The 71721-nt window shown below is 46.7% G+C and overlaps 1 protein-coding gene and 1 pseudogene across 2 annotated transcripts; one reads left to right on the plus strand and one right to left on the minus strand.

Moving 5' to 3' along the window:
- The first annotated feature begins 10057 nt into the window (after positions 1–10057).
- On the plus strand, positions 10058–45859 carry LOC142072418 (interferon-induced very large GTPase 1-like; annotated as a pseudogene).
- Positions 45860–62933: 17074 nt separating this feature from the next.
- LOC142072295 (olfactory receptor 5AR1-like) lies at positions 62934–68126 on the minus strand. 2 transcript variants are annotated; one of them, XM_075128987.1, is made up of 3 exons: positions 68113–68126; positions 63187–64086; positions 62934–62964 (listed from the first exon to the last, which is right to left on the minus strand). In XM_075128987.1, the coding sequence occupies exons 1-3, from the start codon at positions 68124–68126 to the stop codon at positions 62934–62936; spliced, it is 945 nt and encodes a 314-aa protein (XP_074985088.1). The 2 variants fall into 2 exon arrangements, with proteins under 2 accessions (XP_074985088.1, XP_074985089.1); XM_075128988.1 differs by lacking the exons at positions 62934–62964; positions 68113–68126 and having other exon boundaries at positions 63159–64115.
- Positions 68127–71721: the final 3595 nt, after the last annotated feature.

Consider the following 71721-nt stretch of genomic DNA (forward strand, 5'->3'; position numbering starts at 1 on the left):
GCTGCAGCCACCTACACTCCTTCCGGCCAGATGAGGGATTTCAAAACGTTCTGAAGAGTGCGCAGAAATGGGTAGAGGAGCTTCACACTGAAGCTATTTCCCCACCCATTCAAGAATACAAGAGTCACCGAAGAAGACGACATTTTGTATATGTGGCACGGGATAATCTCATAAGAGACCCCAAACAACAATTCAAAGCTGAATTCTTTAACAGGGTGCTAGACTGTGGGATACAATCAGTTGCAGAACGTTTCATGCAGCTCAAGGATCACAGCAGTATATTTGGGATGTTGTAGGATGTTCCCAAACTCCTCACTGTACCTGAAGAAGACCTAAACCAGCAATGCAGGGCACTAGAGACCGTGTTGACAAATGACCACATGTGCGAAATTGATGCAAGTGATATAGGTGATGAACTGAAAGCCCTTTTCAGATACATTCAACAGGATCAACTCCAAAGGCTGTTCTGGAATATACGTGCACAAATAAGATGACCACCATCTTTCCAAATTATTTTGTTGCTCTGTGCATACTTCTAACACTTCCTGTAACAGCTGCCAGTGGAGAACACAGCTTCTCCAAGCTGAAATGAGTAAAAACACATCTACGCTCCACAATGACCCAGGAGAGGCTAGTCGGCCTTGCAACCATCTCAATAGAGTATGAGTTGGCCCAGACTGTGGACCTTCAGGAAGCAGAAGCAGTTCAAATCTCTGCAACCAAGAAGGCACGGAAGCACCACTTTGATTATTCAAATATCAAAATGCCAGTGTTAACTTTCAAATGCCTGAACAGCAAATGTAACTTTTCTTGTCTGCATAGTAAAGTGTACTGACAATTTTTGAACAAGGCATTTAAAGTTGTTAGTTCTCCTTTATTGGGGTAGGTAGCAGAGCAGTACCATGGGCGGAGTAGAACAGAAAGAAGGCAGAATTGAGACCTTTCAAAGTTTTGGCCCAAGCAAGGGGGCATGGGGGTGTCATTTGAGCTCCCCGCCTGATAGGGTGACCAGACAGCAAATGTGAAAAATCAGGAGAGGGGGTAGGGGGTAATAGGAACCCATATAAGAAAAAGACCCAAAAGTCGGCACTGGCCCTATAAAGTTGGGACATCTGGTCACCCTAATGCCTGAGGTGCCAAAATGTTGTGGGCCGGCCCTGGCAGCAGGTGCAGTGTATTGAATAAAACAAACACATACAAAACAGGATGTGATTGAAGAGAATTAGTCATTAAATAACTTATTTCTCTTCTGTGTATCTTGATGGAGGTATTAAATCAGGAATCACAGACTCTGCGAGCCCCAAAGCTGTGGGAGAAAGGTGGCATAGATCCCGAGTTGGAATTAGACTTTCAACAAACCAGAGAGCCGGAGGAGACAGACCTTCCCCAAGACAATGTCCTCTTATCGCCCTTTGTTCTGTAGTGGCAGTGAACATGGTTAGAAGAGATTGGCACTGCCAGGTGTGAATGGGGCTTGTGAGAGTGAAGTATTTTCATTGTATTCTGCAGATAATATTGCTCAGATTCAAAAGGAGATGCCGAGTTAACTCGAGATACACCTTATGCATTGCCCTAACTCGACTCCTGTCCACACAGAAAAACCCTTAAGATGTGCTGCTAATAACTCAAGTGAGCTGGCCCCTCGGGGCACAGGCAAAAGCCTAAGTTAGCACAACTCACCAGCTAACATGATCTTTCTGTAGTATGGATGCAAGCTAGCTGCACTTGAGTGCTTCTAATTCTCCAATGCCTTCCCACTCTTCCCCCTGTGTCCCAAGAAAGGACAGACAAGTTCTCCCACCATCCACTGGGGAAGAATCCATAGAGTGGCTCAGCTCACTGCTGTGCAAAGAGCCTTGGGATGAGCTCCTAAAAGTCTTAGTGCCCCACCTGAGTGAGTGCAGTGCCAGTCTGGACACAGCAGGACCTTTGTTTATTCACAGTGCGGCTCTTCTCATGTGAGAGAGGCTGACTCAAGCCGAGTAATTGAGTGTAGAAAACTCAAGTTAACTCTGCAGTGAAGACAAAGCCTCAGCTCTTTCGGCTGACAGGGATCTATTCTACCACAGTGGTTCTCAACTGGGGGGTCTGTGGCCCTGTCGGAGGGGGGGGGTGTCACAAGCAGGCTTCAGAGGATCTGCCCAAATAAACCAGAGAGCATGGCTGGCCTTAGACTCGGAAGCTTCTCTACCAAGCCTTAAAACCCACAGATTGTGTTTATCACTCTTATTGATGGACCTGGCGATTCCACAGGCTACTGCCCACTACCTCCAACTGTAACACAAACTTTAACTGTGACATCAGCAACATTAACATGAGCTTTCTAGAAACGTGAAGATACATGATCTATTCTTTTCGTGTGGGGGAAGTATGAATTCAGAGTTAAGGTTTTGTGTTGCAGTTCAAGCTAAAGGCATTTTTTGTGTGTACTGTATTTCTTTATAGTGTTGCCTCTCGGCCCAAGTGCTTAGCAGTATTCGGGGCCTCTCCAGGTTGTTTCCATTAAGAGGAGAAATTGATTATAAATGTCCCATATTTCTTGGTACAATCTTGTTTACTTAAGAAGAAGGTGCACACAGCTCTGTTTCCCTGAACACAGTAGAAATGCAAACTTGCTTGTAGCCAGTCCTGTGCCCTAACAAAGGGCTTTTTCTTGGCTTCCTCCACAGCCACATTACCAAGGCTTCTCTGGGTTTCTGCTGGCTTTCTTATTCCTTTCGATAGTTATCTGCAACATAAATCCATTCCCCAGCCTCTGCATTTTTGCAATCAGTCCTAGGGTTCTCCTCAGCCTGCTTGTCTCACCTACTACTCAGGCCTTGCCATGCTGGTCCATGCCTTGGGTGGTGGGTTCTGTTGTTTTTGCTCCCACTAAACCATGGGGTATTTAATTGCTCCCATATTTAGCCTAACTGAAAGGGTGCTTTGTCCACACCTGAACTTCAAAGGTGGCTATCAATGGACGGGATATATTTGACCTCCTTGTAGGAGGTGGAGAGAAGAAGAAACTGCAGTCGTAGGTGGGGAGGGAGAAAGAGCACAGATCCTAGCTCAGCTGCAAAGGCCTCCTTTGCCTTTCACAAAGATCATCAGTGATGGGGAACCCCAGGGATTGAACTAAGGATCTCTTGTACCATGGGCCAATCATCAGGGAGAGAACTCCTGACTAAGGATGCATGACATTAATGGTGGGGGCATTTACAGAGGTTATAGCTGCCCCCACCATTCCTTCTCTCCCATGGTCCTCCCAGATATTCCTGCTCCCCCAGTCCTTCCATAGCATAGGCCAGAAGGGCCTCTTGTTGCCCCCCAGTAACCTCCTTTTGCAGCTGGGGAGGTGTCCCATCAGCACTGGCCCCTCAGAGCAGGACATCCCTGCCCGCAAACCGCAGGAGAAGCTCTCTGAGAAGCAGAACTGGCACCTGAGCTCTGGAAACCGCTTCAGGGACAAGTTTCCTCTCTCTCAATTTGACAAGGGGGCAGGAAGAAGAGGCATAAATCCCTGAAGTGTGTCAAGAGCTGGAGGAAAGGACTGTGTGTCCATGGCTGAAGGTGGGAGGGGAATGGATGGAGATGTGGTTCTCTGCTCTCTCACACGGAACATGTCAGCCAGCACAGCTGAGCCATCGTGGGGTTCTGTTAATTTTCTGCTGTTAGATGCCTGCCCTAAATTACTGCCTCCCATCTGAATGAAGGCAAAGCAAGAGGGGCACTGTGCCCTAACCCTTGTCTGGACTTAGGGGATGTCTTCACGACCAAGCGTGGCAACGCTTTAACGTGGCTCTGTAGTCGCAGCACGAGCGCTGGGAAAGAGCTCTCCCAGTGCTGCAAAAAAACCCACCCTGACCAGGGGAGTAGCTGCCAGTGCTGGGAGCATTTCCCCACCCTCGTCTCCCACCCAACTACCAAGTGGCGGGAACTTTTACCAGCAATGGAGGGTGGGGAACCCTGGTGGGCCAGCTTATATTCCATCTTAGTTCTGTTGAAGACTTGCCATTTTTAGGTCTGTAATCGAGTGACCAGAGAGATTGAAGTGTTCTCCAACCAGTTTTTGCATGTTATTATTCTTGACATCTGATTTGTGTCCATTTATTCTTTTACGTAGAGACTGTCCAGTTTGGCCAATGTACATGGCAGAGAGGCATTGCTGGCACATGATGGCATATATCACATTGGTAGACGTGCAGATGAACGATCCTCTGACAGTGTGGCTGATGTGATTAGGCCCTATGATGGTGTCCCCTGAATAGATATGTGGACACAGTTGGCAACGGGCTTTGTTGCAAGGATAGGTTCCTGGGTTAGTGGTTCTGTGGTGTGGTGTGTGGTTGCTGGTGAGTATTTGCCTCAGGGTGGGGGGCTGTCTGTAGGCAAGGACTGGCCTGTCTCCCAAGATTTGTGAGAGTGATAGGTCGTCCCTCAGGATAGGTTGTAGATCCTTGATGATGCGTTGGAGAGGTTTTAGTTGGGGGCTGAAGGTGATGGCTAGTGGCGTTCTGTTATTTTCCTCATTGGGCCTGTCCTGTAGTACGTGAATTCTGGGTACTCTTCTGTCTCTGTCAATTTGTTAATTCGCTTCAGCAGGTGGGTATTGTAGTTGTAAGAATGCTTGATAGAGATCTTGTAGGTGTTTGTCCCTGTCTGAGGGGTTGGAGCAAAGGTAGTTGTATCGCAGAGCTTGGCTGTAGACAATGGATCGTGTGGTGTGGTCTGGGTGAAAGCTGGAGGCATGTAGATAGGAGCGGTCAGTAGGTTTCCGGTATAGGGTGGTGTTTATGTGACCATCGCTTATTAGCACCGTAGTGTCCAGGAAGTGGATCTCTTGTGTGGACTGGTCCAGGCTGAGGTTGATGGTGGGATGGAAATTGTTGAAATCATGGTGGAATTCCTCAAGGGCTACTTTTCCATGGGTCCAGATGATGAAGATGTCATCAATAGAGCGCAAGTAGAGTAGGGGCAATAGGGGACGAGAGCTGAGGAAACATTGTTCTAAGTCAGCCATAAAAATGTTTGCATACTGAGGGGCCATGCGGGTACACATAGCAGTGCCGCTGATCTGAAGGTATACATTGTCCCAAATGTGAAATAGCTGTGGGTGAGGACAAAGTCACAAAGTTCAGCCACCAGGTTGGCCGTGACATTATTGGGGATAATGTTCCTGACGGCTTGTAGTCCATCTTTGTGTGGAATGTTGGTGTAGAGGGCTTCTACATCCATAGTGGCCAGGATGGTGTTTTCAGGAAGATCACCGATGGATTGTAGTTTCCTCAGGAAGTCAGTGGTGTCTTGAAGATAGCTGGGAGTGCTGGTAGCGTAGGGCCTGAGGAGGGAGTCTACATAGCCAGACAATCCTGCTGTCAGGGTGCCAATGCCTCAGATGATGGGGCGTCCAGGATTTCCAGGTTTATGGATCTTGGGTAGCAAACAGAATACCCCTGGTCGGGGTTCCAGGGGTGTGTCTGTGCAGATTTGTTCTTGTGCTTTTTCAGGGAGTTTCTTGAGCAAATGGTGTAGTTTCTTTTGGTAACTCTCAGTGGGATCAGAGGGGAATGGCTCGTAGAAAGTGGTGTTAGAGAGCTGCCGGGCAGCCTCTTGTTCATATTCTGACCTATTCATGATGACAACAGCACCTCCTTTGTCAGCCTTTTTGATTATGATGTCAGAGTTATTTCTGAGGCTGTGGGTGGCATTGTGTTCTGCACGGCTGAAGTTATGGGGCAAGTGATGCTGCTTTTCAACAATTTCAGCCCATGCACGTTGGCGGAAGCACTCTATGTAGAAGTCCAGTCTGTTGTTTCGACCTTCAGGAGGAGTCCACCTAGAATCCTTCTTTTTATAGTGTTGGTAGGAAGGTCTCTGTGGATTAGTATGTTGTTCAGAGGTGTGTTGGAAATATTCCTTGAGTCGGAGACGTTGAAAATAGGATTCTAGGTCACCGCAGAACTGTCTGATGTTCGTGGCGGTGGAGGGGCAGAAGGAGAGGCCCCGAGATAGCCCAGCAGAAGAATCTGTCCTAAGAGTATAATTGGATAGATGAACAATATTGCTGGGTGGGTTAAGGGAACCATTGCTGTGGCCCCTTGTGGCATGTAGTAGTTTAGATAGTTTAGTGTCTTTTTTCTTTTGTAGAGAAGCAAAGTGTGTATTGTAAATGGCTTGTCTAGTTTTTGTAAAGTCCAGCCACGAGGAAGTTTGTGTGGAGGGTTATTTTTTTATGAGAGTATCCAGTTTTGAGAGCTCATTCTTAATCTTTCCCTGTTTGCTGTAGACGATGTTGATCAGGTGGTTCCACAGTTTCTTTGAGAGCGTGTGGCACAAGCTGTCAGCATAGTCTGTGTGGTATGTAGATTGTAATGGATTTTTTACCTTCAGTCCTTTTGGTATGATGTCCATCTGTCTGCATTTGGAAAGGAAGATGATGTCTGTCTGTGTCTGTACGAGTTTTTTCATGAATTTCCGATCTTCCAGTTTTGGACAGTTATCAGCTATCTCACTCCCGTATATGTCAACATGTGATGGAATCCATTCCAAAGTTAATTTATTGCCTCTCTCTCTGATCCTCCAAACCTCTTAATGCATTGCATTGATGATAGCATTCTGGTTTCTTCTAAAGGAACTGAGGATCGACACCTGTCAACAAAGATCACAACACTGGCCTCTATTTCTGCTCTGTTTATTTCTTGTGGTGCCATGAGTATGTTCTCCACTAGGGACTTGGATGAAGACATTCTTCATCCAAGCCACCATTCTAAAGGGATTTATTTGATGAACCATCAGTGTACCCATGAATCTGTTTGCCTTGTGACTGATACTGTTCAATGGGCTTTTCTACAATTTTCTTTAGGGTGGCCAACTCGTATGTTCCTTTGAGCAAGGTTCCCAAAGGGAGAGATATTTATTAAAGTAAATAGATTCATGTGGAGGGATTAGTGGGTGTACATGTTGCTTCACACACTCTACCCTCATAGCATCATCAAGTGTTTCTGTTTCTCCAGTAGCCTTTGTGCACTTCTGGAAACAAGAGGATCTTTTCAGCCTTAATTTGGTTTTCCAGTTTCTGAACAGACCTGAACAGTGATGACATTCAGATAGGGAATGAAATCATTGCCCTACCAAAATAGCTATTCTTCTCTATGATTCTCAAGTGGTTGAACATCAAAAACTCTTTTTACAAATTGCTGTTGGAGTGGATCTTACACCTCCAGTTAGTGTGTGAATTGCAGATGACTGCACAACATTGATCTTGGCAAGGTTACTGAGAGCACTGTGTGACCAGACAGGTAAGAGTTATTCAAGTATTGGATGAGATATTGAGCAGCATGTTGTTTTCAGTGTTCAAACATGTGAACCCCAGTTGGTACCTGCAATACATTATAGAAGAGCCAATCTCTTCTTTGCTTTGGCTGCCAACTTTTTGACCTGTGGTCCAAACATGAGTACAGTGTCAATGTCACTCTAAGGTATAGCAGATTTTTCTCAACAGCAATACCTTCTCCAGCCAGTGTGAAGATTGGACTGTAGTTGAACCTCCTATAATTATGGTAAAGTAGGTGGACTTTGTTTTTGCTGGATTGAGTTTGAATTTATGTTGCGTTGCCCATCTAGTTACAATTTCTAAGTCCTCATTCAATCCATTCTCCATATATCTTTTTCAAGACCCATGGTATGAAGTGCAACATCGTCTGCATGGGTGTATTCAAATCATTTCAGGTAGTCTGACAGACCAGAGGAGAGCAGCAAAAAAACACCAGGACTTAATACTGAGCCCTGAAGAAATCCTGGCCTCGTTGTCTTTGAAGGAGTATAACTTAATCTTAGTGGTTTTTTTTCCTGTATGGTAGGAAACCTCTTATCCAGAGGTGCATTTTACCAAACTCCCATCTCACTGCCTATTACGCCAGACTCCATTAAATGTTGCACTGAGTTTAAAACAGACTCCTGTTGATGACTGCGGTGGCTTTTTCTGGAAGCCATTGCTAAGAGGCTGCCAGAAGGCCACCAGCAAGTCTGTCATTGAGTGCAAAGGCCCATAAGCCATTTGGGTAGGTTCTACCTTTCTTTCTTTTAGAAGCCACCATAGAAGCCTTGACTGTACTGTTCTTTCCATTATATTGCAAAGGAGACTGGTTAAAGATATAAGCCAATAGCTGCGTGGAAAAGAGGGATCCTTGCCGGATTTCAGAGAAACAGTAACTGGTGATTTCCATCAATTTAGGTACCTTCCTTTTTTATCCTTGAGTAATTTCTGATGTCCAACAACCTGGCTCTAGCCTTCTTCCCAAAGTGCTTTATCTCATGGTCACAGATGGGGTCCAGCCCAGGGGAATTGCTTGGTTCAAGCTTCTCGCTCATGTATGAGAAAGATCTCTCTGAAGCCATGGTACTGAATTCTATAGGCACATATTTAAATGATCTTCGCCTTTCCTCCTATATACTCCATCTTGCATGTTTTTGCAATGGCTCTATCCTCATCACCATATATGAGCCTGGTCATCTTGGCATAATGTTCGAACAGCGTACTCACAGACTTTGTCATCTAATGCCTCTACACCGCTAGTGTTCAGAATATTGGTGTTATTTAAATTATACGCCTTTGTCTGTTTGTTCTCAATTTGCTTCAATATCATCCATCAATCTTTTCCTCTGTGAGGATCCAGTCTTATTAAACTAAGCCAGCCCTTTGTTCAAGCAACTATTTACAGAGCTGCAGCACTTGGAGCTTAGCATTCGAGCCATGTGCACACAGACTGACCTGCTGGTGCTTTCTCCATACTCTTCCCTCCTGCAACTTGTGACCCTCCCTCTAAGTTCCATGCTGGTTGCTACAATTTCTAGTCATCATTCAGCCTTTGTAAGATTTGCGGATCTGTCTCCTGGGTAGAATATGCTGCTAGTGTGGGCCAGTAAGCTGACTGCATATTCATCCTCACTTCCTGCCCTAGTGTGATGTACTGAGAAGAAAAGTGGTGACAAGAACACCATCAGGTGGAGTAGTAAACAAGGGAGGTGGAAAGAAGGAAGAATTTATGCATTGCCTGAAGGACTGCAACTGAGCAGAGCTGGATGAATAATTGTTTTTTTTTGGTTTGGTGGTGGTTCCAAAAAAAATTAAAAAACAATATTTAGTTTGCGTCAAACCAAATCTACAATATTTTGAAATTTTTGGTGACTCAAAAAAGTTAATTTGGGGCCTGTTTCAGAGCAGGATTTCAAACTTGGCTTTCCCACATCCACTGGGCTACATGTTATGGGAGGGACCGGGGGAGGGAACAGCAGCACCACCTCCTCCTCCTTCCCTGGCCCTTTTATGAATGGCTGGAAACTCTCATATCAAAATTGCAGTAATTTTAGGCAATCCGAAACCACATTTCTAGTTGAATACATGACCTGTCTGAAAGAATTTCCGTCGCTCTCCATAAGTGTGGCATTTCAGGTAGGATGACTGAGAGTGTGACAGTTGGGTCAAATCTGTGAAGGTTGCACCAGATAAATGGTGCTTCAGTACTCCAGCTACCCGACCCCGCTACGTGGTTGTCACTCAGAAGGAGCATGCAGACCGCCACAATTTTTGTTTAATAATTGCAATTCCTTCACATTATGGCCCTAATACCAAAGTAAGAGTTCTACCTGAAAACATTTTCAGTTTAACAAAGTGTTTATGTTGTATTACCTTTCTGCAGAGAGACCAAAAGCCCTTCATTACATCGAGTCAAAGTTAGCAATGGAGAAATAGAGAAGCAGGAAACTAAAGCTGAGAGATGTCCTGGAAATCACACCAGAAAGTCTAAAGAACTGCCCTCCTCAGACAACAGGAGATTTACCTTGGCATTTCCTCAGGAAGCTCATGGCTCTGAATGGGATGGCAAGAAGCACAAGCCTTGAGCACAGGGCACCCACTGATCAAACACTAACTATGGACAAAGAGGAGCTGGATATTCCTGAAGATTTTTCTTTTCTCAGTGACACAGACACCAGTGACTCCCTGCACCCCCTTGATGTTCTCTGTGCCATTCTGCTTTGCTCAGACAGTTTCCTACAGCAGGAGATCCTGTCCAAAATGTCCATGTGGCAGTTTGCCCTCCCTCTGCTGCTACCTCCCCTCAACGCCCCCAAGTGCACCCTACTGCTGTGGGCCATGAGGGACATTGTGAAGAAGTGGAGGCCCCACTCCCTATCAGAGAGCAGAGGGTTCAGAGAGGAGAGCCTGGTGCTCACAGCAGTGCCAACCGTTTCCTTTGTGCGGATTGGGAACTGCAGCTTCTCCAAGTCCCACCTCCTCAATGAGGTTCTCAGCTCCTCCCAGCAGCACCATGATTTCTTTGTCCACCAGGACATGGAGTCTGGGAATGTCCCACGGGCAATCACAGATGGGCTGATTGAGATTTCCTGGTATTTCCCTGGTGGGATGGGGAATTCAGATCTTTTTTCAGAACCTGTCGCGGTTACAAATCTGCATGGAGATATTGAGTCGCATTGGGTGCAGTTTAGCTTTTTAACAGAGATCTCCTCAGCAGTGTTCATAGTTACTGAGAGCATCAGTGAGCGAGAATATGCGCTGTTATCAGCTCTGCAGGGATCAGCCACTAAATAATACTTCATCTTCAATAATCAGGCTGGGAAAGCCAAGCAAACGCTGGAATTCCTGAAAAAGTTAGCCTCGATGCTGAAACTGAACAAGTCACATGTGCTGTGGAGGAGGTACCACAAATAAGGCACAATTTGTAAAAGTTCTGCAGTCTGCAATAGCAGCCATAATGAAATCTTCTCCCAAGAGAGTGAGTATAGAAGCCAGGGCTGAGACAGCACGTCAATTGGCATCCAGGTAGATGAGGATAACAAGGAATGTCAGACCGCAAACACATATGCAAAGGAAATCACTGCACAAATCAAAGATGTGGCAAAGTACAAGAGGGAAAAGCTGAGACTCCAAGGGGAGACATGGAGAAACTTGGCTGAAGTGGATAAAGAGCTGTGTCGAATGAGAAAGCAAGGAGACACCCCACTTGAGAACTATAAATCTCAGCTGAAAAAGAAATTAATGGATTTACGTGCTCAGCAGAATAAACATGATCTTACTGATGGTTTGATTACATTTATTACTGGGATAAGACTACTACCTCCCATGGAGAAACATTACTTCCTGAAATGGATGAAGTTTGGCCTGGATCCCATTGCTCAGGAGAATCTTTCTAGACTACGGGATCAATATAAAGAGAAATGCAAAAACTCAAAAGATGACCCCAAAATGTTTGCAGAGTTAGACAAATTAATCTCTGCCAGTTCCTTAGGAGTGGAGCATTTCATGAGTGCGTTGGGGCAGTTTTATGAAGCTGAATGCTCAATGGTTAAAGAAGGTAAAATGGCAGAAAGCCAAAGGCAATTCACCCATCTCCCAGGCAGAGCAGCTGACCTCATGCTGGAAGGGTTTCCCATGGAGATCATTGATGGAGACGTTTCCAACATCCCACTGCAGTGGGTAACAGATGTTCTGAGACAGCTTCATGCCAAGCTGGGGGGAAGGTCCAAAATGCTGGTTCTGATGGTGCTGGGAGTACAGAGTACTGGGAAATCCACCCTCCTCAACACCATGTTCGGCCTGCAGTTTGCAGTGAGCAGTGGCCGATGTACATGAGGAGCCTTCATGTTACTCATTAAAGTGGCAGGGAACTTTCAGCAGGAACTGGGCTGTGATTTCATCCTGGTGATAGACACAGAAGGCTTGGAAGCCCCCGAACTGGCCAAGCTGGAGGATAGTTATCAACATGACAATGAGCTGGCCACCCTGGTGATTGGACTTAGTGACATAACGATTGTTAATATGGACATGGAGAACGCCACTGAAATGCAAGATGTTCTGCAAATTGTGGTCTATGCATTTCTCAGAATGGAGAAAATCGGGAAAAAAACCAACTGCCAGTTTGTGCATCAGAACGTCAGTGACGTGTTTGAACATGAACAAAACATGAGGGAAAGGAAACACCTCCTGGAACAGCTGAATGAAATGACCAAAGCTGCAGCAAACATGGAAAAGAAATGCAAGGAGATGAAATTTTCTGATATTATGGATTATGATCTGGAAAAATACAATTGGTACATTCCTGCTTTGTGGCATGGAGTCCCCCCTCCCCATGGCTCCAGTGAATTTGGGATACAGTCAAAAGTTTTATGAATTAAAGAAATATTTGTTTGAATTTCTGAAAGATTGTTCACAAGAGAGAACTCCCAATGACTTTCCCCAATTTCTTGAATGGGTGAGGAGCCTGTGGAATGCTGTAAAACATGAGAACTTCATTTTCAGCTTTAGAAACAACCTTGTTGCTGAAGCCTATAACCAGCTGTCCGTGAAGTATGCGGAGTGGGAATGGGGTTTCCGGAAGGAGATACCTTTCTGGGTATCTGAAAAGGAAACTTTCATCCAAAATCAGCCACCAGATAAACTAGACACTAATGTTTCAATCAGACTAAAGAGTGAGGCACAGGAAAAACTGAGGCAAGAAGCAGAGAAGATTGTGAATCATTTACAACAGTATTTTGAAAGTGGAGAAGCAAATCTGCACCTGATAGAGAAGTACAAAGAAGATTTTAGAAGAAGTGCCAATAGTCTCAGGAATGAACTGGAGAGTTATTCATTCAGCAAGTGGCAAGAAGCGATTCATATTAAAAAAGGCCAACACAGAACAGATGCTATGCTGTCAAAGTACAAGAGAAAAATTGAAGAGAAAGTGGATGGGCTTCTGAACCATTGCAGGAAAAGCAACTGCAAATTAAATAATGATGAACTGGAGAAGGAATTTGAGAACATGTGGAGAGAAACATTGTCAGAATTATCACTCATTCCTTTACAGAGATGCAACATATTTGAAGATGTGGAGTTCCAGCTGAAAAGAGACCTAGCGGATAGGGGCAGTGCAGTCTGGAAGATGTTACAGGATGCCAAAAGCTTGTGTGCTTATAAAACACAACATTTCAAAATGAAAAAGGAATACTTGGACTTAAAAGTGTTCAGAGGTTACACACTATCAATATCAGGTGTGAAAGAATTCTTGACACAGGAATGTTGGCATAAAACAGAGGCTTTCGCTAAATCCTTAATAGAAGAGTGCAATAGTTACACTGAAAGAAAGGTAAATGGCAAAGCAGATTATGATGAAACTTATTGCAGAGAGTTGTTGCGGATGACTAACAAGTGGCTTCAGCAGGCTGATGTTCAAAACCTTCACACCACAGCCTGCTTTGCAGTTGACCTGAAGCTTCACATTTTGGGGGATGCAGCTTGTGCATTTCAGACGATGCATGAATAATTCATTGAAGAAAATGATCCTCTGCAGCATCTGGGGAAACTGAAACCTCAGTATCTCTCCACGTTCAAAGCTCTGTACTTAGAGAAGGATGAGTTTCAAGACAGGGCCTGGAATTTCTGTGATCAGTGTCTGAGACCTGCCCTGGTGGACTATGTGAACAAGAGACTTGGGACAGAAATTGTGGATGACATTCTCAGCAGTGAATGGTCTGTTGAGAACAGCACCCGGAGTTTTTTCCAATTCTTTGTTCTGAAGCAGCTGTTGGAAGAAAATGACTTTAACAATTATGTGCAATGCACAAGGAATTATGTAGATTTTATCAAAACCCAGATACAGAGACACTTGTTAATGCTCTACAAAGAGAAGGCAAGATTGGGAGATTTGGAGAAAAGGATTTTCTCCCCAATAATTAATAAACTCAGCCATGTTCTGAAATACTCCAAAGGTGAGAAGACTAAGACAGTCTCTGCCTTTTTAGACAACTTATGTGAAAAGCTGCAGCAGGATCTAGTCATTCCCAGGGATAGCTTAGAAGTGATACTGTCTAAACACACAGCAAGTGCAGACCAATTTTCAGCTTTTATAGAACAGTTTATTCCTGATCTGGAAAAACAAGTTTTATCCACTTTTGAAAATCTGGAAATTCAGTCAAAACTCTCAAAACTTGCTCTGAAGCCCCAGGATGAAATCTTCAAGCGAGTGTTTGGCTGTGGGAAGCAGTGTCCATTCTGTAAAGTCCCCTGTGAAGCAGGAGCTCCTGCGCATGACGAGCATTTTACTTGAGTGCACCGACCTGAAGGATTAGGGGCATATCGGTGGAATAAAACAAGAATACTTGTCTCTGATATATGCTCCTCTTCTGTGGCTTCAACTAAAACATTCAGCTGTTCGGAGATAAAAGGGGAGTTTCATCCTTATAAAGATTATCGCAATTTTTTTCCAGACTGGCATATCCAGCCAGATCCCAGCATCACAGCTTCCAATTACTGGAAGTTTGTTTTCAAGGAATTCAATCACCAGTTTGCTAAGGAGTTTGATGCTCTCCCAGCCGATCTCCCTGAGGACTGGGGTGAAATAACCAAAGAACAGGCACTGGAGAGCCTGAAGGAAGCCTTTACATTGAAATCAAAAACAGGCTGAGAAACTCTTTTGTGAATGGAGAATTACAGAAGTTAATTTCCATTAAATGTAATGTTGATTCTCTTTTAATATCAGACACAGGTTGCAGCTTCCAAACAGATAAAGAAACAATGCTATTTCACGTTTCACATCACATCACATATCAATGTATGGCAAAATTAAAGAAGGAGGGAAAGACCCAGATGTGGAGATTCTGCACCTCTGTCTTAAGGAGGAAATCACCAAAATCCCAATTTGTCCTCACCACTGCATTTTGCTGATACAGTGGTACCATCCAGTGACCTGCAAACCTTTCCCACATGAGTGTTCCCTCCAAGAGCCCTCGAATACCAACCATCCACTTCTGCTACTTAAAGGAACAATATCCTGTGCTTTTATGGCTAATCTGACACCAAACAGCCTGGCCCTGATGCTCGCCTTCTCTGGGCTAACACATGGGAGGGGAAAAGTACTTCAGAAACACCAATGAGGGAGGTTTGCAGCATAATGTAATGGGGAAGGGAGGGATGCAGCCAGCAACCCCAAAAGACATTGAGGTTTCAAAGGGAATCCCCACAAACCCAACAGACACTGAGGCTCCATGGGAAACCCACCCCATCCCTGGGAATGATCTTTCCCTCTGCTCTGCTCACTGCCCCGCACACATCTCTCATCCAGGCTAGTAAGGCTAAGAAGCCATGGTGCATTGGCTATTCGCCCTGTGATTGCCTGCTACCCTTCTGCATGGGCGTGCTGTGGGGAGAAGCCAGGGAAGGCAATTAGGAAGGTGCTAAGAAATCTGTGGTCCCAGCTGGAAGGTCACATACTGCCATTTTGGCTAATACTTGCCTGGGTTTCCTCCCCCCTGCTCGCGTGGCATGGTTTGGCCCAGCTCTGTCTGTAACATCCAAATGGATCCTTCTGGATGAAAGTGTCTATAAAGATGTGAATGAACATTTCAGTAATTCCTGTTGTATCCAAACATGATTTTAAAATTGCTTTAAGTGAGCTGTGACAGCCAAGGCTGAGCTTCACTGCCCTGACTTTCAGTGATGTATAAATGCCGATGATTTGACTATTTACTGTCCTACGATTTTTGCCTGATCTCATTTGCTTGTTGGCCAGATACTGTATAAGCCCCAGTTCAGGCCAACCAGGAGCTTCATAAAATGAAATTCTAAAATGCCATGTTTGAGTGATGTTGATTTATTTTGTGTATAAATGATCAAGAATTTTCAAAGAAAATTAAATGAGAAATGGTTTACAGGAGAGTGAGACGAGGTCTTGACAGAGGAGCATCCTGAGTACAATTTTTTTTTCCTATTGATTTTCTGTGAATAAATGTTGCCCCAGGTAGCTGCCAGAGATAAAGTTTAAAACTGATCTGTGTATATTTTTATTCTCCTTGTGAGGATAACATGGATAAAAGAGACATTTAAGTGCGCATTGTTAGACAAATAAATATGTACGTGTGCCCACAAGATATATAGCGCAGCCCTCCACATTTCTGTCTAGCCCCCCTCAGTTCCCACCATGGGGAAGAGGCTGCCCCCGTGCATCTGTACTGAGTTTTGCTGGCTATTGGTGAGAGAAATTTTCTCCATTTACGCTGGGGGGATGGGCGAGGAAGGGAAGTGGTGGATGCTGCCCTCTCCAAGGGATGAAAAAAAAAGCCTAGTAATGTCACTTTTTGGCCAGGCATGCAAGGCCTTTACACTCCGCTTGGTGCCATTTCTCTGTCTGTAATGGGATAACTTTTAAATGCCTCATCTGATCAATTCCAAAATTTCAGGTGGTGCCCTGGGCACCAATGGCCAGAACCCTTTTGATTTGAGGGGAAATCAGTAAACTGAATATGAGGGACAAATGAAGCTCCTGGCATCCCAGTGGAGTTTAAGATGTTGGCCACCTGAATGACTCATCTCCCAGAAAAAAATCATGTGGAGGAGGGATGGAAGAGGGAATGGGGATGTATAGATGGGAGAATAGTGGCATGCACACAGCCCATGGCATGGGGGGAGAATGCGGGACCCTGGTGTGAAGGGCTCACATAACTCCTGGTGGCAGGTGTTATGCTGACAAAGCCAGGCCAGAGCCATAGGCCCATTCACTTGTGTGTGACTATCAAAGGAGTTGAATGTATTAGTATATATTCAGGCCAATTCACTTGTGTGTTAATAGAGCTCAAAGGAGATGTTAATTGTATTGTTTTCGCCTAACTATATCTTATTTACTATTACGTTACATTTACATTACGCATGCCTGGTAATTAAATAGACCTAGATCAAAGTGTGTGTTAATCTAAGAGTGTATTCAGATGTTAGAACTTCATGAAACTAATGGAATGTTACTTGTATTCTTTTCATTTATCTATTCTTATTATAATGTAAAGGTAGGCAGTTATATTATGTCTAAGCTTGTAATTAAGTAACTTATTGAATGCAAATGAAGAGTGCTAAATTCAAAGCAATTGGCCATTGTGTGAGTAAGAACATGTCTCTGATTGTTGTGTGGAGAAGAAGCTGTAAGTACTGATTCAAAGGAAGATCCTTTATCTCTGGACTCTTTGGATTCTAACAGGGTGGAATAACTAAACAAGAAGACGGAGATCCCCAGAGCTATTCTGGGTGGCCCTGAACTGGCAAATTACTACACCCCTGTTATCCTTTGGGATTCACAAACTTTGACTCACCTGTTAATGTATTTTACCTGCTTTAACCTCTCAAGAACACTCCTTTCTTTTTGTCAGCTAATAAACCTATAGTTAGTTAACTATAGCACTGGCTACCAATGTTGTCCTTGGTGTAAGATCCAGAGTACCAATTGATGAGGGAGAAGTGACTGGTTTCTTGGAACTGGGAGGAACCTGATGTGGTGTGATTTTTGGTTTATGTGACCATTATCACGAGGTGCAGTTTGTTTGCGTGGTGAGATGGGCTGGAGAGCTTAAGGAGACTGTCTGTAAGTCCATGGTAAGGCTAGTCCAGTGATCCAGGAGTTTATATTTGTTGCTGGTTTGGTGAAATGTAATTATAAATAGGGTGACCAGATGTCCAGTTTTTAAAGGGACAATTCTGTATTTAAGCTGTCCTGACTTTTTCTTAAAAATGGGCAAACTATCCCATATTTTCAATCTCCCCCACATGCTTCAGTACTAATGGGTCCCTGCTCACAAGCCATCCTCTCACCAGTGGGCGGGGAGGGGGTGGTCCAGTGACCAATGATGGGAGTGGGGATGTAAAGCTGGTGGCAGGGATAAGATGCAGCGTGCAGGGCCAGCTGCTCCCCCTGCTGGTCTGTCAGCAAAGCCCCTGCTGCAAGCTGGCTCTCGACCAGCAGGGCCCTGCTCCCCGTCCCGTTTCTGGCCAGCCCTAGCTGAGAGCTGCAGTGGCTGGAGAGTGCGGGCAGGTGCCAGGCAGTGGCTGATTATAGGTCACTTCTGCTGCCCACCCATCGGCCCTTTACATGCTCCTCCTCTCACTGTCCTCTCCCTGCTTTGCCCCTTCACCCCCACAAGTCCTGCTGCTCCTCCATATCACCCTCCCCCCACACACACACACAGCAGGACACATCCCACTCCCAGCGCTGTGCGGAGAACCAGCTCCTGTTCGGAGCACTGCACTTATTAACAGTCTGGCTGGCAGACTCCTTCCTTCCCCCACTGCCTCTGGCTGGGCCAGCACCCTGGGAAAGCCCAAGACCCTCCGGCCCGGGACACTGGCCAGGAGGAGCCGAGCTCTCCGTGTGCCAAAGCCCTGGGCAATGCATGTATGGGGAAGCCGCTAAGCTCTGGACTGGGGTGGGAAACAATTTCCAGCCTGTTCCCAACCTGACCCTGCAGGCTTCACAGCAGCCCCCGGACAGGGGCTTAGTGCCCTCTTTGCCCTGCGGTCCAGCCCCCAAGGAGCGTGGGGGCTGCTCTGTCCCCTAGGCACCCTCCCCTGCTGAGCTACCTCTCTGGCCGGGTTCTCTGAAGCCTCTGCAATCAGGTTACCTGGGCCCTGGTGCACAGTGCATTCTTAAGGCTTAACCCCTTCCTTCCCACGCTGTAGCCGGGGGGGACAGAAGGCATCTAGGTTATGTTGGTGGCCAGCAGCAGCATGGAGGTCTTAGCTGCTTTATGATACTGTGTGGGCAGGAAGGGACAAGCTGCTTCCAGCCACGGTGGGGGGAACAAGATGAGATGAGCTCTGCAAAGACAAGGGCCAGGTCATCACTTCCCCTCTACTCCTCCTCTGTGGCTGGAAGCAGCTCCTAGCCCTTCCCTCCTGCACAGTGCCAAAAGGCTGCTGGTGGCCACATGCCACATTTTGGTATAAGCCCTTGCAGAAATGGGGGGAGGCATGTGAGCCTGCGTGCCCCCATCCATGTGTTGCCTTGGTAAGATGTGGCACCAGGTACCAGGAGCGGCAGGTCTGACCCGGGGGCCCAGCAAGGCATGGAGGGCAAAGAGCACCAGGCAGGGAAAGGGCCAAGTCTGTCAGTCACACACACATACACCCGTGTGAGAGAGGTGTATGGGCGTGTGTGTGTGTCACCTCACCCTGCAAGTGTGGGAAGGTGTGTGGGGGGGTGTCACACACCCCTAAATGTGAACCCTAAAGCCTTAAAGATAAGAAGGTAAATAAAAAGAATCCAACTAGGCAGTATTTCTTTTTAATGGAGGCTCAGTCAACTTGATGCTAATTTGAATGTTTGTACTGCATAGTTCTGACTGATTGCCAGTGAACTCACGAGTAATTTCACGAGGTGTTCATATCCAGCATAGGGAAATATGGTCACCCTAATTATAAAACACACCACCATGTTGGGCTCTCTGCCCTATTTTCTGACAGTCTGCCCTGAGATTGGCACTCACAGTTGTGAGCCACTCCAGACAGCATGAAATTAGGAGAACCTGGTATAGGGGGAAGGGGGCACATAGCACCCCTAGCATGGAGGGAAGTTGGGAATGGGGAGCAGACAGAGCTGGCCTGAGAGTGAAGGGGGGCCCTGGTTTAGAGGGAGGGAGTAATGGGGGGCACACAGAGCTCCTGGTGGGGGGAAGATTAGGGAAGTCTGGTATGGAGGGAGTGAAGGAAAATGGGGCGGGGGTAGGGGAATGGGAGCACATTCAGAACCCCTGCTATTGGGGGAGGAATGGGGGGAGTGAGGAATGGGGTACACAAAGCCCCTGGTATGGGGGGAATGGGAGTCACACAGAGCTGCTGTCATTGGAGGGGAAAACGGGGGGGGGGGTGTAGTATGGGAGGAGGAGGGACTTTGGGGGGCACACAGAGCCCCTGAAATAGAGGGGCATGGGAGCGTGGCGTGCAGGAAGCTTGTGGGTGGGAATGGAGGGATGTGAGGATCCTCTGGGGTGTGAAATAAGTTCACCCGACAGTAGCAACCTAGTGTGTGACCCCCTTCGACACATACACTAAACCCAGAACATAAAGTTTGCAACATCAGCCTTATCCACAGGCCTGTGTCGGGGTACTGATATGGCAGGATGTACGAGGCTGCACAGGGGGACTGTTGAAAAAAAAATGAGAAAAGTGAATGAGGTGATGGGGCTGGCTGCCTAGACAGGGAAAGGTACTTGGACAGAGCAGTGCTGGGGAAGGTCAGGGGGAGCTAGGGTAGCTCTGGCCTGACCAACTCCCAGGCTGAGGGCCTGATACAGGGCCGTGAGGAGGTATTAGGGCTGGGGAGGGGCAGCCGGGGAGGAAGAGGCAGCAGGTCCACCCCCCTTGCTGATGAGGAGTGGCCAGTTCAGACTGCAGTTTGCCCCTGAGGGAAGGGGCTAGGTGAAGAACGGCAGTGGGTCACTGAGGCGAGTGGTGGGATTAGGGGTAGCCAGTTTCCTGGAGGGGCAGCACCCAGAGAGTGGGGCACCGCCAGAGGGCAGTACCCCAGGAAAGTGCACCATGGTCTGGGAGGGATGCAGGGCCTAATATGGTGGAGCTTGGAAAAGGGCAGGTAATTGTGGGCAAGACACCACCTGCAGAGGGTGCTCCTGAGTGGCGAGAGCTAATTCCCTAGCCTGGCCAGCCTCGTATCTACCTCACAGTCTGTGTGAGAATCTAAAGAGATCCCATCCCCCAAGGAAGTGTCTGTATTATGCAGTGGACGCTTATAGTAAGTCAGACATTTCAAGAAGTATTTTGGGGAGAGCCGCTGGCCGGTGTCCCTCTGGGTTGACAGGAAATTGGCAGAAGAGAAGAAGTCACATCCCTAAAGAGCGCACATCATCCCCCTCTCCTGTGACCCTTGGCACCATCACAGGCTCTGTTTGTATCCAGTCGTGAACCAAGATGAAACTGAAAGGGTTTGAGCTCAGGTTCAGACTGTCCTTCATCAGAGAGTGTGACTGGCAGGGCAAGAGCAGCTGCTTCGGGACACATATCTTTCTGCTCTCCCCCTGCTCCCAGGGTTGTGCTCCCAGCCAGGATGCTGGTATGGCAGGGCCAGGTCACTACTGAGCTGTGACTAAGTCTACAGAATTAACAGTGATGATCAGATTGTGTCTGGCAAAACTGAACTGAGTTGATCAGAGTGGGTTCAGTCCAGACCTAGGCCAATCACATCACTCCCTTTCCCCTCAGGCACAGCCCTGGATCAGTTATTAGCAATCAGGCTAGAGTTCCACTCTTGGGGAGGTGACTCATTTATTAGCCTAGTCAGTCACTAGGGTTGCCAATTTTAGTTCGATGTATTCCTGGAGGTAAACTCCTCATGTTACATAATCTTTAATTCAAGATTAATCTTTAATTCCTGGAGACTCCAGGGCAACCCTACAGTCAATCTGTAATTATATGCTACTGACAAACCTAAGAGATGTGGGGAGTGTTTGTTCCCCACATTTCTAGTCACATGCCATCATGCCGTGCAGTAGAGAATCCTCCTTAACTTGGGGTCTTGAAACAAATGATCTGTTCTTTTATCACTGAGATCAATAACAAAGAGGAAGAAGTTTCAATCATGTGTGTTGCAGTCGTACCTGGTGACCAACTGAGATCGGGGCCCCGTTGTACTGGAAACTATACAAATAGAGGGTGGCAGACAGTGCTGGTCTGAGGAGCAATTCTAAATAGACCAGACAAAGACAGGGTAGGGGGAAGCGATATAACTCACAGACAGAACCATCAATGGGATGGCAGCAGACCCCATGTTAGTCCAGTGGGATGTGTGTTTTTTGGCAGTGGTGGTACTGGGTTTAATTAGGAAGGGAGAAACTAAACAGAAAGACAAGAGAAGGGAGGATGCAGTGAGGAGGACAGAGCAGGGGAGAAGGAAGGGAGGAAGGTCTGAGGGGCAGCGATTTTGTGATATTACAGTCATTTTCTTTTTATCTCCATTATTATTTGAATCAGGTTTCGCACAGCCCGAGTGCCTCCCTCCCACATTCCCAGCTGCAGTGTACAGCCCAGTGAGCCTTAGCCCTGCTCTGGGGAGTGGGGTACACGAGTAGGACTTAGATTTGCTCTCTAGCTAACACCTATGCTATATATTTTTATTGGAGGTTGTTGGGCTTCTTCACAAGCAATATTATCACAAGCAGTAAGGTATAAACCCTTATAACTGTTACAAAAGCTTCCTCTCCAGTCACCCACAAGGGAGAAAGCTTGGAAGCAAGTGCTGTGTTGGAGTTAACATTTTGATCCCACCAGATCTTTTATACAAATATCCATCGTCAGAGAGTTACATATTAAATATAGACACTGCAGCTGTCACTTCTCTGTCTGCTGGGCTATGGGAGCCAAGAAACCCTTGGCAAACTTGTTGGTCAGAATGTTAGACAGAAGAGGGCAGGACCAGCCGGTCAGATATAAACATTTATAAACAGCCTCAGAGTAACTGAGAATTAAGGTTCGTGTTGATGTGATTAGATCAGCCACTGACCTCGCTACTGTTGATCATGACATGCTGTGAACTCACCTGTGTATGTTATTAGTAGGTTTTCCACACACTGTGGACCAAAGCAGGGGTGGTCAGGGCTGCTCTTGGGTGGCTCCATCCCTACCTTTGCTGAGAGAAAAGGAGTACTTGTGGCACCTTAGAGACTAACCAATTTATCTGAGCATAAGCTTTTGTGAGCTACAGATCACTTCATCGGATGCGTACAGTGGAAAATACAGTGAGGATGTTTTTATACACACAGACCATGAGAAAATGGGTGTTATCATACACACTCACTTAAGATGAGCTATTACCAGCAGGAGAGTGGGGGGGGGCGGGGGGAGGAAGAAAACCTTTCTTGATAACTGCTGGAAATGGCCCACCTTGCTTATCACTACAAAAGGTTTTCTCCTGTGCCCCCCCCCCCAGTGGTAATTATTATTTTCTGCGGGTATCTGCTGCTGTTCTTGTGACACAGTGCCCTCTGGTGGGCAAAACGTGGAATGCAGCAACATTTTGGCAGAAGCTTTTATTTCTACACAAAAAATTAAAGATCTGCATGGCTCATTAATTATGCATGCCTACAGTAGTACAGAATTCCTCCAGGAGTAACGTTTGGAGAAAACCTGATTTTCTTCTTTGATGAAACACAAATGCCTCATGATTAAAAAAATCCCATTCCCCATGCACCAAGTGAACACTCCAAGGGTTGAAATGCAGTAGCATTCAAGTTCAAAATCTTGGTCTTTATCTTCAAGGTGCTCAATGGCCTTGGCCTAGTGTATCTAAAAAAATCAACTAACGCTACAGGACAAAGACTGTGGTCAACATTTACTCTTGTCTGCCACAATGAAATGGAATTCTTTACAAGGTAAAGCTCGTCTAGGTAGGAGACAGAGTTTCCTTGAAAAGGTGACCAATAATTTAAATCTGATTGAATATCAGATTAGGAGTGAGCAGAGGGATTCAAAGAGGAAAGTGATGGGTTCAAATCAACAGGTAGAGAACATGCTTTTAGCAGCTCAACCTCAATACATTATTTCTTTTAAAAAAATGTTTATGGATACACTGGACCCAGAAATATTTTGGATTGCTTTTTCCCAAAATTGGCTTTTCTGAATTGTTTGGGATATATACTCAATGTGTGTCCACCTCAGATACCCATCCTACCTGACCTTAAATGAAATTGATGAGTTCAGCATTAAAAATTAAACATTGTTTTAAAACTAAGTATTTTAAATACTTGTGGCACCTTAGAGACTAACAAATTTATTTATATGCTCAAATAAATTGGTTAGTCTCCAAGGTGCCGCGAGTCCTCCTTTTCTTTTTGCGAATACAGACTAACACAGCTGCTACTCTGAACCCTATTTTAAATATGTTATTCTTCCTCTATAATGTGGTCATGGCCTTTCCAGTGTGCAGTAAATCTGAAATTACTAAAACTGAAAATTTCTGAAGCTTACTTTTACCAGCTTAGGTTAAAACTTCCCCAAGGTACAAAATTATTTTACCCTTGGATTTCCACTGCCACCACCAAACTTTATCTGGGATTCTGAAAAAACAGAGTTTGGATATGTCTTTCCCCCCAAAATCCTCCCAACCCTTGCAACCCACTTCCTGGGGAAGGTTTGGTAAAGATCCTCACCAATGTGCATAGGTAACCACAGACCCAAAGCCTTAGATCTTAGAAGAATGAAAAAGCATTCAGTTTCCTTACAAGAAGACTTTTAATAGAAGTAAAGGAATCACCTCTGTAAACTCAGGATGGTAGAAACCTTGCAGGGTAATTAGATTCAAAACATAGAGAATCCCTCTAGGCAAAACCTTAAGTTACAAAAAAGACACACAGACAGGAATAGTCATTCTTTTCAGCACAGCTCTTTTCTCAACCATTTAAAGAAATCATAATCTAACACATACCTAGCTAGATTACTTACTAAAAGTTCTAAGTCTCCATTCCTGTTCTGTCCCCGGCAAAAGCAGCATACAGACAGACACAGACCCTTTGTTTTTCTCCCTCCTCCCAGCTTTTGAAAGTATCTTGTCTCCTCATTGGTCATTTTGGTCAGGTGCCAGCGAGGTTACCTTTAGCTTTTTCACCCTTTACAGGTGAGAGGATTATTCCTCTGGCCAGGAGAGATTTTAAAGGGGTTTACCCTTCCCTTTATATTTGTGACAACTATTCATCGAAAGAAAGAAAGAAATTAGTAGACCTTACATATCCTGCTTTCTTTGTATGTGTCCGTCTTCCTTAGATCATAAGGTCTTTGTATTGTTAAGGAAAAGTTAGTACATGTGACTCCATTTTGGTTTGGGGCCCACCATTGTCTAAAAGCAAGCACATCATGCACCAGGAGGAGTGTTCCTTAGACACTGCATCCCTGTGAAAATCCTCCTCCTTGTCTCCAGCCTGCCTTGACTCCCAGTATCTGGTTTTTGTCAGTTTCTAACTCCCTATCTCCTGGCCTGTGATGTGAGGCCTCCCATCCTGATAATAAAAGTTCCTGATGCATGGCTTTAGGACCATGCTGTGTAATTAACATACTGGTTTAGCACGAGGAATGCACCAAGCAGGGATAGGTGGTAGATAAGAAAAGGGTTTGTTTATTGGCTAAGGTTTCCGATGCAGGAGGGCAATATGCTTTGCTAAAAAGTATATAACCTTTGTATAATCTGTATTCGGGGTCCCCTCCTGGCTAGCAGGGGGGCACCACGCTGAGCCTAATAAACTTGGTGTTTTGTGGGAACTCTGCAGTTGTGGACTTTGTTTATGTGCCTCAGCCTAGATTCGAACTGTGCATGACCTATCAGGTATAATTCGTAACAGCATTTGTGTGCGTGTCCTACCAGGTATAATTCGCAGCATTTGTGTGCATGTCCTACCAGGTGTAATTCGCAGCAGTTTTAGGGAGTGTCCTTACTCTTTCTGTTTTGTAAAGCACACACGATTGGTACTGAACAGATAAATAATGGGTACATCACCAAAAAACAAACAAAAAACAAAAGAAAACCCACCTTTGTCATAAAGTTTGGTCTCCTCAGTAAAGTAAGCCATAAAAATTAGGACAAAGGCTACGAAGTCAAGTACTCTCAAGTTAGGAAATACCAGAATGAGTATTGCCCATGAAACATTAACTCTGCAATAAATGAGGCAGGGATCCTGCAGACAACAGACTCCTTCAATACACAGCCACAGGGCAGAGAATTCTGTGCACTGAATAAGGCAGGGGTCGCGAGGGAAAAAAATAACATGGGATCATGTAACTAACATCTGCATCATCGGGCAAAGGCACAAAAGGACTGAATTAAGGGTGCCACGGAAACACTTATTTGGACATTTGCTAACCTGAAAATTCTAAACTTTGTAACCTTTTAATCCTTTTTAAAACCTTGACTTAGTATTTCCTAATTATTTGATGGTTTAATTTATTGATGAAAGCTAACCTAAGAAGAGTTAAATGAAGGGTTTTTGGTTTCTTAATTTCCTTTGTTTTTGAATAGAAAGAACATCTATTATATATGTGCTGTTTAAACAATGAAGCTCTTACTGATCTATTGTTTTCAGTATATATTTTATTGCCATTCTTATCTTTGTGAAGGTCCCTTTTCACCACTCAGTGCTGTGTTGATCAGAGTATAGAAAGTAATTAAATTAAACTGTATTAAAATAAAACTCATTTTCTGCAACTTCAGTATCAGTGAAAGTTCTAAGCTCTAATCCTCAATTTATAAGAAGCAGATAAACAATATCCAAGTAAAAGAGCAGGAATTTTGCATCTTATTTTCACTGAGCCTTTACTAAGGAAAGTAGCAAACAATTGCTCTTTGAAAAGAAACACTGTACTGTACCACAGTACAAACCCAAATGAGCCCAGCAGGCGGCTGACCTGCTTGTCCAAATCTGGTCCTGTTTCATTACAAACTGCCTTTCTGTGATGATGTTCTGGTAAGAAGGGGGCAATCAGTTGTCAAAGGTAGCTGTTGCCATGGCAGCCAGGGGGCTAGTCATTCTCCCCAGGTGTGACAAGGAGCTGGAGGCAGGGAGCGCTGAGTGGTGGATTATCTCTGATGTCACAATGCTACTGCTCAGGCAGCACCAGTGGGCAGCAAATGTGCACTGTGTGTGTGGGGGAAATAGGCTTTCCCAGTGCTCTCGTTTCCCCAGATTTCCTAAAGAAACCTACAACATAACACCGAATGCACACTAGTGATTGTTCCACACACATGCTAATTAGTAGCTGAAATTTGATTCAAAGTCCCGATGGCATGTTTAGAAACCAGTGTTCCAAAACAAGGAGAGACCTTGTAAAACAGAAAATTTGGACGCTCTGGTGTATTTGTGGTTGTGTTACAATTGACTACTGCGACTTTAAATTTTGGGCACGGTTCCTGGACCTACTTGCATGCTAAGCAGCTCAGTGGGGGTGTAGCAGCAGTCAGTCAGCAGGTACCCAGTGAATTGTGCCTCTCTGTTATAGGCAGAAGCTTACATTCTCTGCTTCTGATTTTGGGGTTCTTATGTGTTTTTGTTCTGGTCTTAAGAAACAAATTAGCGAGACATTGCAAACTTCCAGCAAGAATCATTTATGTTTTTCTCTAACTTCTCTGCTTGTGTGCCAGAAAACCTAAAAGACACAATCTCATAAAAAAATGAAATAAAATTCTGCAGCCAAAAGTCCTAACTTCCCCCATACTAATTTCCCCCTATTCTTACTGACACCTTCTGGTCAACTGTTTGAAATGGGCCACCCTCATTGCCACGACAAAAGTGAATTTTCCTCCTCTGGTATCCTACTCTTAATTGAATTGTCTCGTTGGAACATGTCCATCTCAATGATATTTCGTTTGCTGGGAGTCCCAACCAAAATGGGATCGTGGGGGAGTTCAGAGGTTGCTGTTGGGGGGTTACAGCGTTGCCACGCTCACTTCTGTGCTGCCTTCAGACCTGGGCTCTGAGGGCAGCAGCCAAGAATCTTTCTGAAGTGAGAGGAGGTTCTAAGATGTGCGGATGGGTCCCTGCTGCTGAGAGCACCTCAGCTGGGGGCTCCTACCTACTAGTCCCCTGGCAAATTAATGCAAGGACCAATTTGGGGGCATCCTTAAAAATGGACCCCTGAGCCCCAGAAGGAACTGCAAGGGATGCCCTGAGCCCCAGCTGCAGATGCCGGGCAGACACCCAGAGTGCCGAGAGCAGTGGGGAGGGGCATGAAAGTCCTGAGCTCAGCACCCCAGCCTTGGCTGCAGCCACAGGGGTCAGAAGCCCCAAGCCCAGACACCCAGAGACGTGGCTGGAGCAGAAGTTGCCAAGGCCAAACCCCTGAGCTCAATGCCGGGCTGATGCAGTGCACTCACTTCTGCATGCCTCTGGTGCATCTGATATCCCCAGCCCAGCAGACAAACAGCTAGGAGGCCCCTACTGCGTTCTCCTGGCTGGAGGGATCCCAGCAGGACAGGGAGATCGGATTTCATGGGGCAGGGCTAATTCGATCTTGCCAAGAAAGGCACAACAAGAACCAACAGCTGTCAGTTGAAGCCAGAGAAATTCAGATGAGAAGTAAGGAACACATTTTTGACAGTGAGGGAGACTAACCACTGAAACAAACAGAAAAGGAGGACTTGTGGCACCTTAGAGACTAACACATTTAGTTGAGCAAAAGCATTCGTGAACTACAGCTCACTTCATCAGATGCATGCAGTGGAAAATACATTGGGGAGATTATTATTATTATTATTATTTTCTTTGTTGGGCCTGTCCTGTCGTAGGTAACTTCTGGGTACTCTTCTGGCTCTGTCAATCTGTTTCTTCACTTCAGCAGGTTGGTATTGTAGTTGTAAGAATGCTTGATAGAGATCTTGTAGGTGTTTGTCTCTGTGTGAGGGGTTGGAGCAAATGCAGTTGTATCGTAGAGCTTGGCTATAGACAATGGATTGTGTGGTGTGGTCTGGATGAAAGCTGGAGGCATGTAGGTAGGAATAGCGGTCAGTAGGTTTCCGGTATAGGGTGGTGTTTATGTGACCATCCCTTCTTAGCACCGTAGTGTCCAGGAAGTAGATCTATTGTGCGGACTGGTCCAGGCTGAGGTTGATGGTGGGATGGAAATTGTTGAAATCATGGTGGAATTCCTCAAGGGCTTCTTTTCCATGGGTCCAGATGTTGAAGATGTCATCAATGTAGCGCAAGTAGAGTAGGGGCATTAGGGGATGAGAGCTGAGGAAGCGTTGTTCTAAGTCAGCCATAAAAATGTTGGCATACTGTCGGGCCATGCGGATACCCATGGCAGTGCTGCTGATTTGAAGGTATACATTGTCCCAAATGTGAAATAGTAATAGGTGAGGACAAAGTCACAAAGTTCAGCCACCAGGTTTGCCATGACATTATCGGTGATACTGTTCCTGATGGCTTGTAGTCCATCTTTGTGTGGAATGTTGGTGTAGAGGGCTTCTACATCCATGGTGGCCAGGATGGCCTTTTCTGGAAGATCACCGATGGATTGTAGTTTCCCCAGGATGTCGGTGGTGTCTCGAAGATAGCTGGGAGTGCTGGTAGCGTAGGGCCTGGGGAAGAGGTGGATTCTCTGTTTCCTGGTATCCTCCCATCACAACTGGTTATCATTCTGGAAGGTGCCATGGCACCTTTTTGTGAATGACAAGCAATTGGGCTTAATATGGTGGTAAGCGTGTGAAATGTCATAGCCAGTGAAATAGAGGCTGGATTAGGAGATCAAATAGTTTCACAACCGATGCCTCTATGAAAAACTCAGTGTGGGGTGAGGCATAGACTCTGCTGTTTTACTGGGTGGCCCTCTTGCTCCCCAGAATCAATAATGAGCAAGTGGGGTGATCCAGGGTGCAGCTGAAACATCCAGCTGGGCTGGCCAGGGGCAGACATCAGGCCTGCAAGGGAAAGGTGAGTGTGGCAGTGACTTCACAAAGGCCTTTGGCAGGAACTCAGCCTATTGGGCAAAGATGATGAGGCGGGTGTGACCCCACAGAGCTCCCTTGACAACAGCCCGGCAGGACAGGGGTGCGGGGCAGGGGGAACCTCGGAGACCCCTGTAGCCTTGCTGCAGCAAGCCTCCATCTCGCGGTCTCTCAGTGGGGACCAAGAGACGGTTGGTGTGGAGGAGATTCTCGGGATTATTTTTATGACTGTATTGATTGTGTGGAAAGAAATCGTCATCTGTGTAGAAGGTAAGAAAAAATATAGGCTCTAAGGAGAAGATGGGGGACCCTATCCTAGCAGATTCAAAGGCATCCCCACCCTCCCAGTGAAAAAGTTTTTCCTAATATCCAAGCCTTCCACACTGCAACTTGAGATCATTGCTCCTTCTTCTGTCGTCTGCCAGCTCTGTGAATTTCATGAGAATCAATCTTTCATTTGGAAAATAATTCAAAAATAGAAAGACAAAAAATGTGAAGTGAAATCAATCCATCCTGATCTTCAGTGTCTGGGGGGTGTGGGCCTCGGAGGCCAGACTGAGACCCTCATTGGCTAGGGACACCCAGGAAGCCAGTAAAAAAATTCCAGTCCTCTTTGCAACCAAGCCTCCATAATCCAAGGAACACCTGAGGGCTGCGGGAGATAGAGGAGTGCTGAGAATGTCTAACTCATGATTGAAAATACAGAGCTGTGTTATTGGCTTTGGATGGGGGACAAGTATCAAATCCGTTGGGGTTCTTGCCCCAAACAACAATCACCCATTGTCCTTTAGAGCACAAGGGCTCTCACACGCCTGACGTGCTCAAATCTCTTGCCTGCTAGGACTTAGAGAATTTTCTCCATCTCCATGATAGAGAGGGAAAGAGAAAAGAAGTGACCTCTCTTTGGTCACAAACCACGGTCATACTGGAGCTAGAAAGAGAAGCATAAGAAAAACGTTGTATGAAAATGTTTTGCATTTAAAACTGATTTCTTAAACAAAGGAAATTTGAAGTGTGGTTAGTGAACTAAAATGATACGTTCTGGTTTTCACGTGTTTCTAGATTTATGAACAAGTATATCCATCCCCTCACACCTAGTTTTTATCCATAGATTGAGGGAGGAAAACAAGTTTGCCTGTTTTGTGAACTCTCAATGGCTTTCTTGAATTTCAACGAACGAGTCATTGAACTGAACTCTTTGAATAAACTGAAAGGTTTCTGCACCTTCCAAGGAAGCTATTGCTGTCCAAAGCTGGCTTAGCATTTCAGCTAACTTTGCTTCCAGGGCTTTAGCTATCATGTCAGTGGTGTGACTCTCAAAAACTTGGCAGTGAACATGTTCGATTTCATGTTATTTTTTCCTCTTCTATTTAAATTATTGAAGAGATTTTCATAAATTTTGCCCTTAATTTAAAATAGATGATTTTTTTTGTCAAGCTGGGCCTTACAAATCTCTAAGGATGAAGATTCCACCACCTCCATAGGTCACACTCAGGGCCAGGGAGGCTGGGAATAGAAGAAAATCACCAGTAAAAGCCAGGAGTCCAGATTCCCACCCCCCTGCCTCAGTCACAACAACAGGTCACACTCAGAGCCAGGGAGACTGGGAATCGAGTCCCGCTGGCACTTCCCAGCTCTGGAAGGGAGTGTTCCTCTAGTGGTTAGTGCGGGAGCCTGGACAAAGGCTCCACCCCGGCTCTATCCCTGACTCCCTCAACGACCCTGAGGCAGTGGCTTCTCCTGCCCAGGCCTCTGTTTCCCTCACTGGGGCTGGGGACACTCCCCTACAGCCCTTGGGTCATCACGCTTCAGGAATATGCTTGAGGTACGAGGAGCCCTGGAGATGGGAGGTGTGCTGCTGGCCATAGGTCAATGTTATAAACCCCCGGTTGCTAGGCTGAGTTTATCCATCCCCTGACAATAAAACATCATCTTGTTTTCACAGCCACTTTCAATCTGCAGGCTTCTACTCCCTGCTCTGCTGGCAGAGCATTGGGCAGCACCCTTTCCAGCCCACCTTGGTGCAGGAGATCAAGGAGGAGGGCAAGAGACTAGGCCTCGGTGAGTATCTGCTACCCAGCACTTTCCCATCTAGAGCAAGTGAGTGGAGTTCTCCAGAGCCATCCCCAGTGTGGTGGGAATGGGCCAGCAAGAGGGCTCCCAGCCCTTCCCTTGCAGGAGATTGTTCCCCACGTCGAGAGTCTTTGGGGAGGGCAGAACCTGCCAGGTGCTGAACACCCACAACCGCAATCAGTGAAATCAGTGGGAACTGAGGGCGACTCCTCCCTCCCAGCATTGGCACCTTGTGAACTTTCGCTGCGGACTGTCCGGGTGCTGCTCTTTCCCTGGCCTGGGGGGAGCGGGGCCTTCTGGGGTGGAGGGAGCTGCTTGTCCAAACTAACAGATAGCCCCACTGCTCTGAAAGGACGAGACTCCCCTGGTGTCACAGGGCCCCAGGGCTGAGGGGGAACATTGGGAGCAGCCTGTGCTGTGAGCTGCTGCCAGTGGGTGTGGACGGCAGCCCCCATGCCCTGGGGTGGGGTGTGTGGTGAGGAGAAATTGCCTCAGAGGAGGGGAGGTGGATGGAGGAACAGGCAGGCACATTAATGAGAGGCTGCCTTGAGCCCAGACTCATGGCTGCTCCCCACTCATTCCCAGGATGCAGCGGCTGAGGCGGATGCTGAGGAGGAAGGCCGGGCTGGTGGCTCCGGAGCCGGTAGGGAGCAGCGGCCGGCTTTCCCAGGAGGAGAGCGGCCCCTCTGTCCCCGCGGGCGGGGAAGAGGCCAGTGGCCAGGCGAGGAGGAGGAGCTCCCTGGCTTTCTGGAGGAGGAGGAAGACACCAGCTCCCTTAGCATGCCCTGAGGCCCCTTCTGGTCCCAAATGGAGGTGGCCCAGGGTGATGCTATGTAGGAGGGACCCAGGAGAGGGTGGGAGCCTGGGAAGGTGGCTCTGCAGCTTCCTTCACAGGAAGCAGAGGAGCCAGGAGCCCCGCCCCAGTTCCCAACCGGAGCCATCTACCAGCCTGGCCACTGAGGAGCCCCCAGCCAGCCCAGAGCAGGAGCTGGGCGACTCTGGCACGGGGACCAGCAGCTCCTCCTTCTCCCGAGGGGCCAGCAGCCCCTCCGTGGGGTCTGAGAGCCCTGAGGCTGAAGGCTCCCTCTGTGCAGGTGAGGGGAGACCCACGGGACAGGGGGGAGGACAGGGGCAGTGGGGGATTAGTAACACCCTGTCAAGGTTTCTTCCCTACTCTGAACTTTACAGTACAGAGGTAGGGACCTGCATGAAAGACCCCTAAGCTTATTTTTACCAGCTTAGGTTAAAAAAACTTTCCCAAGGTATAAACTTTGCCTTGTCCTTGAACAGTCTGCTGCCACCATGAAACATTTTAAACAAAGAACAGGGAAAGAGACCACATGGAGACGTTTTCCCCCAAAATATTTCCCCCAGCCCTACACCCCCTTTCCTGGGGAAGGCTTCATTATAATTTTTACCAATTGGTAAAGGTGAACACAGACCCAAAGTCTTGGATTTTAAGAACAATGAAAAATTAATTAGGTGTTTAAAAGACGAATTTTAATTAAAGAAAAGAGAAAAGAATCACCTATATAAAGTTAGGATGGTAAATACCTTACAGGGTAATTAGATTTAAAACAGAGAATTTCTTGAGACAAAACCTTAAGTTACAAAAAGACACAAAAACAGGAATATACATTTCCTTTAAAGTTAGTAACAGCCCGTTTGTCGAGCCATTTATGAAACAGATTTGTTATTTGATTTACATAAGCCACATTAGTTCAGGCCTTTTTTAAGGGTTTGAAATTTTACTTTGTAAGTTTTAGGTGTAACTTGAAATTGGCGATTTGGCTGTATTGCGCTACAAATGGCCTGTAATATCTGGCCAAGCCTAAGAAGGATTGGACCAGTTTTTTTTTTTTTTTTTTTACTTTGGGACAGGCCACTTTTGTATAGCATTCACTTTGGCCTGTAGGGGGTTGATAGTTTCTTGACCCACCTGATGTTCAAGGTAAGCTACTCTGTTTAGGCCTATTTGACACTTTTTAGTCTTAACAGTTAGTTTTGCCTCCCTTATGCGCTTGAAGACTTTTTGTAGGTGTTTCAGGTGTTTTGCCCAGGATTCCAAAAATATGGCCACATCATCAAGGTCTGCGAGTGCACATTTTTCCAATTCCGCTAGGAGACCATCTACAAGTTTTTGGAAGGTGGCGGGTGCATTCTGCAGCCTGAAAGAGAGCACATTAAATTCATACAGCCCGACATGTGTGATGAAGGCTGACCTTTTCTTGGCGGATTTATTTAGCGGTACCTGCCAGTACCCCTGGGTTAAGTCCAAGATAGGGATGAACTGGGCCCGTCCCAGTTTCTTCACTAGTTTATTTGTTGGTGGCATTGGATAGTTGTTTGGGAGCGTTACAGCATTCAGCTTATGGTAGTCCATGCAAAAACGTATTTCCCCATTTGGGTTGGGAACTAGAACCCCTGGAGATGCCCATGCACTGCCAGAGGGGCAGATTACACCCATTTGTAGCATATCCTGGATCTTCCGTTCTATAGCAGATTTAGCTTGAGGAGACACCCGGTAAGGTCGGGCTCTAATTGGGTGAGCATTACCTGTGTCAATGGAGTGGTATGCCCCTTCAGTCAGTCCTGGGTGGCTGAGAACGTCGGCGTGTAGCTAGTGCACAGCTCCTTGATTTGCTGTCGCTGCATATGCCCAAGGGTCATGGAGAGGTTTACCTTTTCCACACCACCATCACTTTTTCCTTTGTAGTAGACACCTTTAGGCCACTCAGCGTTCTCTCCTCCCTGGGCTGTAAACTGACAAATCTTTAATTCTTTGGAATAAAAGGGCTTTAGAGAATTAATATGGTACACCTTAGGCTTTCGGTTGGAGGTGGGGAATGCTATGAGAAAATTAACAGCTCCCAGGAGCTCTTGGACCATTAATGGCCCTTCCCACAACGCTTTTATTCTGTGGGCCTAGAGTGCCTTCAAGACCATGACCTGGTCCCCTACACTGAAGGAATGCTTTCTGGCATGTTTATCTTACCAGGCTTTTGGCTCTTTTTGAGCATCCTGTAGGTTTTCTTTGGCAAGGGCTAAAGAGGTTTGGCAGGTGTTTTGCAGGTTAGTTACAAAGTTCAGAATGTTAGTTCCTGGAGAAGGTGTAAACCCCTCCCATTGCTGCTTTACCAACTGTAATGGCCCCTTAACCTTGTGGCCATATACAAGTTCAAATGGTGAAAACCCTAAACTGGGATGTGGTACAGCTTTGTAGTCAAAAAGCAACTGCTGCAACACTAGGTCCCAATTATTGGAGTGCTTATTTACAAATTTACATATTATGGCCCCCAAAGTTTCATTAAACTTCTCCACCAGGCCATTTGTTTGATGGTGGTAAGGAGTGGCAACCACGTGGTTCACCCCATGAGCTTCCCAAAGGCATTCCATAGTTCCTGCCAGGAAATTAGTTCCTGCATCTGTAAGGATGTCGGAGGGCCAACTTACACTGGCAAAAATGTCTGCTAGTGCCTGGCACACACTTTTAGCCCTGGTGATGCTTACAGCTACTGCTTCTGGCCATCGGGTGGCAAAATCCATGAAAGTCAGTTTGTACTGCTTTCCTCTGGCTGTCTTTTTTGGAAAAGGAGCCAGAATATTTACAGCTACTTGCTGAAATGGAACCTCAATGATGGGGAGTGGCTGGAGAGGGGCTTTGACCTGGTCTTGGGGTTTTCCCACTCTGTGGCACACCTCACAAGACCGGACATAGGTAGAAACATTCTTGCCCATTCCCTCCCAGTGGAACGACTTTCCCAAATGGTTTTTGGTTCTGTTCACCCCAGCATGGCCACTAGGATGATCATGGGCTAAGCTTAATAGCATTACCCGGTACTTAGTTGGAACTACCAACTGTCTCTGAGGATGCCAGTTTTCCTCGTATCCACCAGAAAGAGTTTGCTTGTATAAAAGTCCTTTTTTTACAACAAACCTGGATTGATTCGAAGAGCTGAGAGGTGGTGGGTTGTTCCGTCCAAGCTCTCTGGAGGCTTTGATCTGCTTTCTGTTCGGTCTGGAACTGTTCCCTTGATGCTGGAGACATCAATTCCTGATTGGATTGTGGACCTGGGCTTGGTCCCTCTGGAAGCGATGCAGGTGATGGGGCTGTTTTAGTTGACTGTGAACCGCTCTTGGCTGGTGCACTATGTTGGGGTTTAGGCTCTGGCTGAGCCTCTTGTGTAGGGTTATCTGCTGCTGCCAGTGCAGGTTGGGTGGGGCCCTCTGGTGTTGGGGTTGCAAGTACTGGATTCAGTGCTGGCAATGGGTCTGGTGCTGTTTTTTTTGCCGGTTCCAGTTCTGGGACTGGCTCTGTCTGGGTCTCTGTGACTGGATTCACTACTGCTGTTGCAGACGTTGGTATGGGGTCTGGTTCCAATATCTTTGAGTGGGTCCTGGTAGAAGTCTCCGAAATAGAGCTAGGTGTGACAGCTTGCTTAGCCTGTCTGCGGGTGACCATTCCCAACTTCTTGGCTAGCTTCACATGATTGGCCAAGTCTTCCCTCAACAGCATGGGGATGGGATAATTATCATAGACTGCAAAAGTCCACGTTCCTGACAAGCCCTTGTAGCGAACAGACAACTTGTCTGTAGGCAAGTCAAAACAGTTGGCCTTGAAGGGTTGAATTGTCACTTGGACCTCTGGGTCAATTAAATTGGGGTCCACTAAGGAAGCCTGGATAGCCAATACTCCGGTGTCCCTCCATTTTGTGACCTTCTTCCTGCCCACACTCACAGTTTCCCTCCACTCTGAGGGTGTCTGGGAGGCATCTGGGCCTGAGGACCTCTGGTGTGATTTTGGTGCAATGAACTATAATTTCCAGGGGTTCTTGGGGCAGTTGGGCTTGACATGTCCCGGCTTGTTACATTTAAAACTTTGCCCAGCTGACTGGTCACTGGGGCGAGGTGGGTTGCTGGAGAACGGTGTGGTGGGACAACAAGGTGTCTGAAGTGTTCCTTGGGGTGTAGTTGGGGCCTTGGGCTGCCCCGGGTAGTAGGATGTGGTCTGAGGGTGTCCCTTCTGGTATCCGCTCCAACTGTGACCAGGGTTGTTCCTCTCTCCTTCCTCCACCCGTTTTGTTCCGGTTTGCCCCGCCTCTCTGGCAGTCTGGGACTGCTTGTATAGATCAGCATAAAAAGCAAGACTTCCTGCTGAGTCCATTTTTTTATCCCATAAACACTGCTTTCTATCATCCTTGGACATATTCAGGAATTGCTCCTGTATTATCAAATCCCGTATTCCTCCAAAGCTAGTTACATCCTGTCCATTGAGCCATTTCTCAAACAGATCTGTTCTCTGGTTTACATAAGCCACATTACTTAGTCCAGGTCCTCTCTTAAGGGCTTTCACTTTTACTCTGTAAGTTTCAGGTGTAACTTGAAATTGTTTTAAAACCAAACCCTTGGATTTATTATAGTTCGAAGCCTCCTCAATCACCATCTTATTGAATATGTCCAGAGCTCTTCCAGGCAATCTTGCGGCCGATCTGGTCATCTTGTGAGCTTCAGGGATTTGATGGAGTGTGCAAAGTCTCTCAAAGGTGAGAAAATATTCAGCAATATCACTGGATTCATTATACTGTGGACATAGTGTAATGGATTGTTGGGGAAGGATTTGTGGATTGTTGGGGAAGGATTGTTAGGGTTATTTGGTATATTCTGCCGAGCCTTTGCCTTCTCCATCTCCACTGTATGCTTCCTCTCTTTTTCCTTCTTCTCCTCTGCATGCTTCTTTTCTTTTTTCCTCTCCTCCATTTCTTTTTCCTTTGCCTCCATTTCTTTTTTTGCCTTCATTTTCTCTACCTGAGTTCGACCCATCTTTTATGTTCCTTTTGTTTTTCCTCAGCCTCAAATCTGGCTAATTGCAGCTTCTGTTGAACATGGCATTCTGTCCTCCTAACCTCTCTGTTTTTAACTCACTTTACACCCAAGAGTTAGAAATAAAGCAAAAAACCCAAAAACCCTGACTTGTAAAATTTTGCTGTCCTGTAACCCGATACCTTTTTTCTTTGATAGCTGTTCTCAGCCTACAGAAAACTCCTTTTGTTATGCCTGCTGCTCTGTCCCCCAGACAGAGAGACAAAATCTACAGCTGCAATCACTTTTTACAAAACCTTTTAAAATCCTGCTGTGCTTCTGGTCCAAAATGATCCCACCACTGCCACCATGTCAAGGTTCCTTCCCCACTCTGAACTTTAGGGTACAGATGTGGGGACCTGCATGAAAGACCCGCTAAGCTTGTTTTTACCCGTTTAGGTTAGAAACTTCCCCAAGGTACAAACTTTGCCTTGTCCTTGAACAGTATGCTGCCACCACCAAGCATTTTAAACAAAGAACAGGGAAAGAGACCACTTGGAGACATCTTCCCTCAAAATATCCCCCAAGGCTCTACACCCCCTTTCCTGCAAAGGCTTAATAATAATCCTCACCAATTGGTACAGGAGAACCGAGACCCAAGCCCTTGGTTCTTAAGAACAATGAAAAATTAGTTAGTTTTTTAAAAGAAGAATTTTAATAAAAGTAAAGGTAAAAGAATTATCTCTGTAAAATCAGGATGGTAAATACCTTACAGGGTCATCAGATTTATAACACAGAGAATCCCTCTAGGCAAAACCTTAAGATACAAAAAGACACAAAAACAGGAATATACATTCCCTCCAACACAGCTTATTTTACCAGCCATTAAACAAAAGAAAATCTAACACATTTGCTAGTTAGATTACTTACTAACTTAACAGGAGTTGGAAGGCTTGCATTTCTGATTTGTCCCCAGCAAAAGCATTACACAGACAGACAAAACCCTTGATTAGTCCCCCGCCCCCCTCCAGATTTGAAAGTATTTTGTTCCCTCATTGGTCATTTTGGGTCAGGTGCTAGCGAGGTTATCTTAGCTTCTTAACCCTTTAGAGGTGAAAGGGTTTTGCCTCTGGCCAGGAGGGATTTTATAGCACTGTATACACAAAGGTGGTTACCCTTCCCTTGATCTTTATGACACACCCTGTGCCCATTGGCTCACCAAGGCGCCAGGACGGAGCCACGGGAGCCCCACTGACACCAGTGGGAGTGGCCCAGCCACATTCCATGGCAGGAGATGCTGGGCAGAGTTGGGGGAACTCCAGCCTCCCCTGATAATGTTGGGTGGGGGCTGATGGCCACGGGGCCCTGAGGCTGATGGGGCTGAGGTCATCTCTGGGAAGGGCAGGGTGGGGACCTTGATGCCATGGGGTTCCTTGTTGAGGATGGGGGACATTGAGCCATTTCTCTACCCTGCATTCTCACAGCAGGAGCATAAATGATGCTTTTCTCCTTCTCTCCCTGGTGCAGAGACCCTCAGTGCCCAGCTGGAGGAGGAGGAGGAGGAGGATGTGTCCCCTGAAGAAGACACCATCAGGGTCATCCAGCAGCACCTCCAGGGCAGAGTTGAGGTACAAGAATCTTCCAGCTGCACTGCCCCCAAGTCTGTCCTGCCCCTTGTTCCATCCCCACCCACATTCGGGGTCTTGTCCCAGAGAATCCATCACCCGCAATGGGGGGCACTTCTCCCCTGTTACCTGGCACCCCAAAGTGGGGGTGTTCATCTCATGCAGGCCAAGGTGTCCGCTCCCCGCAGACACTGCCCCAGTTACAACCCTAGTCTGTGCAGGGTGACACTGATTTTGGGAAGAGGGGCGACTTTCCCTGTCCAACTCCAGGGAAGTCCTGAGACCTGGAGCTTTTGTAGGTGGGGTGGGGAGGTCCCTACCTGACCATCTCTCTCTCTCTCTTTCTCTCTCCCACAACCCCACTCTTAGTGGGTGGAGGACAGGGCCAAACAGCTCCGCTTCCTCCACGCTGTCCCACGTCTGTGCTTGTCGGCACAGCAGCAGGGGTGGGACACTCTGGAGCCGCACTTCTCCAAAGCGGCCCTTGTGGAGAGCATTGCGGTGAGTGGGACCCCGTGCCCGGCTCCTGGGGTGAGGGAGCCCAACATGGGAGGAAGAGTTAGTGGGGCTGGAGGGGGAAGCAGAGGACAGGGCTTCCTGGGGATGAGGGCTGGGGAGCAGGGAAAGAGGAAATTCTGACACTGATGGGGAACTGGCAGTGGGGAAACTGTAAGGCCGGAGGGGCAGCTGAGGCTGAGGGGAGGGAAGAATTGGGTGGGAGAGGAGGAAGGAAAGAGTAAGTTTGATGGATGGGAGGAATGGGGAGGCCAGCTGGTTGGGGGTGGGGGTGACACTGACTGTTTCTGCAGAGCACTTTGGCCTCCTCCCTGGGAAGCGCCTGTGGGTCTACAGGGCCTGAATCTCACATGCAATTTTATCTCCTTGGGGTCTCTCAGGAGCTGATTGAAGATCTGCCCATGGTGTCTGAGCCGAGCTCCATCGTCTCCAGCTCCATGGCCGCGGTTTGCAGCCTCAGGTACCAGGACCCTCCCATCCAGCTGCTCTAACCCTGGTGCAGATCCTCTCGGGCCTAGATTAACCCCAGCCGTGTCTGTTTGCATCCCCCAGCAGAGGAGTTGGGAACATCCCCTCTTTCCTGGCTGGGGGTGATTTCACTCCCGTAACGTGACAGTGGCCATAGGGAGGGATCATTGCAGGGGAGGAGGGTCATGTGCATGACACTGCCAGCGCCACTCCGGTGCTGCCAAGCATAACACGGGCTCCTCTTTCCCTCCAGCAAACTGAAGCCACCACTTGCCCTGGAGCTGGAGTCACGTCTCCTGCGGGCTCTACTCTACACCATTTTCACCATGGGCACGGGGCAGGACACCACCCACTTCCGGGTAGGTCATGATCCTACTTCTCTGTCCCAGGAGCAGGAGCGGCCTCTGGTCCCTGCCCCCTCGGTTTGATGGAGCTGCTGAGAATAGGGGAGGGGTGAGCAGAGCGGGGGGCAAGCCCGGGCAGGGCGTGTGGGGTGGGGGGGATGACACAAACTGCAAGGGAGGGCCCCTTCCCGCCAGTGAGGATTGCGTTACCCCTCTGTGGCTGATCCCAGCCTTCCCTCTTCTCCTCATTGTGTGCTCTTCTGCCTGGACTTTCCCAGGGATCCTACCTCCCACCCATTGCGGTTTGGCTTTTCCATATTCTGCTGGGTACCAGGCCCTGCGCAGAGAACTGCTAAGGGCAAGGATTGAAGAGCCAGCAGGCATCCAGCCATGAACTCTTGCTAAGTGTCCCTGCAGTGATGTGAATGGCAGAGGCCAGGATGTACCTTTTGGGTCTGGCCAGGGCTCCCCAGAGAACCCTCCTGGTCCCCTGAGAGGGGTAGCCCCATGTCCCATGACTGACGGGTGCTCCCTCTTCTTGCAGGCTGTCAAGGTTCCTTCCCCACTCTGAACTCTAGGGTACAGTTGTGGGGACCTGCATGAAAACCTCCTAAGCTTACTTTTACCAGCTTAGGTTAAAACTTCCCCAAGGTACAAACTATTTTACCCTTTGCCCTTGGATTTCCACTACCACCACCAAACTTTATCTGGGTTTACTGGGAAAACAAAGTTTGGACACGCCTTTCCCCCCCAAATCCTCCCAACCCTTGCACCCCACTTCCTGGGGAAGGTTTGGTAAAAATCCTCACCAATGTGCATAGGTGACCACAGACCCAAGCCCTTGGATCTTAGAAGAATGAAAAAGTATTCAGTTTCCTTACAAGAAGACTTTTAATAGAAGTAAAAAGAAAAGAATTACCTCTGTAAAATCAGGATGGTAAATACCTTACAGGGTAATTAGATTCCAAACATAGAGAATCGCTCTAGGCAAAACCTTAAGTTACAAAAAAGACACACAGACAGGAATATTCATTCTATTCAGCACAGCTCTTTTCTCAGCCATTTCAAGAAATCATAATCGAACACCAACCTAGCTAGATTACTTACTAAGTTCTAAGACTCCATTCCTGTTCTGTCTCCGGCAAAAGCATCACACAGACAGACACAGACCCTTTGTTTTTCTCCCTCTTCCCAGCTTTTGAAAGTATCTTGTCTCCTCATTGGTCATTTTGGTCAGGTGCCAGAGAGGTTACCTTTAGCTTCTGAACCCTTTACAGGTGAGAGGATTTTTCCTCTGGCCAGGAGGGATTTTAAAGGGGTTTACCCTTGCCTTTATATTTATGACACAGGCTCTGCACAACACCTACTTAGGGATCCGGGACACCATGCTCGGGGGCCTGCTGGCAGAGACCCCCACCACGGACAAGCTGCAGCACCTCTTGGAGGTGAGCAGAATGGGAGGGTCTGGGGGGGAATTTACCATGAACCCCGTGGGAGGTCTGCAAAGGAGAGACTAGAAGAACCATGTTTCCATTGTGTCCTCCCAGCTTGGACCCAGATGGCCACGCTTTCCCAGAGCCATCAGTGCAGTTGAATGCTGGGACCCTTCCGCCATCTGGGGTAGCGGTGGCGGGGAAGGGGCGGGGGCAGAGGGAAGGAGCTGGGACTGTCAGCCAGAGCTCTGCACGGTTCCATTGAGCACTAACAGTGAGCACCAGGCCTGGCTGGGGACTGACAGACTGAAACCCCTGTGCGATCTGGGACACAGGCCTCTGAGAAAAGTTACTGGCTCCTTTCTAGGGAGACCCTGAGATACAGGAGAAGACTGAGGGAATCAGCTCTTCTGTCCTAGGGACACGGCAGTTCCTGGAGCGATTGTCCCCACGGCCCCTCCATCCATCCTACCAAGGCCTCTGGAGCTGGGGTCTGGGGGCACAGGGCATGTGCCTTGATCCTGATGGGCTGTTGATGGATCAGGGGTTCAGAGCAAATAGACCAGCCCCAAGGCTGAGCTTTGTCCCAGGCTGGAGAGACAGTGACAGCTTGTGCCCAGCAAGATGTGGGCAGTGTCATGAACCCCCACATGAGGAGTCAGATATTCCACCCTGAGCACAAGTTCTCCGCCCCATGTGGAGTGGGAGAGGCTCGTTTGTAGAGCATGTAAGCCTGCCGGCTGACCCTCCCCTGCCTTCTTCTCCCGCAGCACCTCCATTTCTGGCTCGACTCCAGAAACACTCAGGAGAGAGCTAGGGCCATACGGAGCAGCGCTGCCCTGCTCCGATTTGCCACCTCCCTCTCCGGATTTGACGTAAGTGACCTTTGATCCCAGCATCCTGCAGAGCTAGGGCTTGAGTCAAATTCCTCATCCCCTGGTTAAGTGGTCCCCCCTGGCTCCGTAAGGGACTGCGACATTCCATAGGCCACTGGCTGGCAGGGTCGTGCCTGGCCTCAGTGCCCTTGTTACTCTGGAGAAGCCTGGGAGCTAGTACTCATAGAGGGCCCAGGCCGTGGGTCCCTTTGCTTCCTTGGGGGCAGAGAGAAAGAGGGCTCTAGTTCCTCTCCCCCAGCGCCTCCTACAGATGGATGGGAGCAGAGCTCTAGCCCGGGGAGCTGGGGAGCTGAAGGCAGAATGTTGATGGATTCCCCCCTTCTCCTCCTCCACCAGACCTCCTCCGATTTCCCCAAGGCGGGCAACTTTGTGCTGCGGCTGGGTCTCTACATCTCTGACCCAGCCGATGACATCAGCCGGCAAGCCAGGGATGGGGTCTATTGGCTGCAGAGGCTCCTGCTGCAGAGGAGGGGTAAGAAACCCAGCTGGGCAATGGGTCCCCATAGAAATGAGTCCCTTGGAGTTGGAGACTAGCTCCAGCTGGCCATTGGGACACCAATAGAACTAAGGCCTCTGCTCTTAGACCAACTGCAGCAGGGCAGAGGGACCCCAGTGGAAAGAAGGCCCCTGTTTTGGGCCCCCCACTTACTGGCCAAGGGACCCTACAGAAAGAAGCTCCCTCCTCTGAGACTGACCCCAGCTTAGATGATGACTCACACTCATTTCCCTAATTCAGGGAGAGAGGAAGGGGACGAAGATGCCAGGGAAATTGGCTGCTTTACCTCATAGCCTGGCTCTGTCCCCCCAGTCCAGAGAAATCAGCCCGCCCAGGGGGCTGCCAGCTGGTGAGGGGACAGGAACGGACCTATTGAGACACATGGAGGGAAAGAGCCCATCATGAAGGCAGGGGCAGGGGCCACAGGGGACGGACACAAAGCTTGTAGAATGTCACCAGTTGGGTAGCTAGGGCCAGATCCTGAAGTCAGTGGCTGTGGGGCGTTTTCAGCATTAGCAGCCACCATTAACAAGCACCCATGCCCAGAGCACAATGACCGTAAGGGTCACCTGATTACTGTGACGAATGAGACAAATCCCCCTTCAGGTACTAAACCACCTGGTGGGGACCCTGCGACTCCATTGGGCCGTGGATGTCATGAGGACCCCAGCCAGTGTTCACCCAGCAAAGGGAACAGAAGGAAACAGGCATGAAAGCCAGATGCCAAACCTCCCCAATGGGTGTGTCTTTCTCCCCCAGGGCTGAACATCAGAGAGGAGAGTGATCTGTGGTGTCGGGACGGGCTCCAAGACACCGAGCGCCTGGCATACAGGAACATGGCCAGGGTGGGGGAGGTAAGGACTCTCCGCCAGGGCATTGCAGTAGATCAGGTGTGGAGCTGTCTTCCCCTGCAGTGAGTGTGTTCTGTAGGGGGAGGGATAGCTCAGTGGTTTGAGCATTGGCCTGCTAAACCTAGGGTTATGAGTTCAATCCTTGAGGGGGCCATTTAAGGACCTGGGACAAAAATCTGTTGGATGATTTAGTTGTGGATTGGTCCTCCTTTGAGCAGGGGGTTGGACTAGATGAACTCCCGAGGTCCCATTCAAACCTGATATTCTATGATACTTATTTCTAGCAGACAGTGTTCGGCTGCAAGAGGCCGAGGAGCCTGGGCTGCAGCCTTGCTAGCGGTCCAGGCTTGTGTGTGTTGCATGGATCCATGGTTATATGGCATAAAAGGGATCCTCTGGTGGGTTGAGTTAATGAAGGATTGTATCTCCAGGCATCTGGCCCTGCTCACTGTCTCCTTGGCTGACACCCTGGTGTCTGAGAGGGGAGCCCCTGTGTCAGTGAGTTGGGAAGCTCACACCAGCAATTGCTGGACCAGATCCTTGTTGGATTCCCTGCACCTGTGGAGCACAGGCAGGGTGTGGGGTTTGCTGAGCACCAGGGCAAGTTAGGAAGCAGAACCTGCCAATGCCCTGGGCGTTGTGTGAGGGACACTGAGCTCCTTTCCTGGGCTGAGTCACTGCAGCATATGTGACGCTCGTGGGATTGTCGGTGGGGTGGGGAGCAGGAACGGAAGCAGATCGAAAAGGCCCCTAACCTCTAGCGGGTGAGCTGCAGGAAATAGCGCTGCTGGGAGCAGTAGCGGGTCCTTTGTTGTCTTTGTGAGCTGGGTTCCAGAGCGCGCAGACACGTTCCCAGCCTGTCATGGCACCTGTGGTGACTCCCGCTCCAGAAATAGCTATTCCTCAGTGCCTGCAAACTCTTCCTGAAGGGGGTTCCTTGGTCCATGGGACCCCAAAAGTTGGCTGCACAAGGAGGACTCTTGTCCACCTTGTGAGATACTAGAGGGATTTGGAGCCTGGTTCTGGACAATTGACAAGGGCTCTGGTGCTGTTGGTTTTAGGTCTTTGGAGAGATCTTCACGGAAGGCCAGAAAAGATCTTTCCTCCAGGCATCGCTTCTGGCCATACATGACCCCCAGCTCCGTGTCAGCCAGGCTGGGCTTGTGCTGACATATTCTATCCTGGGGGAAGCCGGCCAGCTGATCGGGAATGAGGTAACTAAAGAAGGATCAATTGGGGAGGGACACCCAGGGCCTTTCACCTCCAGGCTATTGACAGTCACTCCCATCACATACCCGTGCACTGACCTGGGAGCAAGGAGAGGATGAACCCGGGCAGGTGCCATTGGTAGGTGTCAGCTTCTCCCCTGAGCAGCTCAAAGCAGAGCAGACCCAGCTCGGCTATTTCCTAACAGGTGTCACATCAACATGACACGCTGCTATTGCTCATGCTAGGGGCTGCGAACTCCCCCTGTGAGAGATTCATACCCCTCCCAGCCTCAGGCTGGTTCCTAGGGCCCTAGTATCATGTTATCCCAGCCACCACCTGCTCTGGGAGAACTGGAGGAGTCAGTCAGCAGAGGCTGCTGAAGTGCCCCATTCCCCAGAGCTACTGTCCATGGCATCATCTTAATAACGGGGGGCGGGAGGGGTCCCTTGGGGAAGGTGTCCACATCCTCTTACCCCACAGCACTACTGCCCAGAGCCTTCCAGCCCCTCAGCTGGAGGGGGAGAGGGTGGATGAGGGGATTCTGGGGAGCGGAGCTTAATCCGTGGCTGGGTTGGGAGGTAGAATAGCTCTCACAGGGGGACTGAGAGGAAGGGGACAGGAGTTCATTCCACAGTGGTGGGAGTGGGGTTGGAGGTCACTCGAGAGGAGACAAGATTTCGTCTCGGAGGGTTGGGTGCGGGAATCTGTCCCTTGGATGTGGGGAGGGTTGGGGTGGAAATTTTGCTGGCTCCCAGTGCCGTTCATGCCCTTCATTGCCATGGGTGTTGGAGGCTCTGACCAATCCTTGTTCCCTTGCAGCAGGAGGACGTGACAGCGGCGATCATGGCGCACCTGTTCTACATCCGGTGCTTGCGCCAGGTGCCCAAAGCGCTGCAGGGGCTGTGCTCCGTGGGACAGCCTTGAAGGGCCCCCCCTTCCCATGCCCAGAAGCTCCCACTCCCTGCCGCAGGTACTGCTCTTTCCTGCTGGGCCTGGGGGAGAAGGGCTAGGGGGAGGGGCCATAAACCCCACAGCACTGAGAGAAACCCAGGCCGAGCACCTCGCTCTCACCACCCTGCCCCACCCTGACCCCTGGAGCTGGGGCCAGGCCACATAACGCTCCCTGCCCCCATGCCCAGAGGCCAGTTTCAGAAGCATCAGGCTTTCAGGGCCATGGGACTGGCCCAGAAATGGGAGCATCCGCAGAGCCAGGGTTTATCCTCAGTAACCATTGCATTCTGGGAGGGGTGGCCCGGTGTGGAGCCCTCCCCTGTCGTCACTGCTCAGACCTCCCCATTGCCCATGTTACCCCGTCGCAGTGAATGTCTGACCATCCCCCACCTGGAGCCCAAGCCACACACATGGTATCTGAACCCTTCCCAGACAGGAATGAAACTCCCCCCTAACACCTTGGGGCAAGGAAGGATCCTCCCCATCTGGAAGGTGGGGACTGAGACACAGAAGAAGGGCTGCAATCCTGGTCACACACTCCTGGGGGTAGATCTGGGAACTGGAGTGGATCCCAGGCTAGTCCCTTTCCCCGAGAGGCAACTTCACTTTCTGCCCTTTTTTCTCCCCTCCTGCTGGGGGGGCGGGTCTCTGAGTGTGAAATGAACCAGGAGGGGGATGGGGTCCTGGCACAATGCTTGGGTGGGAGCTCCCCTTGGCTTGGACCCCAGGGTCAGAGACATCTTTGTCATCTTGCTCTCCTTCTTTTATTCCTAGGAAGGGAGTCCCCCGATTAGGGGTCTCTAGGGATCCAGCTAGGCAGTGCGTAGGAGAACCTGTAAGTCATCCTGGTTCCCGCCTGCATGCACCACCCTGTCCTGCCCTGCCCTCCGGTTCTTCATTGTTGACTCTGGTTTGACCCTTGGCTCCGGTCTCTGATTATGACTTTGGCGTGACCCTTCTTGGCTCCAGATGTTGCCTGCTCACCTTGATTCCATATCTCCTTGCCCTTCTTTAGCCCCGCTCCAGGCCCTCCACTGACCCGCTCCAGCATTGCCTTCTCCTCCTGATCTTCCCCAACCACTCGGACGTTGACTACCCGGCTTTGACCCTCGGCCTGTATCTGGACTCTGGCTTGACACTGACTTGGCTGATCTTTGCTCTCTGACTACCGGGCTATGACCTTTGGCATGGATTTAGACTCTGGCCCTGGTTCTGCTTCTGCTTTGTCGATGGACTCTGATCTCGGTTTTGACCCTGCTGTGTCCCTGGACCTTGATTCTAGTACCACTCTTAGCCTCGGCACAATCCTGCACCTTGCTGCAACCTGTGCTCCCACCCCTGGGCATCATTATCAGATGCAGTACATGACATTAGGTGGTGCAACTTTTTGGAGAAAAGCAGGATCTCCGCAAATCAGTGGCCTCTATGCAACAGGGACACACCACACCAGGTGTGAACCAGGGCCTCACTACATGAGCCTGGCCCGATGATGTCCCTGCTGGAGCTGCACAATGGAAATGATTGAAAATGTTGAGGTTCCTTGAACCAGCCTCTGCCTCTGGACCTACTCCACCTTCTTGACTCGGACACCCGGCATTCCTGATCAATACCCGGATTACATGGATAGCTTTGAAAGAAATGGGGACTCGTTGCCTCTGCACCAGGACTATGACTGCCCTCTTGACCTGCAACCTTGGTTGAAAGTTGCCTTCACCAGTATTTACATATTGGTGGAACCAGAATTAGTGGCTCTCCTTGAGTACAGGCTTGAAAACCGGTCCTAAGAGTTTATGAGCAAATTAGCGTTTCCCACGGGTGCCCAGGCCTTTTTGGGGAAGAAGAAATGTGGGACTCTACTATGTCTCTCTTTAGACAATCAGCCCCTGAAAAAAAGGATCATTTGGAACCATAACCTCCAGTTAGGAATCCCACAATTGTTTGCTCGCAGGAAATCTGCAAAGTTGTTCATCAAACTTCATCTGTGAGGATTTCCAATCTAACACTCATTTGGGCAGGGGACAAATGGAAGGCAGATTTCAAAGCACACTATGGACATTTTAACTGTCAGACATGCCCTTTGAGCTAACTAACGGTCCCCTGCCCTTGCAACACTTCATCAGTGATGTATTTGGGGCCATTGTGGATCTGCACAGTGTCATCTATTCAGGTGACAGACTTCTTTTTTTTGGAGAACCAAGAGCAGCATGCGCACCAGACCTGAACCTGGAGAGTTTTCGGCAGCATGGTCTCAGCACAGAATTGGAAAAGCGTACCTCCGGCCAACTCTCCACAGAGTTTTTGGGGTACATCCTCTCCCCGGAAAATGTTACGATTGATCCAAATAAGGTGGAAGCCATTCATAGATGGGACAAAGTTTGAAGTCCTCAAGAAGACCAGTGCTTCCTAGATTTCACCCGCTTTACTGCTGCTTCGGCCCAGGGTTCTCAGAGCCAATAACCCCCACGAGAGCTCTCCTCCACATAATGGCCATGTTCGTTTGGTCACCCAAGTTCCAAAAAGCCCACAAACAGCTCACAACTGCCTTCACTACTGCACCTATTTGGAGGCTCAGTGCTCATCCTGGAAGTAGACGCATCTACTATGACCACCCGGGCCTGCTTCATTTGCTGGTGCCAGATGTGGGCTGAAATTCAGACTTAGCTTGACTGATGTGACTTCTGTGCTTTCACCAAGGCACCACGCACCAAACTCCTTGGCATTTCAGGCCTCTGGAGACCCTGCCCTGGCCATGGGCAGCCATTGCCAGGAATTTTACCGAATCAAATGGCCACATGATGGAACTGACTCTCATAGATCACCTGACCACGATGGCGTGCTTCATCCTCTTCTGAACATGTACCGTCGATTGATAGGACAGATCAGTTCCAAATTTGCAAAGGCCAATGAAACCTTTATTTTGCTAAATGTAGATTTCCCACTGATTTCATGTCATGCTACAAATGACCTCTCCGAAATTCCCAGCTATCGACCTGGGTCAACGAATCCATCACCTGCAAGAAGAATGAAGGGAGCCCCTTCAGGACACTTGGAAGGAGTTCGGATACTGTATGGACTGCTGATGACAAGAGGGAAGCCATTTGCTGAAGGGAGGTACAAAGTCCCTGGCACTGACCAAATCCCTAAGCTCTGTCCATGGCAGCAGTTCCTGGCCCATCCCCTTTGCTGACCTTCTGATAACATCTTCCTCCCCTGGGTCTAGGGAGCAAACTCTGGGTCCCTTCCCTCACTCTGGCACAATCTGTGCCCAGAGTGTCTGAGTCCCTCACCGAAAATGGGTCTCTCCTCCCTTCTCCTCCCTGTGGGGCGGGGGAGACTTGTACCCCCATTTTACAGACAGGGAATGAAGGTGAGGAAGTGACCTCTCCAAGGTCACACCGAGAAATGTGGGGGAGAGCTGGGAACTGACTGGGTTCTACAGGAGTGCCCTCCCCAGAGGGGCAGCTTCACTTTCTGCCCTTCCTCCTCTCCTTCCCTCTTGACCCGTCTTTGAAGGGGGCTCTGAAAGGGAAATGAGCAAGGGTTTCCTCCCCGCTCTGTCTTCAAGGTTCTGGGATCTGTCCATGTCGCCAACAGCAATGCAGCCTGCAGCTGGCCCGGCTTGGGGAGCCATGGCCTCATCCTGTGAAATCGAGAAGTACTGGCTCTCAGGGATGCTTAGATGGAAAACCACACACCCCACCCGGAGGTAGGAGCCACCCATTCCCAGGTTGTCCTGAGGAGCCGCAATTCCTCCAGGAGCTGGGGAAGGGCACAGTGATCAGTTTATCAAAAGGTAGGGAAGGATCGTGTAAGAAGGAGGTCTAAGAGAGAAGGAGCATGAGCTACTCTCTGTATTTGGGCGTGGCAGGGATCAAGAGAAGGGACAGGGGCTGTTAGAGGGCAATGGTGAGGTACAAGGGGTGTCAGAGGTGGGGGCAAGGCCTGAAAAGTTCAGATACATTAGAACAATTGTGCCAGAGACTCACCGGTTGAGGTGCTGAAAGCTCTGAACTAGGGTTGGCCAAAATCATCCTCCTCAGATGGGAACATCCCAAAAGTCTGTAGAAGCTTAGCCTCTGAGGTGAACGTTGTGGCCCCAACCTCTCTGCTCTGTACCTCACAGGATTCCCACTGGCTGTTCCAATCCAGGATGAAAACTATGCCACCGAAGTCTCACAGCACCTGGGCAGTGAAGTGCCACTTAAACCCGCTGTGATGCACTGACTGTCTGCACAGGGCTGAATTTCACCCATTCAGAGTGTAAGGAAATAATTGGCTGAAGGCCTTTTTGTGGTCGGATGTGGTTCTAGGGGGAAAGAACCATGGAGATTTTTAACCTGTATTGCTTCCGGGACTGGTGCTGCAGTGATGCAGAGAAGTGCTGATTCACTGGATTTTTTTGGATTCCCCCCACTTCCCCCCCTGCTATTAATCCACTCTCTTCCTCTCTTTTAACTGGTATTCTAAGGGCACCCCATGCTTCATGTGGGTATTCTTGGGTGGGCAGATTGCATCAGACCTGCACCACAATAAATACTAGTGAATGACATATGCAGACACTAAAGTTCTGCAGCCTAATTCTCAGAAACTTTTCTCTTCAATGTAGAATCAGGATTTTGTTTTTAATTTATTTTTTGAAGGTGCTAAGCAGATGCTACCCTGTAATCAGAGGAAACAGAAGCAAAAACTGAAAGAATGTTACTTAAACCAATGAACAGATGCAGAGAGTGGAAACACAGGAAAGCAAACGAATGAATCCTGTGAGTAAATAACCTGGAAGCAAATGGGGGAGATAACCTCATCTGGGTAATTGTGGTTCTTGGGATAAAGATCAGGTTCCTGGTGCGTAGCCTGGCTGAGATTCTGCCTTTTCCCTGGATCCCAGACCTGGGCTTCACATGTCATTCTCCTTATTTTATTCTTAGGGAAAAAGGATCTCCAAAGGAGGTGTGAGGATCTTCGACTAATGTCTGCAAGAAGCTTCAGCCACCTTCACAGGTAGAAGTCACTGTCTTTCCTACAACGCCACTAGTGCCCTTTCTGCTCTCCAGGCCTGCTCCCTGCAGCAGGACAGAGACACCCCTTAACTCCCCGAGTCCTGATTTCCTGCCATTCAAGGGTCTAGGGGCTTGCATTGCCCCCACCCCCACCATCAGATACTTTTCCGGTGGGAATCTCCCTAGAGCAGGGGAGAAATCTGTTCTTCCCTTAGAACCAGTCTGCTCAGTAAATCAACCCACACTGACCTCATCTTGGCTGCTTTGTTTATCCATGATTAGTGGTGTTGCCGGCACCCAGTGCCGAGAGGCTGAACAACAGCTTGAGTTGGTTCGTTACCTGGTGTGCTGCACCCAATAATCACAACGGGGTGGAGAAATAGAAAAGTTTATTTGCAGCTGCAAAAAGGTACAGGGAGAATAAAATCTCAAATCCTGCACACAGAGCAGGAAGTTACACAGGCTTTTATACATTCTTTTTTCCAGCATACTTATCCAATAGCAAGCTGCCCCAAGTATCCATATAGCCAGCCAATCCAGTTCCCAGCTAGTTCCCTGATTTTCTGTATCATTTGTTAAACTATACATAAAGCTGCTTTATTTGGCATTATTCTTCCATCTTTCCCCTGTTTGGCCTTGCTTAGTTGCAGGCAGTCTGACTCTGCAACATATTGTTGCAGATTCTTAGCATAACTGCTGTGTGTGCCTCCAGGCGGGGGGGGGGGGGGGGGCAAGGACACCGGGGCCTAGTGCGAGGGGGCTTCATCGACACTCGTGGTCTTCCATCCCCTCGAGTTACCTAGTGGCCATGCCCCAGTGTCCCCAACAGTGCTATCTTCGGAAATTCCTTCGCGTGCGGGGGAGTGAGGTGGAGTGGGGGATACGGGAGCTCCAGCAGATTCCCCTGAAGAACACCACCCTGTCTTTCTCTGGTCAGGGTCGGACTAGCCGTCCATTGCAGAGGTGAAGACCAGATGGGAGCTTCTGGATTGACCTTGATATGCCATGTCCTTGTGTGGATGAAGGACCTACATCTCAGGGATGGCCAGCAGCAGATGTACCATGTGTCCAGGAAGAGTCTGAACAAGCGACACTGACAGGTAAGTAGAGTCATGGCCACATGCCGTGGGGACCTGGAGCCGGTTTGCGCCAACCGGTTCTTACATTTTGAAGCCATTTTAGAACCAGTTGTTAACCCGCTTCCCTGCAGGGGGCGCTGAGGCTTTGAAGGGCTCCGGCCGGGAAGTGATGTAATTCCTCCTCCGGCCACCGGGGGCGCTGCGCTGTGGGAGCCACGTGGGCTGCCGCCTGGCCCTGGACACGAGCCCTGGGGCTGCTGCTGCTCCCCTGGCCCTGGGGCTCCCACTACTGCCTGGTGGGTCCCCGGCTGCTCTGCTGAGCCTGGGCTGCGTCCTGCTGCTCTCCCCGTGAGCACCCACCACCCTGCCCGCAGCCAGCCCCTGCCTGCAGACACCCCCTGCCGCATCCCCTGCCCGCAGCCAGCCCCTGCCTCACCCCCTGCCTGCAGCCAGCCCCTGCCGCTCCCCCTGCCTGCAGCCACCCCCTGCTGCTCCCACCCCCACATCCACTCGTGCCCTGCTGTTCCCAGGGCAGTAACCCTGCACACCTGCTTCAATTGGGGGGGGGGGGGGGAGGGAGCAGCTGGGACCTACACATGTGCACACCCTAGGGTGACCAGACAGCAAGTGTGAAAAATCAGGACATGGGGTGGGGGGTAATAGGAGCCGGGGGGTAATAGGAGCCTATATAAGAAAAAGACCGCAAAATCAGGACTGTCCCTATAAAATCAGGACATCTGATCACCCTAGCACACCCCCAGGGAGTGGCAGGGACCCACACATGTGAAACGGAGCTCATTTCTAGTACAGGCCCATCTTTTTAAAAAAGAACTTTAGGCAGGATTAATATACATCCATATTTTCCCAGACAGGTCAGGCTTTTTGGTTCTTAAATCGCCGTCCAGGAATACAGACGTATGCTGACCCTGTTTGTACAAAAAATACATACTGGGGCACATCCCTTAAATCAGAACTTTTTATAGGGAACCGGTTGTTAAGATTTTGGCAGCTCATCACTGGCCACATGTAGATACCACAGGAATTGGGGGGATTGAACCAGGTCCTTCAGCACAAGCTCCGCTCACTCATTGTCAACCAATCCAGCTCCACCCACTCGACCTCACCCCCTTTCACAGTCACAGAATCCAGGAGCCCTAAGTCTCAGATCCATGCCTCACATCACAAGGCCAAACCTCCTCCCATTATGGGTGCTGTAGAAGGGACCTTCTGCAGAGACCCCTCTACATTCCCCCCGTCAGAGACTGCAGCCACTGGTGACCTGTGAATGAGCAGAGATCTCCCCTGTGGAAATCCAAGGGGCTGAGCATTTGGGGTTTCACAGGGAAGGCGTCTGGCCGCCATTGACAGAGTGACCCTGTGAAGAGATTTTCCATCTCTAACAAAGGGTTTCTGTTCCCCCAGATCTCAGCCGCTCAGCAGAATGCAGGAGAGCCGAGTGCTGATGGGCTAGAGGGGTCACAGGAGTCACCGTGCAGCAGCTGTGGTGTCTGCAGTCAGCATGGGCCAAACCCTGTGCTCCAGGCTGTTTCTCTGGATTGCGAAGGGGAGTTTGGCTTGGGGAATCGGTTGCTGGTGCCTGTGTCCACAACTGGGATGTTTTCAGGTGGCTACTCAATGGTCCATGAAGCGCCATCCAAGCAAGTGAAGAGTGGACATTAAAGAGCGAGGCTGGGACCTCCGCAGAGCTGCTGCAGTCCAGCATCCACAGCCAGAAGAGAGACAATGGGAAAGGTACGGAGATGGCTGGCCACAGCAGCAGCCGCCATCTCATAAACCTCTGCTCATGCTCTACACAACAGAGGCAGGACAAAGAGCCACACAGTGAGAGCTTGGGTTGCAATGAGCAATACACGTTTTTTCAGTAGATTATGCTGCCCTGACAGTCTACTGCCTGTCATGTGCACATCCAGCCTCCCAGGCTGACCGCAGTGGGAGTTAGGTGCTCTGTGCCCACAGGACACGGCTGGCCTTACTAGGAGGTGAACTGAGGTGGCCGCCTCAGGTACCAGACTGTGGGGGGCGCCACTAGGACCCAGAGTGTAGAAAACTGTGTCTGCTGCTGGTGCATGTGGATTCTCTCTGCTCGAGATGCACAGAGAGGGTGGAGTGCTGTGCTGGAGGAAGGAGGGCACAAGAGACATAACAGGCAGGCAGGAGAAAAGGTGAGAGAGAATCACAGAAAGCAGCAGGTGCTGCAGGGAGAGAGAGGAGGAGGAGCCTCTTATGTACCTCTCTAGCATCCCCAGGAGCCTGGACTGATTAACCCCAGCTTCTCAGGGAGCTTCCTGTTTCCTGCTGCTTCCCTGAACCCACCTGAGGAGAACAGGAAGTCAGCTCAAGTAGTAGGAGCCAGTTCGGCCCTTAAGACGCTGATTTTTTCCCTCACTCAGGCCCTGCTAACAGCCTGCTTATTTGTCCCCTTCAATTGAGTGTTGAGAGCCACTATGGCTGGCACAGAACAGCAGTCATGAGTGAAAGAAGAAAACGTCCCTCTGAGGCAGCATTCAGAAAAAGAGAAATGCTTCTTTTACTTTCTTTATCTAAGCAGGAAGGAGCTCTCCTGAGATACGTAGACACAAATGTTCACAGTGAGCCTTCCAGCCCCAGTGAGGATGTGAGTGGTGAGGAGATGCCTGATCTTCCAGTTAGTCAGAGTGCAGGTGACCTGGCAGCTACTGCAGCATCCATATCTGCATCTCCAATGGATGTAACCATGCACGTTCCTGAAGAAAAGTGTAGCTCAGAGAAGAGTGTGGTGGAGGCGCAAGAAACTGCTGCTGCTGAGTTGAATTCCTTGAGTCTAGATGATCCAGGACTGTGGACCCACTTGAGCAGTAGCCCGAGGGACTTCCTTGTACTGCATGGGCCACAGCAAGTGAAAAACTTCATGTTCCCCAAAGACAATGAAAATAGTAGTTCTCATCCAACACATTACTGGCATGAAATCCCCAATGGTGAGAAAGTGGAGAGGCCACGGCTTATGTATTCAAAAATCAAGAATTCTGCATTCTAATGTTCCAGCCTCTTGGGGCTCTACAGAAACAAAGGACTGGAAAAATCTGGCTAGAAATCTGGCATGCCATGAGAAGGCAGCAAATCACCAGAGAGCATTCCATAGGTGGAAAGAGCTTGAGATGAGACTAAGGTTAAAGGCCTCCATAGATGATCAGCATCAAGAGAAGATTGCATCAGAGTCTCTTTCCTGGCAAAATGTTCGGAAAAGGCTCCTTGCCATTGTGAGAATGCTTGCTACCCAAAACCTAGCACTGCGTGGCATTTCAGATCAGCTGTATGTGCCAAACAATGGAAACTTCCTTAAAATTGTGGAGCTGATGGCTGAGTTTGGTGCTGTACTCCAGGAGCTTCTAAGAAGTGTCATCACCCAAGAAATGTACACACACTACTACCTTGGAAAACCATTCAAAATGAGATCATTCAGTTACTGGCGACAAAAGTCAAATGGATGATTGTGGGAGATCTTAAGTCAGCAAGATATTACCCTGTTATTCTGGACTGCACACCTGACATCAGCCATACGGAACACATGCCTTTAATGGCGAGTGTTGTGTGCAGGCCACAGAATCTCACCCACCCACTCCTGCAATAAACCTCTCACCTGCGTCTGAGCTATTGAAGTCCTCAAATCATGGTTTAAAGACTTCAAGGTGCAGAGAATCCTCCAGCAAGTGACCCGTGCCCTATGCTGCAGAGGAAGGCAAAAGAACCCCAGGGCTTCTGCCAGTCTGCCCTGGGGTAAAATTCCTTCCTGAGCCCAAATATGGCAATCAGCTGAACCCTGAGCATGTGGGCAAGATTCACCAGCCAGATACTACAGAGAATTCTTTTCTGGGTAACTCAGATCCCATTCCATCCAACATCCCGTCCCAGGCCACTAGGCCCCATCTACCTCAAATAGTCAAAGATCAATTAATTGCCAAAATCATGTTCACCCATCATACTTTCTCCTCCACAAATTTATCAAGCTTAATCTTGAAACCAGCTAGGTCTTTTGCCCCCACTGCTTCCCTTGGAAGGCTGTTCCAGAACTTCACTCCTCTGATGGTTAGAAACCTTCATCTAATTTCAAGTCCAAACTTCCTGTGGAAGTAACAAAAAGGGATTTAAGTGCAGCCATCTTAGTTCTGTTGAAAACAAAGCAAAAGTCAGGCTAACTCGAATGCAAAACTTGTAAAGGCAAAACTGGTAAGCGTATAAAAATTGCAAAGCAAAGCTGGTTTTAACCTTGCCTTACAATAACAATAAAATCTAATTGTTTAACATTTTTTGCTACAAATAAAATATAAACAAGTATAAACAAAACAAAGCTTTATTATTACATAAATAATAAAAAGCTATTAATACTTGCTTTACATTTTTTATACTTTAAAAATTTGCGTAAGGACACTCTGTCCAAACGGACGTCTTCCTTCTTGCAATTGCCTAAAAATAAAACTGTCTCTAACTTGTTGCATCCAAACTAAAAGTAAGAACTTTTTTTCTTCCACAATTTGGTGCCGTGACTCGGATAACGATGCCCGGCTAAAACAGCAGCAACTACTACAAACCTTTCCCCTTCAAAGCCCAAAGCACCAAACAAAAGGTGAAAAAAAGCTATAAAAATCGATACTGGGGTATCAAAAAAAAAAATCCTAACCATGGGACTGTCTGTCCCTTTGGGCTCACGCCATGCAAACTTATTTATTATGCAACAAGGCCAAATGCAAAGTGGTGCTGAAAAACTTTTTTCCGTACCCCCAATATGAGGTTGAGGTCAAACCTAATCAAAGCTAAAAATTTTTGCTGCCTCAATAAGGGTGTATTACGTCCAAACATAAAACATTGAGGTTATAGATTAAAAAAATGCATCTAAAGATAAAAGTAAATAAAATAAAAGTAACTAATAAATGTGTAAAAAGTAAGTGCCGTTATCGAGGTCTGGGACTTAAGCTAACTTCAGGCACACCAGGGCCCTCACTCTAAGTAAAAAAGTTCTAAACATAAGGGGGGAGGGGTCAGCCAAACCTCATGACCCAGCAAACAGTGCAAAAAAGTAAAAGCCTTTCCTACTTATAAGCTGCTACCCCGCAAACCCTTTCCCTAAAGTATTTAAAAATCTTTTTAGCTTTTAAGCAGCTAACACAGCAAACAAAATAAACTGGGGAAACTATTTTATAAGCCGCTAAGTGAACAAAATACTCCCTTGTGTAATTAAAATCTTTACATAATAATCCCTCTAAACAATTCCCACTAAAAGGTACCTTCAATTTAAATAAAATCATACACGTCAAAAAAAAAGCTTCAAAAACCTCCATAAGTCTCAAGTGCAAAAGCCAAAAAACTCCCTCCCCAAATTTAAAAACTCAAGTACAAAATTTAAAAACTAAATGTAATGCAACCAAATGCCTCCCTACCCAAACTATATTGTTAACCCTCTCAGCTCTTTCATATTCCCAATTAGTTAAAGCTAAATGAAAAATAAATAAATAAATAAATAAAGGGGGGGGGGGGGTTAATTTAAAAGTCAGTTTGGCCTAAAAATAAAAAAAGCTGCCCTGCATTCAAAAATCAAAAAAACAGAGACCAAGCCAAGTAGAAAAAAACTGCTTTCACACCCAGCTGGCTGTAAAAAAATTATAAACACACATAAAACGAAAGCAAATAAGTTGCAAAACTAAAATTACATTTGCAAAGATTGGCTGCCTGGTAAAACCCAACAGTCTGCCTTTGCAACCCTAAAGCCAGAATGGTTTGAAAACGCTAAAAAGGCCACAAACAGCCGGCGTAAACTAAAATACCAAGCAAAGATCCCTAAAAGGAACGCCCCAAAAAACCCAGGGCATAAAAATCCCTCCCAAAAGGAAAAGCAAGTTACAAAATTTTGCAGCGTACCTCTAAACAATCTATACACAAAACAACCTACCATTCACCTCTCTCTCTCTATCTCTCTCTCCTACCCCCAGGGCTGGCCAGCCCGGGCAGCGTGTGTACATGTATAAAAGTGGGTCAAGGTTTAAGTATTAAAGTTTTTTCTTCCTTTAAGTAACGTAAAAGCAGTTCCTACACTCACCACTGTGTTAGTTTATTAATAAAAAATTAAAATTCAGTCACATGGTGGGTGCTCTTCATCTCTGCCCCTGCGATCCTGTGGTCTTAGCCTAATTAACTAAGGCACAGGCAAATTGGTAACAAAAAATCTGAGACAGTTTAAGAAAAAATTGCAAAGGGAAAAAGCCCTGAACAGTGCACACCATCTATCTGTTTTATCCTTGTTATTTTACGTTTGCTTTGTTTGGCACTGTTGGTATTATAGGTTAAAAATTGCATAATTAAAAATAAGCCCCACTCTCCATTATAGTATGCCTAAAAAACAAAAAACAAAACAAAACAAAAAAAAAGGTTTAGCATTCCGCTCTTCACCTTGGGCTGCAAACAAAGGGTGCAGGTGGGTCTACCCCAAGTCATAGCAAAACTAAGCAATAAAAACAAAATTAAAAAAAATGTGTACCCAACAGCTCAAAAAAATGAAGCAACTTAAAAGCATAAATCACTATCCAAGCAGCAACTCAAACCTCCGCCCAAAACAAGCTGCAAGCCTTAAAACAAATCTTCCAGGCAAAAAAAGCGGAACACACACGCCTGAAGCCCTGGCTAAGCAAGTACCAGCCCTTCAGGAACATGTGAAAATGTAACCATGTGTGCTCAGCATATGCCGCAATGGCCGTGTGTCTGCCGTAAAAAACATGAAACAGTGAGAACGCCAATTGGCTATGCATTCTGCCCAGATGGCCAGCCTCACACGCCACCACCCGGGTAGCCCTTGGAAATAAAAATGTTTCCAAAAAATAACCCAAAGGGGTGGGGGCTAGTTAAAAAGCCCACCCTCCTTGCTAAAGTGGTAATAAAACAAGGCTTGTACCCATAAAAAGGAACGGTTCCGCAAAAAAAGCAAAATCGGGCCCAAGCAAGCAACACAACATTTTTTTTTAAAGTTAAAAACTTTAAAAGCATAGCTAATTACAAGCATCAAAAATTTAAATCCGTAGAACAATTAATTAACTTAGATTTTACTATATTAAGTGTCATTTTAAAAAATAAGTAATTTAAAAAAACTAAAGTTAACTCTATAATTGTTAAAAAAATTAAGCAGATAAATTTTACAAAATGCTGGGAAAAAAAAGAAATTCTTGGTTTCTTTGCAGCCAGTCGAAAAAAAGAAGGGGCCCTTTTCCAAAAAAAGGTCTGCAAATAAATCCAGGCAAAAAAATGATTTAATTAAAATCATTTGGCCATAAACATTTTACTCAAATGAGCTAAAAATACATAAGGGGTTTTATTAAAACCTAACTGCCCCAAGAAAAAAACGGGGGCTTAAAATGGGTCCAAGCAGCTGTAAAATCTGCAGAACACTGCCAGGCATTAATAAAATGTGTTAGGTCTCTGTATTCACAGGTAAGAAAAGTCCTGCTCCAAGAAACCTCAACCAATCTGCTATTGGTTAAAAAACAGGTAACTGGGTCTATGTACAGGTCCATCAACACAAAACTGCTCTGGCCCCACGCTAAAAAGGCCCTTAGCAAGTCCTGCTAACTACCAACACTGCTGTAAAGTGCCAAGAGCTCACTGCTTGAACCCATGCTTCTTTCTGCAAAAAAGCCCCTCGGCCTCAAAATAACTCCACTTCAACTACTAATCAGCCGCTCCCTCCTTCTGGTATTGCTTTTCCTCCTTCTGGACAGGAAAACAAACAAACAAACAAACTGAAGTGCTAGTAACCACTCACTTGTCCAGTAATGAAATTACCACACAGCCAGCATTTGCCAAAAAAACCCAGACCACTGCAGGGTAACGTGCTGGTCACTTCTCCCCTACATGGTACTAAACCACAACTGCTTCAAACAAAAAAAACCCGCTCTCTCTGCTAAAACTGCCAACGTCCAAAAATTCCTAACTACAAAAAATATTAAAAACTAACCCTGGTAAAAAACCAAAAAATTATACACTGGCCAAAAAAGCCTTGTAAAACCCATGCTTAACAAAGTGGCATTAATTAAATGTGGGGCTTTATTCAACAGGCTGCGCCCTGTGTTTTTAAATAAATATCTTCAGCATGTATTGTCCTTTCTGATTGGCTGTAAAATAACAAATACCAGAAAGGCCTTGTTTCCACTGCCCCCGCCATTTTCTCCACTATACTATCCCCCCGTAACACATCCAAGTACAGACAATACCATATAGTCTAATAACACCCAATAGCCAAGGCCTTCCCACTTTAGTAATTTATTTAAATATTGTTTAAAAATATTTTTAATGTTCAAAATATCCCATATAAGCAAACAATTAAATAAAACAAACCGGAGAGTAAAAGTAAAGGTATATCACATGACTACAAATAAGCCTAAAGAATTTAAAATGTAAATTAGTGGGTTTTATAATGGGGTTAATATAATGGCCATTCCAGGGGTCTGTAGTGTGTATATATATATATATATATGTATATAAATGGGTCCTTATTGTTTTTGGTGACCCAATTAGTAAATAATCAAATTCATATTTAAAAAAGGTTTGTTCTGCCACCAAAAATTTACCTGTACTAAAATAGTCCCAGTAATTAATAACCTAATCTGTACCATATTGCAATATACCCCTTCCTATGCTATTCATGTCAATGCTTCTTAAAGGTACATGAAAAAAAATTAAACAAATGTGGTATCGTATTTATTAAAAAAAAGTTTTAAAATACTAATTAACAGTAATTAATGTTACATTAAAAATTGTAAAATTTGTTTGGCCCTATCTCGTTTCAGGTCAATTTTATATATCCAAACTGCTCCAAGGGGGCTGCTGTTATTTGGCACAACAAAGGCCATGGGTCTCCTCTAGAAAAAGGAAATCTGGTAAAACACCTATAAAATGGTGCCAGGAGTGCAGCAGCAATTTAAAACATTTCAAGGCCAACAGCATAATAAAAAATTAAAACAGCTAAAAAAGGCCACTGGTCTTATTACTAAAGGACAGTTAACCCAGGTACAGGCTAAAGTTGGTAAATTACATGTTATCTCCACCCTTAGTTCAAGGACCCAAAAGCGGTTAACAAAAATGGTATTAAATATCACTAAGGCGAAAAAAAAAAATGCAGTAAAATCTGGCATGTTCAAACATTCAGAATTTCCCAGATAACCAGCTAACAGCCATTCAAAGTAACCTTAAGCACCAGGCTTGGTCCACTGCCCTTACTAGTGCTTCAAAAGTGCCATCTCATCTGTGGCCGTAAAAACAAACTTAAACGTTTTCAGGGTAAAGTTGCAGTCACTCGCAGTGCTCCTTCCAAGCCTACAGGCCAGTGAAAGGGGTGTGGGCTCGCACATACCAAATCCTGCCGGGTCCATAAAAAAATGCATAGAACATGAAACAATTCACGGTAATATTAAAAAAAAATTATTCCCCTGGTATGCCTAGCCAATTTATAGTCAGTGCTCCTAAAATAACACCCAGTGTTTACATAAAAATAAAAAGCCAATAAACATTTTTGGCCTTTAAAGCCCCCACAGCCTCAGTGCGTACAAAAGCTAAAGCCAAAAAAAATTGTCACGGTTTATAACAGCGTTTGTTAAAAAAGTAGAAAACAAAAAGCGACCCTAACAAAACACCTGCTCTTCTAAGAGAAATTACAGCTGTGTAAACGTTAAGGTCACCACTTTGCAAAACATACATTTTAATTTCACCACTGCTGCAAAAAATCTTTATCTATTGGCCTGCAAATAAAGTCCTACAATTAAATCTTAGCCTTCAAATACCCTTTAATTAAGCCACCTTCATACCCAACCAATTCCAAACCCTACACTCACTCCTACCACAGGTTCAAAAAAATCTGTAAATTACAAGGCCAAATCTATGTGCTTCAAAATATATATCAAATTAAAACACATGCCTTTCATACCATCTATAAAGCATTTATCTTATGGACTAATTATAATGTATGGTGCTATGTAACTAAGGCTACAAAATAACCCCAGCTTACTATTACAATAAACACATTGTTTTTGTTTAATTTAAAAAATATGTTATTGTGGTTATAAAAAACAAGAACAACAAAACTACCTTTCATGTTCATACTAATTACGCATTATCGTTACAGCCAACCAAAAGTTATGGGGCTAAACCTGATCCTTTTAATCTAAAATCAAAAATACAAGGTCTAAAAAATAAAAGTTTAGAAATGATGGCTGTGCTAAAAGCACTAAAGGGGGGAGTGTGAAAAAAGGGATTTAAGTGCAGCCATCTTAGTTCTGTTAAAAAAAAAAAGCAAAAGTCAGGCTAACTCTAACCCCTAAGAACGCAAAACTTATCAAGGCAAAACTGGTGCAAGCGAACAAAAATTGCAAAGCAAAGCTGTTTTTAACCTTGCCTTAAAATAATAAAATGTAATTGTAGTAAAAAAATATTTAAAAGAAATAAAATATTTTAAAAAATGTATAAACAAAGCAGAGCTTTATGTAATAAAAAGGTATAAATACTTGCCTTACATTGTTTATACTTTAAAAATTAGCATAAAAACGGACACTATCCAAACGGCTGTCTTCCTTCTTGCAATTGCCTAAAAATAAAACTGTCTCTAACTTGTTGCATGCAAACTAAAAGTAAGAACTTGTTTTCTTCTACAATATCCATTTGTTCTTTTGTCCACATTGGTACTGAGCTTAAATAATTCCTCTCCCTCCATGGTATTTATCATTTACCTAGATTTCAGTAAGGTGTTTGATACAGTGCCACATGGGGAATTATTAATTTAATTGGAAAAGATGGGGATCAATATGAAAATTGAAAGGAATAAGGAATTGGTTAAAGGGGAAAGACTACAGAGGGTCATACTGAAAGGCAAACTGTCAGGCTGGAGGAAGTTACCAGTGGAGTTCCTCAAGGATCGGTTTTGGGACCAACAGCAATTGTCCTTTAAGCCAAATGCCAGAGCATCTTGCCAATTCTACGTAGTGTCACAGACCCTCATTCGTGGATCTTGAAAACAGCAATTTCTAACATTATATTTTCTGTACACAGTTCAATACAACGTAACGTAACGTCACATGGAGTAGCTGAGTCAGAGAACTAAGGATAATGATACAGAGAATTCATTCTTCTATCTGCTGTTTATTGGTTAAAATATAATAATGATTATAATTACCAAGAAAATATCTTCCTGTATAACACCCTTTTAAAGGCATCATTTACCTCCTTGTTTCTCAGGCTGTAGATCAGGGGGTTCAACATGGGGATCACAAGGGCATAAAACACAGAGGTAACCTTGTCTTGGTCCATCAAATAGCTGGAACTGGGTCTTAAATATATACATATCAGTGTCCCATAAAACATAGTGACAACTGACAGGTGGGAGGCGCAGGTGGAAAAGGTTTTGCGTCTCCCCTTGGAAGAATGGATCCTGAGAATGGCCACAAGGATGCACATGTAGGATATTAGGACACCCAGGAAAGTAGTCGTGACAATTACAGTCGAGAAAGTGAAAAGTACAAGGTCAGTGACCTGGGTGTCGGAGCAAGACAGCTTCAGCATGGGGGGCACGTCACAGAAGAAATGGTTGACAACACTGGAGCTGCAGAAGGACAGACTGAATATAAATAGAGTTTGCACAATTGAATTCACAGAGCCACAGACATATGTGCCAGCCACCAACAGGACACAGTGTCTCTTGGACATAATGGTTCTGTAGAGCAGTGGATTACAGATAGCTTTGAAGCGGTCATACGCAATCACAGCCAGGAGGCAACATTCACTGGTCACAAAAAAACAGACGAAGAATAGTTGTGCCGCACACTCAATGAAAGGAATGGTTCTCGTCTCTGCTACAAAGGTCATGAGCAGCCTGGGAGCTATGGCTGTGGAATATCCAATATCTACAATGGACATCTGGCTTAGGAAAAAGTACATGGGGGTATGAAGTCGGGTTTCAACCATGATTAACGCTATCATCCCAAGATTCCCCATCAGGCTGACCACATACATCACTAGGAACAACATAAAGAGGGGGATCTGTAGATCTGGATGATCTGTGAATCCTACGAAAATGAACTCTGTCACCGTGGTATGGTTTCTCTCTGCCATTTATTCCAGAAACTCTCTCCTCTGCTGGTGAAAAATAAAAAATAAGGATTACAGTTAATCATGGGACAATAAAGTATTGAGTACAGATCCCTCATAATCCCTGTGATTGTTCCTGTGAAACAGTGTATAAACATAACACATCAAAGGACACTCCTAGGGAATGTTCTCTTTGTATTTCCCACATGCTTTCCATTAGAGATAGGATATGACCCAGCTACAGAAATATTGTATACTCTGTGTTAATATGCATGAAACCATCCAGTGGGTCAAATCTTCTATAAAATAAGAGATATATAGATTGGGAGTGTTTAGTTTAGAAGGGAGGCAAATAATCTGCTATCAGTGTACGCAAATAATCAATGCTATAGAGTTTATTCATGGTCATTGATTTTCTCTTCCTAATCCAAACGACCTCAAAGGGCACAAGGGATGCTCAGTGCCCCTTTTATATAGGTGCCTAAATAGACATTTAGGTGCCTACTATGAGGCAGCCCCAGCGGAAAAGTTTGGTATCACTGTCTATGCAGCCTTAAAGTGTCACTGTCCTATTGGAGTCAGTCTATGTTTTACAGACATTCTTTGTCACCATGTGCATTATTTTCCCTCCCTCTTACAAATCCTCTCAGAGGTACTAACATTTGTAAGTGGTATGGACTGTAACTGATTCTATGGTTACTTTTGACTCTCAGATTCCCAGAGCCTAGAAATGAGAAAATGCATCTCCTAGGGATAAATACTAAGTTAACCTGTGGAACTCCTTGCCAGAAGATGTTTTGAGGGCCAAGACTATAGCAGTTCAAAAAAGAACAAGATAAGCTCATGGAGGATAGGTCCATCAATGGCTATTAGCCAGGATGGGCAGGGATGGTGTCCCTAGCCTCTGTTTGCCAGAAGCTGGGAATGGGCGACGGGACGGATCACTTGATGATTGCCTGTTCTGTTCATTCCCCCTGGGGCACCTGGCACTGGCCACTGTCAGAAGACAGGATACTGGGCTAGATGGACCTTTGGTCTGACCCAGTATGGCCGTTATGTTTCTATGGAATTTCACTGCCACATTCACAAAGAGATGCTCAAAAGATAATAATAATGACATTTCTTACCAGTCATGGTGTAGGTGTACACTCAGTAAATTCCATTGTGGTTTGTATTTGGTGGAGGAAGTTATGGGCTGGTTTGACTCCTCATTAACCAATTGACTTCAGCTGAGCTACTCTACCTTCACACTAGTGAGACTGAGATCAGAATCTGGCCAGTGACACGGTAACACAATGTGAGATCTGTGCTGATGGGCGCAAAGCATCTCATGCCCGTTTGTAATCTTTAGGATAGAAAGAAAATGAGTTGGAGATAATGTGGGAGTTTCCTAGTTACTGGAAAAAACAGAGGTCTCGGTATTCTGCATATTCCCTCTCTCTTTACATCTCTGCTAGACAAGTAAAAAAAAACGAAAATTTTAGTCAATATAGGGAACATAGGAATTGCCATACCAGATCAGACAAATGATGCATCTTATTGAGTATTGACTATGCATTGGCAGTCTTTGCAGTGTGCTTCAGGGAAAGGGGCAAAGCCCTCACGGTAGGAAGTTATTCAATAACAGGCCTATAGGGGTATTTTCATCCACCATCCAGGCAATTAGTGGTTGCCTCATGCTCTGAAGCATGAAGGTTTACATCCCTTGCAAATGTCTGTATCATACCTAATGTAACTGTTCTTAATATTCATACTGTGAATCAACCCCTCCTCCCCCGGCCTCCCAAAATAAAACATACCAAAAAAACCAACACTGCTCAAAAAGTCTTTACGGTTGAAAACTTCAGCAACTGAAAATTAGGAAATGCCAGATTTGTGGTTGCCTATGCAACCTTAATTCTGCCCTCTTGGGTGTTTGCATTATGATTAGTCTTTAATTGCATTATCACATGCTGTTTTTTTCTTAAAACCACTGGACCCCTGCCTTATTCAGTGTATAGGGCAGACTAACTTTTGTGTGACTGAATAGACATCCTAAATGATGTTCCGTTAATATAGTTTTGCATATGTAATTTCCTAGGTTTTTAAAAAGACAAAACTCAATTCTGTCACAACACCTCCATTCTGCATCCTCTTGGTTTGCACCTGTAACCACCTGCACTGCATTACAGACTTCCACCACTTCTGTTACAGGCCTTTGCAAGAGCAAGCTATTTTCCTATAGATGACCAGGGAGATGTGTAGGATCTGTGGAGAGCCTGACACAGTATTCTGCCTCTCTTCCTCTGGGGAAACTGAGGGAGAGCCTGACCACGTAAAATCCCCAGAGAAGGGAATGAACCACTGGGCTATATATGTAATGCAGAGGTGGCTCTCTCCCGCTCCAGTCAACTCTGGTTGAGAAGGTCCAGAAGCAGTCACTATTCCAGGTGTAACATTGTCAATGTCTGCTGCTTTTTTTGGTGGTAACACGGGCCCATCTGTTTAGAATACAGGTGTTATACTAGCCGGAAGCTCAAATTTTGCTCACAACTGAAACAAAAAATGGTGACAGTGGTTATCAAAAGCTAAAACTCAGCTAAACCTGAAGAGAATTTCATGGGGAAAACAAAAAAAACAAACAAACAAAAATGCTCTTCTCAAGTCCAAGGGCTTTCTCCCAACTGAAGTTCAAAAACTTGCTGCAAACAATGGAGGTGTTTTAGCTTCTCAAAAACAAGAATCTGTTTGAATGGAAAGTGCTCGGTAACCTAATACAGAAAACACCACCAGCTCCTCCAGTAGTAAATGTCCGATTCTTTTTATGATTATTAAATATAGAGCTGATAAAGGTGCTTGATTTTGTAACCTAAACTCACACTTCATAGCTCTCTGTCCTTCTCCAGAGACTGGACCACGCAGAGCTAACAAACAGAGGCATTTTAAATCAGGTAGTTTGTTTTTTCAGATCCTGAGGTCCTGGACTTCATCTCCAGTGCCAATGACAAGAACCAAGAGAATTGTGTTAAAAGTGATATTAAGTGGAGACAGAAATATTATGTTCCTCCCCAAACCAGGCACAGAACCAGGTGTGTGACAAAGTTTTCTGAGGACTCTGGGTCTGATCCTCTTACCTGCTGTTGTGTATCTGCCTTGACCTGCAGACTGTCAGAAGGAGATGTAGTATTGTAGACTGGAATCTTGAGTTGCCTTTAATTTATGCTGTACCCATTCAGTGTGTAAATAGAGAACTTCAGTTCTGAAAATTGTCACTGCAGCACCAGATCCTCTCGAGAATTGTTGAGTTAACACCACAATTCTTCATGCGAAAGACGACATTTGAGACTAAATAAATGAGATGGCAAAATAAGACAAAAGAAAACAAGAGATTATATTTTATGTTTTTCCCTGTCTGTTATTTATCTTACACTATTTGATTCTTCTGCAAATAGATACCGTCAACATAAGCAATCCTGTAGCTTCATGTACCTTTTCCCACTGTGTATTAGTCTGAAGCAGAAAAGCCAAAAATAAATATCAGGTCAAAATATCTGAAAAGCTGATGACAGGGAATCTAATTTAAAGTCCAAAAGCAAAAGATTAAGAGAATATTTCTTCCTACTCTGTCAGAGCTGAGTGGATTAAGCCTACCTGTGGAGAAAGAGGTATGTTATCACTTATCCCAGTAGAATGGTGTGGGGCTGACACAAGGGGTTCTTATTTGGTTCGGTGGCAACTAGGGACAAAATCCCTGAAGCAGCATGAACCTCAGAATGTCAGAAAAACAGCAAGGAGTCCGGTGGCACCTTAAAGACTAACAGATTTATTTGGGCATAAACTTTTGTGGGTAAAAAAACCCCATTTCTTCAGATGCATGAAGTGAAAATTATAGATACAGGCATTGTTACACTGACACATGAAGAGAAGGGAGTTACCTCACAAGTACCAATTTGATCAGGGTGGATATGGTCCACTCCCAATAATTGATGAGGAGGTGTCAATTCCAGGAGAGGCAAAGCTGCTTTTGTAGTGAGCCAGCCACTCCCAGTCCCTATTCGACTCTAGTAACACCATCAGAGGACCCAACCACATCAGCCACACCATCAGGGGCTCATTCACCTGCAGGTCTACGAATGTGATATATCCCATCATGTGCCAGCAATGCCCCTCTACCATGTACATTGGCCAAACCGGACACCTCCTCATCAATAATTGGGAATGGACCACATCCACCCTGATTGAATTGGCCCTGCCAACACTGGCTCTCCACTTGTGAGGGAACTCCCTTCTCTTCATGTGTCAGGATAACAATGCCTGCATCTGTAATTTTCACTCCATGCATCTGAAGTAGTGGGTTTTTTACCCACAAAAGCTTATGCTCAAATAAATCTGTTAGCCTTTAAGGTGCCACCGGACACCGTGTTGTTTTTGTGGATACAGACGAACATGGCTACCCCCTGATAGAATGTCAGAAGAGATCATGAAAATGTCTTTGATGTCTCCTGGAGGCTGGGGATAATAAATCACAGATTCCAAAATAGAACAGCTCTAACAGGAGAGATCGAGGGAGAACCACACCAGAATATCCCATATTTCAGCAACTAGAGTGCCCACAGGAGAGGTGGGAGACCCCTGGTGAAATCTCTTCTCCTTCGACGTGGAAGGGGTAGGCATCTGGATGCTCAGAAAGAAGTAGCAGTGTGCATACTCAGAGGCAGAAACAGGCACAAAGGAGCTTTTACTGGAAAAATGTAGGTGCCAAGTGAGTTTAGGCACCTATGGGGTTTGGCCTCAGCTGAGAGGTGATTTCAGGAATAGCAATGGGGCCTGGTTCTGGATTGAGATGCCCAAAGTGTCAATTAGATTTAGGAGTACAGGTTTCATCTCTGCCATGTGCCAACACTTAGATCTGGCCTACAGCCGAAAGATTTACAGGTGTTGCTATATCTGTTAGGGATGTGCTTCTCCTCTGATATACTTATACTGGTATAAGCATCAGTGTGGATGAAGTTATATCAATATAAAGGTGCCATATACTGAATAGGTCCACAGATTATAGGCCAGAGAGGACCACTGTAATCAGCTAGTCTGACCTCCTGCGTAATACAGGCCATAAAGGAAATGTTGAAAGGATTGACTCAGGTGAAACCCCAATCTGTGCATCTCCACCTCCATTAGCAGGGATCATGGACTAGCCATTGCACCACAGAGCTACCTATCGCATTGCATTAGTGCTTTCTCCCTAGTGCTACCCTAGAACAAAACACCTTTACCCTGCTGTAGCTGAGTCTATTCTACAGGGCAGAGCTGAGTGAAATTCAGAATTTCCATGCCATGGGAAAAACTGACTTGGGATGCAAACCAATGTTGACAAATCAAGGAAAAAAGTTAAAATATTAACATTTTGTACAGAATGGAAATTCTGAAAAATGTCTATTTGCAAATGTCAAAATCTTTGGTTTTCAAATTTTTGATCAGTATGAAACATGTGGACGTTCCAAAATTGACATGCTTCCTGTCGGTGTATTGACCTGACTTAAAAGGCTGCTGCCTGCCTCAGATTGAAATGTATTTAGTTGGAAAGTTTCAGCCTGTTCTGCCATTTCTGAGACCAAAGCTAGGGGAAAAGACATTGTTGTGCCCACATTAAAAAAAACCACTCCACCACAGATGACTTTTCCTCTGAAAAGCTCTGGTGACCCCAAGCTTTGCAGCAGTGATGTGAAATTTGACAGGGCAGTGCCTTATGCCAATCTGATGAAAATCTGCCCAAATTTGACCCTATAAAAATTGCTGCTCACACAGGATCAATCGAGATTTGCTAGAGCTTCCCAGTTTAATCCCCCCAAGAGTCCATCTGCCCTGGGCAGGCAACATCCCAGGGATTCCAGCGGCTGAGCAGGGGATTTTCCCAGCAATTCCAGTTCTGGGCTGCTGCAGGGTCTCAAATTGGGCACCCAAAATTAGTGGCAAGTTTTGACCTTAATTTCTCTGTGCCTCACTTCCCTGCCTCACAGGGGCATTTTGAAAATAAATTCAGACACTACAGTAATAAACACCCTGGAAAAGCACATGAGCAAATTATGAATTCTGTCTCCAGAGCAAGGCTGGAAGAGTTTAAATAAGGCCTGGTGTAGAAGGGCTCTGCAGGGCCCTCTTAGCTCCTACCAGGCTGACAATGTCCCTAGGAGACCCTGGGGTTCAATAATCACTGGTGTCATTTATTTACAGGTTGTGTTCCCACCACCTTTTCACCATACACAGCTTTAGGTTCCCATGTCAACCTAGGAGAGATGCACTATCTCTGCCTCCACTCCCTTACTCTCCCCCACTTTTGGCGGCTGTTCTCCCAGCCTTTTCTATAGCCCCAGGCTAATTGGGTGGGTAACTGTCTCCCATTCACCAACTCGGTGCAGGTTTTTCTAGCCAGCTCCAATTTGCTTCCCTTAATGGGAGCTGGCCTGACAGAGGGCTGAGTCAGCAGCTCTTGCCTCTCTGTCACACCTGGGCCCACACATTGAATGATGAGGCTAAAACAAAATACTGAACAGCTGCTTACAAAGTGGGCACTTTCCATTCTCTGCAGTCAAGCTGGCTGGGAACTTTTTAATAAAATGGATTTTCCCCCACAAATATGGATTTGCCAAATAGGAATCTTTTAATTGGAATGTCTCAGTTTTGATTCAACATTTCTCAGGTTCAGGATGGAATTTGTGATTAAACTCCAGAGACATAGAGAGAGCAACTCCAAAATAGCCAAATCCCAGCTTGCAGGGCACTCACCTGGGATGTGGGAGACCCCTATTCAAGTCACTTCTCTGCCTAATTAAGAGCAGGGAAATAGATCTATGTTTCCAATATCACAGGTGAGTGCCCTAATGTCTGCCCTGTTTTCTATTCTATGGTGCATCTCTGTCTCTCAATATCTCCTGTTGGATGAACAATAAAGGATTCATTGGGACACACAAAGAGAAAGTCTATCTTGATAGCCCATTGATTGTAAGTCTGATCTGGGATGTGAGAGACCCAAGTCCAAGTGCCTGATTTGGAATGGGGGAGAAGGAGTTGTGATCAGCTTGGTGGGAGAGATAGTGAGTTTGTGGAGAGTTAGGTGTGGCCCGGGGAAGAGCATGCACAAGAAACTGTGGGTTTGCCTAGAGGGAAGAGAGCTATGGGGAATGGTACTGCAGGTGATGGACATGGATGATGACAAACTGATGCCCCCCCTTTCTATAAGTGTTATGACATTCTCTCCAGCATCCTTTCTCCCCCAACCTTTTCTGTGGTGGTCAAGTCATCCTGACCCACCAGGCAATTGCTTGGTGGCATTTTGAGTGGTAGTATCCGGGGCTTATCTGGAGGGCCAAGTCACATTAGTGACTGTCAGCTAGTCTCTCTGGAACTGTTGAAAATCCACCAGTTCATCCCTTAAGCTAGATGAGTACCCTAACCACTGGGCTAGTGGTTATTCATGGGTCAAGCTTCTCTATCTCTCACTTTCTGTGAAGTTTTTGCAGAAGACCTGGTTTCATCTCAATGTAGAATGGGAAAATATTTTGAAATCTTGAATATGTTCAGGAGACAGGAAATTCTTTTCCCACCTATGTCTACTTTGTACCCACTTATAATATTACCACTTAAAATAATTATCCTTTAAAACAATTGTTAA

Source organism: Caretta caretta, chromosome 6 (genome assembly GCF_965140235.1).
Source record: "Caretta caretta isolate rCarCar2 chromosome 6, rCarCar1.hap1, whole genome shotgun sequence".
In the NCBI taxonomy this organism is placed as follows: Eukaryota; Metazoa; Chordata; order Testudines; family Cheloniidae; genus Caretta; species Caretta caretta.

Coding starts and splice junctions, on each gene's coding strand:
- LOC142072295 (XM_075128987.1), bottom strand. Junction 62,965..63,186: donor AATGATGCCTTTAAAAGGGT/GTTATACAGGAA, acceptor GACACTACGTAG/AATTGGCAAGATGCTCTGGC.